We start from the raw sequence: 71,381 nt of genomic DNA, 5'->3' as shown, positions 1-71,381 counted from the left end.
ATCTTCAGAGGACTAAGGGACATATGCTCACATATAGGAGATCAGATCAGCTTGAGATCATTGGGTATACTGATTCTGATTTCGCTGGATGCCAAGACAGTAGAAAATCCACATCTGGCTACATTTTTCTATTAGCTGGCGGTGCTATTTCTTGGAAGAGTGTGAAACAAACTCTAGTGGCAACCTCCACCATGGAAGCTGAATTTGTAGCATCTTATGAGGCATCCAATCAAGCTATTTGGCTGAGAAACCTTGTCACTGGGCTGCGTGTAGTAGGTGGAATAGAAAGACCACTGAAGTTGTATTGTGACAGCAGGTCAGCCGTTTTATTCTCCAACAACAACAGGAGCTCTTCTCGATCAAAACACATTGAGATTAAGTTCTTGGCTGTGAAGGAGAGAGTACAGAGTGGACAGATATCCTTAGAGCATATTGGAACAAACTCTATGATTGCGGATCCGCTTACAAAGGCAGTGATACCGAAAGTTTTCCATGAGCACACCGCTCATATGGGTATCGTTTTGTTTGAGACTGTCTAGTTTTAGTGGGAGTTTGCTCTTTATGTATACAGTATGTTTTGAATGCTCTATTTTGTTTTGGATATGTTTTATTATGTTGATGAAATTTTGTTGAGTACTCATTTTGGTTGATGGTTACACTCTGTATTATTATTGTTTTGCTTGATCTCACTTTTGTTGGTGACCAGTTGGAAACAGACATGATGATCACATTGCATGTAGTTTTCATGCTACACTTCTATAATGAATCTATGTCATTTAGGGGTATTGGTAATGTAGTTGATAATGAACTTAGTCATGAGATCTATGGCGAATGTTTCTTCAGCTCTTTATCAATATAACTAATGGACGAGATTGTTTTTGGATACCTTGTATGACTGCGTTTGTTGAGCTCATTTTGGTGTATGTATTTTATTTAACATATGTTCGCCCAAGTGGGAGATTGTTGGATTTAATTTTCTATTGTGGGCTTAATATGTAAAATAAATACGTACAGCAGTCTAATTGTAAAGTCAAATTCAAATGTGGTCTTGATTGTGAATAATTGACTATTGAGGTATCAACTAATTATAGATATTAAGTGTAGAGACCATTATATAATTTCTATTTCGTTAAAGGACCGAAATAGGAATTGTACTAACGCTACAGGTATATAAAGGTCGTGGTCCCCAGAGGAGTTGAATACGATTCAGTTTTACGTTCCTTTCGTACTGCTTCCGCTAAATCGATTCTTCAATTCTCTGGAAGGCTGCAAACCTAATTCTACACATCAAGATCGACGAACAACGATGTTAGGTACACAACCTTTTCTTATTCAATCTATTTTGTTGAATCTAGTGGTTTGCACGATCTAGGTTATTATGGAATTGTTTGAGATTAATTCTTAACATGGAGATTTTGAGTTTGAGTCCTCTCGACTACAGTTGTTTTCACCAATTTGGTGGGCCAAAACTGTTGATGATACAATAATTTTAGATTATTTAATTATAGTAGTGAATAAATAATTTTTAATTATGTATTCAAAACATGATACTGACGTAGCAACTAATTAGTGTATATATACTTATGAAGAACTTAATTAATGGATGATGACTTATGATCCGCTGAAATAGACTTGCTAAGCTCCATAATTTGCCTATATCTGCACTTGTTCGTTTGTTTCTATGTACTCTCATTCACCTACTTATTCATTCCTTTCTATACAGGACTCTTATTTTATGATAGGGCATCCAATCTTCTAATTGGAAAAAATACAGTACAATCCATGTAATTTACAAAATACAACTAGTTCGTTCTTATCTTTTTTAAAATATACCAATTTTTCCTATCTTTCACTTCTGTTACACTATTAGATCATGCAAGAATAATACTACTTGTTATTTTCAAAAGCATAATGGAAATAACCAAAATGATAAAGCCGAAGGAGATTACCACGATAGAGATAATAAAGATTCTATTTTTTTCAAATCACAAGTAAGTCAATAATCAAAATGATTTTAGTGATGATGAAGAGAACTTAGTTTATGCAGCAAAACAAAATTAGCCAATACGGATTACCAAAACAATTATAGGAAGAATAATGAGTTCAAATTACAGATGAATATGCCTGCTTTTAGCAATGATATAGACATTAAGCCTCTGTTTGTTTCGGAAAAATAATTTACCTTCAGAAAATATTTGATGACTTATTTTCCGTTGTTTGGTTACAATTTGGAAACTAGTTAAAAATATTAAAATTTTAACTCATAAGACCATAATAATAATAATAATAATAATAATAATATAAATTTTGTATTTTAGAAATTTTATTGTTAAATATGAGAATATTGCAAAAAAAATTATAAACTACAAAAATCGTCGGTAACCAGTGGTGGTACCGATAGTGGCCGGTCGTGGTGGCCAGTGGTGGTGAACGATGAGTGATAGTAGTGGCTACCGATGATTAATAAATTAACAAAATATGGACTTTATAAGGTTATAATAAGTTTGTCAAAGTTCGCTAAATGTTTTACGCTTTTAAAAATAGGAAGTCATTTTCCTTAAAAATGACTTAATTTTCTGTTGACCAAAAAAATATTTTTCGTTGACTTATTTTTCTGAACACCCTGAACAACGGAAAATTATAAAAAATATTTTTCTGCAAGTTATTTTACGAAAACAGATGGAGCCTAAGGAGTTCTTGAATTGGTTAATTGAAGTTGAGGGATTCTTTCAATATGCCAATATTCCCAAAATTAAAAAATTGAAGTTCTTGCTTATCGATTAATTAAGAGGTGGAACATTTGTATAATGAGATCATTTGAAAGAAACTACAATACAAGAAAATTGGGATATAGCTACGGAATTTTCTGTAGCTAAGTTTAATAGATCCGTAGCTAATTGCATATTGCTACGGAGTAGTTTTGAAATATTTTCGTCCCTAAAACACTTGTAGCTAAAAATATAGCTATGAATTTATAGTACGTAGCTATTTAGCCACAAAATAGCTACCATAAATCTGTAACAATAAAGAGTCCAATCAGTGTCTAAAAATGTGTAGCTAATCTGTAGCTACATATTCGGTCTCTAAATGGTAGCAATGTTGTAGCTAATTGATAAGCGAAATATTTCAAAATGATTTCAGTATACAAAAGTATAAATGATCAATTGTATGATGTATAAATTGTTCTAATTGTTCTCTATTAGTATTGATTAAGAAATCTTTACGCAAGGTAGAATGGAATTAGCAAATTAGAATTGGAATTTCATTCAAAATGATCAATGGCTAAGATTAAGAGAACTAACATGATTTAACAAAGCAAACACACTTCATGCCTAATTACTAAATCAGAATATTAATGATGAAGGGATACTAATTACATTGATAAATCATGCATCGAAAAATTAAGTCAAACCTCTTTGACTTTTCAAATATTTGGGTAGTCAAGACACATCGTTAAACAATGTACTTGACATTCAAATATTAATTAATTAATTAATTAATTAATATTTATCTTCAATATATTTGGAATCTAGTAAGGTCATACACATGAGAATGGATATGAGAAAGCGAAAACTAGAAATCGAATCATGTATGACTTGATTACAAATAAGTTTTGGGACATTAAGGGCAAAATTGTAATTTATATTTAATTACAACTTTACCTAAATTATTAAGTATTGACTTAATTGATTTATGTCTAATAAATTTTAGATTAAATAAACCTGATATTTTAATTATGATTAATTTATTTAAATAGTTAAATAAATAAACATAATTGATTAAATTGAAAATCCTATTACTATATGTATTATGATTTATCTATTTAAATTGTTTAAATAAATAAATAGGCACATAAATATTTTAGTTATAATTTATTTATGTAGAAGGTTTAAATAAATAATTATAATTTATTTATTTATAACCTAAGATTTTCATATATAAGGTTTAAAAGACAGTCTAATAAACAGTCGTTGTTCATAGCTATAAAAATAAACATAAAGTGTAAGATAGCTAGCACTATCGCACAGTCTAATCTCTCAAACCTCTAAAATAGTTTTAGAGTTTTTCGATTATCCATTCATGTGGATACTACTAGAGGTCGAACACTTGGACAGCTTGTGGTTTACAACTGCGTAGATCGAAGTTTCGAAGAATCTCCAAAAGAGATATCCTTCTAAACAATTTAAAAACTTGTCCCTTTTTAATGCATTTATCCCGCTTTAACTGTTTAAATAGATTCCTGTTGAAATAATTTCTTTAATTATAGTTATCTTATTCCGCTGCGTATTTTTTATATTGAAACCAACATATCCATGTCCAAAGGGTTACTGCAAAGCATCGTATGATAGCTTCGATGCTCTTTCCAACTAGTCCAAGCCCGGCTCGAAAAGCACGAACGAGATAGTGCTTGCAAAATCTTTATCTCTCCTTGCTTTTCTTGTTATGTTAAGGTCTTTTTTTATTGGTCATTCTCTATTGCATGTTGACTTTTGAAACTCAGATATCTTCTTTTGCATGAAGTAATCAATTTTTTCTCTTTTTATTTTAATTTTAATTTTTGATAGGTCATATAAAAAAGGAGATTCAGATTAAAATTCTTTTAGATTTCAGTTTACCAATTTTGATATAATCAATAAAAAAAGAAAAATAAAATAAAAAACTATAAATCAAGGACAATTGTTTAAAAAATCAAGAAAATAGATTGCATTATTTGTTCAACTAGGAAAGAGAGTGTTCTTACTGCTGTAAATCTCGATTTTTTTTGGGATTTAAGGTAGCAGCAATTTAAGGCAAGAGAGGATGTTGCTTTTGAGCCAGAGGAGGAAAGAAAAGAGGAAAGAAAAAGAATATGATATGGCATTTTTTATTACTTTGCCAAAAAAAAATTCTAGTAAGCTTTTAACTGAAATATTATAGGAAAACTGGTTAAATAGACTTTTTTGTTACTCAAATAAAAGTTCATGTATTTTTAAGTTGCGAAATGAAATATAGGGACAATCAAGAAATAAAGTTATAGTTTATAGATGAAGAAAAGAAAAGTTTTTACAAAATTAATAAGAAAATAAGCAAAGTTTATTTATAGGGAAAATTATTATTTCGTCCCTGAAGTTTTATAAAATTAACTTTCTCATCCTTACATTTTTATATATTAGATATCTAGTTCGTGAGATTTATTTCGGTCACTTTAAATGATTCTTCTATCCAAAAATAACTATTTTTTCCGTTAAATTAAGCTAAAAAGTAAGAGAGGAGAGAGTTTTTTTATAATGACAAATAGTACCCTCACTAAAATCCAAAATGGCCATGTCCAAGAAACCATTTCATAGCGTTCATTACCGAAAACCACAAATGGTTGTAGCCACCACTATGACCATTGCTACCAATAAAAGAGACAATCGCCTTTAAATCTCTCTACCCAATACCATACATTTACCTGCTCCCTTACAATTGAGAAACCTACCTTCTCCCTTATCATTCAGAAACCAATCAAGATTAACAAAATTAGGCTTCTAATTATCAAAGAAACCCAGATATCAAATAATATTCAATATGAAAATTCATCTGAAATCTAATAATCCAAACAAAAAAAAAATCCACTTCTCGAACCTGATATTTACGAAAGGAGATGGATTTCAGTCACATCCGTTTGATATTTTCTTCACCCTTGACCCCCATCTTCATCAATCACTGAACAAAAATCTTAAACCACAAGCAAATGGAAACCCACATTCCAGCTTCAAAATCTACAAACTCACATGCAAGCAAAATCCCATAATATAGAAACTCAAGTACAAAGCATTTTAGATCCGATTGGTTTATCGCTGTTTTCGTTTAATGGCGACCGAGCGGATGAAGTCTTCAATGTTAATCAAGACTCGTTGATGATTTTTTAGCCTGAATCTGAAACATCTAATACACAGTTTCAGTTGCAAAAAGAGTGTTCAAAGCAATTTTGTTGCCCAAATCTGCCCAACCTATGTGTGTGTGTGTATATATACCAAGTTAATTTTGTTGGGTATTTAACGAAATTGTTTGAAGTCATGTCTTGGGTTTTGTGGGTTTTCTTGAATAAAAAAAAATGGAGATAATGGCAATTGATTGATGGTGTGAGAGATTTTATTATAGTGGGGCTTAACAAAAATGGGTTTACAAGATGCACTTTCAAAGCCAGATGGTAGTTGCAGAGTAAAGGTTTGAGAGACGAAGGAGAATGAGAGAGAAAATTGGGTTTAACTTTTGTTTCAATATTTGTTTTATTAAAGGGTATTTTAATCTTTTACGAGGCATTTAACATTAAAAATCGCTAAAATTAGACGGAATCATCACTTAATGTAACGGAATTAAACTTTGGAACTAAATAATTAATACAGAAAAACGTAAAACCTCAAGGACGATAAATTATTTTCCGTTAATAAAATGATTGAACTACCTCAATTCTATAAAAAAATAAGGTAATTTACTTAATTAATTTTTAATAAATACTCATTTAATTGAGATAAATTTAGTGCAAATATATAGACAAAGATAAAGTTGGAATAAAATAATTAGGGCTACTTTGATTTTCTAAAAGTGTCATCTAAATAGAATAAAAAAAAATAAAAAATTGTCAAATGTAACAGATCGAAGGAGTAATAGCAAGAGAACACAACAGAAGCAGGTCCACCTAGTAAACATTTGTCGATGAGTTTCATTTATAGAAATATGAGCTTGTTGATAGACTTAATATAAAAATAGTAGAAACACTTTATTGGATGATTAAATCAATTGACTTAATTTTAACAATATGTCAAAAGATATGAATTTTAACAATAGTAGTTTTTTATTGAATTTATTATAAGGTTATGACAATTATCTTAGATTTTCAATCTAGACATACTTTAACTAGAAATCAAACATGTATTTTTGAGGCTAATACTCAACATACAAAAGTTTATACTCCTAAAAGATTATAAAAGTGGAAAAAATTATAATCATATCCCTATGTTTTGGGGAAAAAACTACTTTACCCTTTTATTTTTAAAAATAGATTCTCGTATCCTTATATTTTTAGTCCGAAATACTTTGTACCCCTTCCATCTATTTTTGCAATTTTAGATGTTAAATTACTATGAAAATGATGTTAAAAGCTACAATATGCAACTCTATTTTCAATCACCTCTACTCCTTCCTGTTCCTCTCTAATGATCCAACACTTTAGATAAGTTTTAAATGATTTCTTTTTCCTCTCGATCATATTACCTAAACTATTTCTATTTTATCAAGTCGTTTATGAAAACTTATAGTTGGGGTTTTATATTTGCATTGTTGCAACAACTTCCATCTCCGGCTAATGTGATTGATTATCAATGGCAGCAAAAAAAAAAAAAAAAAAAAAAAAAAAAAAAAAAAAAAAACTGTGAAATGAAGCTCTTTGACTTGCTCAACTAAACCCCTCACTCGATTTTTTTATTTTTTCAAACCATTTCTCCAATAGAAAGGAAGAGTATAAGCTATCGTTGTTTGTTGCAACACCGATTTCAGCCATAGTTAAACAAAACTAGCCATTAAAAAATTATTCTTGACCTCTTCCTCCTTTTTCTTCCATCAGATTTTAGTTTATTTGACGCATTATTTGATTTGTAATATATATATATATATATATATATATATATATATATATATAATACGTGAAGAAGAAGAGTTTAATAAAAGGTGTGATACTAGAGAGTTGTAGCATTCTGGAGAATTCTAGCGTTCTTGAAACTGTAGAATTGCCGGAAGAGAAAGAGAGGGAGAGAAGTAGGGTATTTTGGTGAAAAAAAAAAATTCTCTCTCTTTAGACCTTTAGGTTTTTTGTTGACTTGTACTTTAAAATTGTAAATACTGGATGGAAAGGCAATGTAGTGTAACAGACTGAAAATACAAGGATATGCACAGTCTGTTTTTAAAATATAAGGGTAAGGTAATTTTTTTTTACAAAATATAGGGGTACAATAATAATTTTCCCTTTAACATAAGGAAATTCTAGTATCTTGAAGACATTAATCACCTATTCTCTGTCGAAAATATTTCTACTTCCTTTAGAAGTATTCATATCCAATTTATTAGACAAGTATCTATTTTTTAAAATATTAGGCTATTTACATGACATATACCAACTATTCAACTACCAAGCGCAAATACTCAACTATTAAATATAGATTTTAATAGATCTATACTTAGACCTATATATCAAGAAGTAAAACAATCAGTTAATTCTTTATCCTCATTTCCTCCTAAATCTCTGTCTCCTACAAGATTTGTCTCCTACAAGATTTGCTATAGAACATCTATCTCAATTAAATGTATTAGTCAAAATGAATTCCAAAATGATAAAGAATTTCTTAGAAAAGAAATTACTATTGATTATAATTTAGATAAGCGTCAATAGTTTTTTGAATATCATTCAAAAGGAAAAACAATTATAAGAATTAAATGAGTCAAATTCCCTAGTAGCCTGTATTAATTAATTTTTCTCTATAATTTCTTTGTTTCATTTCTTTAAGTCAATTTTTATTTTTATTTTTTTTAATTTTTCAATTAATTCTCTTATGTCGTTTAAATAACAGTAGATTAAAATAATTTTGATACTTGGTAAACAATTCTCATGAGAGCAATACTCTACTCGCTCTTTATTACTTGTTACGATTTTATGCACTTGTAAAATTGCCCATTGAGTTTTTGGCATAGTTGCCGATCAACTAACCTATTTAGTTTAGACTTTTTATTATTTTAATTTATTGTATTATGTTGATATTTTTTGTATTTTTTTTGTTTTATTGATTTTTATATTTGTTATTTTCTTATGAAATATTTTGAGATGTTTCATCAACAAGTATTCACAAATTTTTGTCAACAACACTTGGAGCCATTTTATGCCACTTGGTTAAGATTTAACAATATGATGGAAAGATTTTCTTATCATTGTCTTACAAATGAATATCTCAATTCCTTTTTCTACCTTGGATTAAATGAAGCAATAAAAACTTGGATAATGAGCAAATATTATAAGCAAAAATCAACATTTAAACATTCATCCACAAAAATAAAGCAATTACATAAAGCAATTAAATAAATCAAATTAAATTAGAAAGGATTATCTGTAGCCTCTTGATAAGGATTTTAGGATAATTACACATCTCTCAAATAAAAATAATAATTCATTGTCTGAAAATTAATGGCAATAACAATAAATTATCCTAAAAATAATAAAAATTATTAGAAAGGAGAAGTGAGTATTTTGTTGATTTGCTTCACAATTTAGGGATAAATCCTAAACTTGCCTGCATATTCCTTAGATCCATAATTATATCGAGAATCAGAACCATGTAGTTCTATTTGTTGATTTTAGTCTTATTTATGATGTTTTCACAAGGCATACTTGTTTTGATTTAATTTACCATGTTTTCAGAAGCCAACTTTGTGAAGAATGGAGTAAAGAAAGAGAGATTTAGAGTTTGTTCAAGAAATCATACTTTAGCCTTGGGAACCTTGGGGTTGCTCGAACAACACGACAACATCTCAATTCCATATTGATTCGTGAGGTTGAGCTAAATTAATTCAAAACAAAATTTAAAAATTAATTAATTTAATTTAAAGAAAATTAATTAATCAAAAACCAAAATTAATTTTAAAAATTAATTAATTAATTATTGGGTGGCGAAGCCTAATTAATTTAAGGAAAATTAATTAGAAAAAGGGAAGGCCTAAAATTTGCTAAATGATTGCAAGATTAGCAAGAAGAGTGAGATTTCCTAGTATCAAAACAACTAGAGAAATTAGAGTATGTGAGAATGAGACTTAGAGGGCCTTTTTATAATAAAAATCATGGTCAAAATTGTCAAAACATAGAGTGAAAACACCAAATGAATCACAGTGTGACACGTGGCAGGGGGGGTCCAAGGTATGGCCACCACCAAGAGGAAGTGTGGCGGCACAAGGTGTTTTTTTCTTATGGTTATCAGTCACCTGTGACGGCCGCAAAACCCCTTGTGGCGGCTATCAAGGCAAGTTGCGACCAGGGCCCTTGAAACTCAAATTTTCTCTTTAATGCTAATTGACTTTTTTTTAGCCCTTGTGACCCAAATTCTAAGGCTCCATTTTTACTCTTTTTAAGAAAGCTTTTAACGTGCAATATATGTTAGAAAGCTTGAAAGCTCTAATTTCCAGTGCCATTTGAATCACTCGAAAACATTATCTATAGCTCAAAATATGATCATAAGAGTGGACAAAAGTCATCTTTGACTTCTAAGGTTTCACTTTGATTCTCAACAAATTGAATACTAATTTGAACCGCACGTTTTGTGATTGCTTTTTAATAGTATAAGGATATAAAAAAACAAGTGTTCAAAATACTATAACATCACAACTAGATAGATTAGAGACTCAAATACTAATGCTTATACTCCTCCTATACAAAAGCCCTTGCCAATTACTAAATCAAAAGTTCCAACATTTAAACGTTATGAAATACCTTTAGAACAAATAGTTTAAATAAGACAAAATAGTTTAAATCGTTTAAATATTTCTTCCTGTTCTAGCATTAAGGTATTAAGTAAAGATGAATAATTTCATAAATAGAAACTGATATTAGTCAATTAGAAGAGCAGTTTAGTGAAAAATTTATTATTCCAAAAGATTCATAATGCACTACTACCAAAGACTAGGAGTTTTTATCCTAGGCCTACACCACCTGACATACAATATAAAGATAAATATTCAATTGCTCAAGCTAGATATGATGACGAGTTAGTTATTGAATGGAATATAGATGGTTTATTTGAATATCAAATTATAAATATGTTACAAGAAATGGTTATGGCTTTGTTATCCTATAAGTCAAAAGGTAATACATATGTAGCTATAATACATATATTAATTTTAGGATTTACTGGTCAATTACAAGGATGGTGAGATAAATATCTCTTATCTGATGAAAAACAGACAATATTAAATGCTACCCAATAGTGTTGAAAATATGATGACTTCAAAGAGTGATAATACTTCTGTTATATTCGATAAACTAAATTTTCATTAACCTTTTTTTAGAAGATGGATTTATCCTTATATATGAGTTATTGGTGTTAGTTTGGTTACGTAAATGATGGGAGAGAGATATACGGGCATTATATCTTAATATCAAGCTCATATCTTCCTTCCGTTATTTGAGTTGTTATATGGCCCTGAGATCTCGCTAAGACTGGTGTTTATCGGATGTCCCCCCCAAAGGTCAGGTGATATTTATGTCACTGATTGATAGGCTCGATAAGTTCCCATTCGTTCGTAATCGCCGATCCCACACGTGTTTGGTCTATAAGAAGTGGTGCATTACTTGCGTTCAAAGACAAAAGGGTTGCTCATCGTGGCTTTCTATGAGGCTTCTATTATGTACCTTTAGGCCTGAAATTGGGCCTATCTAGGTCATGAGTTCAAATATGGGCCCCTACTTGGAAGGCAGAAGTTGGTTTTATTGGATCTTCGCTTTTTAACTATTGCCTTGATAACGGTGACTTTTGAATTTTCAAAAGCGACTCTTCCTGTGCCTTGGCGCTTCAGCTTTCAACGATGGTTCGTGAGAATTTCTCTGCTGTATAAAGTCTCGTGCCCGCGCTATGTTGTTCTTCAGGTAACTTCCATTACCTTTCTGCTTAAGTTCTTAGCTCATTATTTTTAGCTTTTCATATTTAAAAATTTCTAGAAATGAATTTTGACCATCGAAATAAGGGTAAGGGCCCTGTTTATGAACCTTCTGATCTCTTGGGTCTTGGGGACTAGCAAATGGGCCTGGAGGAGGACAACCTTATTCTAGGAGTGGTGGAACACGAATCAAACTTAGAAGATGAGATGCAACTGATTTGGTGGAGGTTGCAGGATATGTCTTCTTCTGCCTACAGAGCTGGCTTAGGTTCAACCTCCCAAACTAGGTCCATGCCCCCTATTCCCCAACTGCGAGACGAGATTGTGCCCGAAAAATCACTAAAACTGAGGGAGAACAGGCATGCTCGCTCTAAGCAACATAATATGAGGGTTAGGGATTTAAGCTTTATATTAACCGAACGCGATCTAGAGGGTACGTGCACACGTTTCTTCATTCCCTTGGAATATAAGATAAGGGTCCCTCTGGAAGGGATGAGAGCCAATGCTAGGCTAGACTAATAAAATTTAATTGTTTATATAGAGGACAGCTGAGCGGGTGTGAGATTTCCTCTTTAGAAAATTCTATCTTTCTTCTGTAATGAGTGGGGTGACTATTGGCCAACTTGCCCCTAATAGCATTCGGCTGATACTTGGCACAGATATCGTGGCTCGCCAAGAAAATTTTGGGCTTAACGTACATCACCTGCACACTATGTTCAACTTTGTCTGAAGAGGGGCGGAGGATCATCGACATCTTTCAACTTGAAAAGAATGTAACTTGTTCCCTTTGAAGAGCTCATCAATCAAAGGGAGATGGAAAGAAAAATATTACCTTATTAATCAACTTGGGGTTTTGGGGTACCTTCTCAATAGAGTTAAGGGGGCTCCCCGCCTTAGGCACCCTCGGGACCTGACTGTCGTAGAGGTTAGGCAAGTTAAGGCCATGAAGCGGCACGCCGTAAGTCCTCCTCCTCTTCTCCCTCTGCTGGATACGAACATCCTTGTAGGGGCAAGACCCTGACCCTCAAGGAAGAGGAAAGCGCGGGAGACAGAGGGTGAGCTAGGTCTTCTGTGTTTTTCTTATCCCTTTATTGACTCTTTTTATTTAACTTGTTTCCCTTTTGTATAGATGACTCTAAGGCTTACAAAGGAGATGAAAGAATGTTCGGCGACGAATCGGGACCGTTTAATAGCCACTCGATCGGGGCAGAGTTTGGGAGGGTGATTAGGGTCCTAACACCCTGTTTTACAGCGATTTGGAGGTGGCAACTATAGTGTCGCCTGTGCATGCTTCGTTGACCAAGTTGTCTAAGCTTGACCCCCTAGCATACCAGACCCTGCTATTGTAGCTCCCCCCCTCCTCTATCCAAAAGACTATCGAGCCTAAGAAGAGGAGTAAGCGGCAGTGGGGTGGTGATGAGGAGCCCTTTTCCCTAATGTTGGAGAAGGGGCTAGAGTTACGGACCTCAGTGAGGAGGAAGTATGGGAAGGATGCCTCGACTAGCAATGGCGAGGTTGCTCGGGCCATCACAGCCTAGTGTGCTCTTCCTGCCAATCTAGTGCGATTGGTAGGCATGGAGGAAGAGTCTTTCCATAATCAGATTGATAATGGGCTTCTTATGGTACTTCTTCTTATATTTCTTTTGCCTTACTTGCTCTTTTCATGTTTGCTTCAGCTAGTGAGTGCTCACAACGATACGCAACGTCACATGAGATAGTCGCGAGAGCTAGTTGCAACCCTGAAGGAGGATCTAAAAACTGAGTAAGCTAAAGTGGAGAAATTGGAAAACAACATCCAGACTCAAGCTTTAGAGTGTAGTCAATTTATGGGGGAATTGGAAGATAAGATCCAATCCATTTCCAAGGATACGGATGCTCATCTCGATTCCTCCCTCAAGCTTAGCGCTCGGGTGGAGCAATTGGCCAAGCGGGAGGAGGAGAACATCGTTGTTATATGCCAACTCCCAGCTGATATAGCTCGGGTGGAGGCTAATTCTAATGTGGCCACTTGCTTCGTGAATGATATGCTTTTGCATTAGGCAAATCTTATAATGGTCGAGCTTCGCTCGAGGCTTCTAGATGGGGTTGAGGTTTTGTGGGCGAGATTGACGCTTATAAGGATCTGGATATCGAGGAGGATCCAGTCGTGGATGTTGTGGATGCTGGGGTTGCGCCCTTTGGACTTGAGAGGGGTCCAGGGTTATTAGATGCACCCGAGTCTACTGCTCCTACCAACTCAGGTGTCATTGCGGATGAGCTTGCACTCTCAACCAGTGTAGTTGAGGACCGCCCTATAGTAGAATAGTTTTTGCTTTGTTCTTTCTTCTACTTTATTCTTCTTTTTTTGTTATTTTTTATAAATTGTAACTCTTTATATATATATGTATATGTTTTCTATCTTTCGTGGTGTGGTTTTCTTCTGTGTTGGGATGAGCCTTGGCTTTTTATACCTATTTAGTCTGTTTTTCTAGATCTTTTTATTTTGCCCATGCCAACCCGCTGCTGTGTGTGTTAAATATTCTTATAGTCTTGCTTTTTTGTGTTCTCATGGGTTTTATTGTGTTTATGATGGGGTTAAGGCTACGTATTGACTTATATGTTGTCTTTCTTCTTTTTCCCTTTTTATATATGCTATTCATAGAGCTTAGATATGTCAATGATATATGCTCAGCTGCTTTATATACTTAGGCATTTTTTGCGTATATATGCTTCTTCATAAAGCTTAAATATGTTATTGATAAGTGCTCGACCTGTTTATATACTTAGACATTTTTTGCCTTTATATGCTCTTCATAGAGCTTAAATATGCTATTGATAGGCGCTCGGCCTATTATACTTAGGCATGTTTGTTTTTATATGCTCTTCATAGAGCTTAAATATGTTGTTGATAAGCACTTGGCCTTTTGCATTTCGTGAGCTCTGTGAGGAGTGCTTGGACTCTGTGGATCTTTAATTACTTTTTTTTCGTAAAAGCTAAAGGAAAAATCTTAGCTTTGCAACGTCCTTTTGTACTACTCCCAAGCCCTCTGGCTCTCTTATGTACACCCTGTTCCTATAGGCTTTGCAAGGCTAAGTGAAAAAAAACTTAGCTTTTATCTAAATGTCTCTACATGTATTTATAAGATACAATGCCTTAAGTTTTCTAAATTCCAAGTCCGAGGAAGTTCTGATCCGTTGATGGGTTTGATTTTAAAAGTGATCGGCCCCCACTTCTGTGTGATCTCAAATGGGCCTTCACAATTTGGGCCTAGCTTGCCTACTTTTATTGACTCCATTTTTATTTCTTTCTTCCTCCATACTCGGTCTCCTACTTCAAATGCTCTTTCCATGACTCCCTAGTTGTGGTATTTTGCCATTTCATGCTGCCGGGCTGCTGCTCTAACCGATACTTCGTTCCTCTTTTCTTTGGCCAAGTCTAAGTCAATTCTCAAAGACTTAGAGTTTTGATATTCGTAATAAGAATATGTACTCTTCTATTTGGCATTCCAATTTTGACTGGTATGACAACTTCTTCTCTGTATAACAAAGAGAATGGCGTCTCGCCTGTAGAGTTTCTAGGAGTGGTCCTATAAAACCATAGTACACTATTCAGCTCTTCGGCCCAATTGGTTCCTATTTCCTTTAGCCTCTTTTTGATACCCTGCAAAATAGTTCTATTCATGACTTCAGTCAAACCGTTAGTTTATGGGTGCATTATTAAGGTGAAGTGTAAGCTAGTATTCCAATCGGAGTAGAATTCTTTAAAGGTCGAGCAGTCGAATTATTTATCGTCTGTTACCAACCTACTCGGTATTCCATATCGAAATAATACTTCATTCCTAAAGAATTTTATGATTTGAGCTGGGTTTATCGTTGTTAGGGCCTCTGTTCCCACCCACTTCGAGAAATGATCTACGTCGACTACTATGAATTTTCTTTGCCCTATAGCGACTAGGAAAGGCCCCCAGGATGTCTATCCCCATTAGGCAAAAAGGCAAGAGCTCCCAATTAGTTGTATGTCTGCAGCTAATTTCCTCATTACTCTGCGATGCTTTTAGTATGTGATGCACCTTTGTACGTGGTGTCGCACATCTTTCTTCATGGTCGGCCAATAATAACTAACCAAAAAGAGTTCTTTAAAGTGGAATTTGCTCCTTTATATGCCCCACAGAAACCTTCGTGAAACTCCTGAGTGACATAGTTAGCTTCCTCTTGGCTTAGCATCTTGCCTAAGGGTGTGATTTGGATCTTCGATATAGTTTACCTCGTTCTAAAGAGTAGTTTGCTGCTTGCCTACTAACTTTTAATGCTTCATTTCATTTTGGTGGCAGCTCATCTATTTCTAGATGTTTTATTATAGGTGACATTGAACTTGGTTCAGCCAACTGGGGGAAAGTATCTTCGCCGTCAATGCGTGGGCATGTTTACTTCTCAATCAGAACACATTATGGCACTGCTTTGTTTTTTGGCGACGGCTTTGGTGACCATGTCAACTGCATGATTTTCTAATCGGAGAATCTGCTTGATTTCCCAACTACCTCCTTCCTTCTCCAACCAGCTTAACAAGTTCTTGCTAGAGTTTGGTATTTGCTCAAAGAAGGCTCTTTTGTTGCGAATTTCCCAATCACTTGATTCACTACTAGCTGTGAATCGGAGAAAATTATGACATCATTTGCTCGAACTTCCATAGCTATCTTTAGGTCAATTATCAGTGCTTCATACCCGGCCATATTGTTGGTGCGTGGGAAAGCTAGCTACACGACATAACTTAGGCGTATTCTATTTGGTCCTTCTAAGATGATGGCTGCCCCTGCGCTTATTGATCCATAGGCTTTGTTTATATGCATCTTCCATTATAGCGAGCGAGCGTTTGATTCGCTCGGTATTTCAAGCACTATCATCTTTACCATAAAATCAGTTAAGACTTATGCTTTTAGGGTCGAGCAGGGGGCATATTGTATGTCGAATTCTCTTAACCGGATAGACCACTCGATCATTCTGCTTGAAGTTTCTACTCAATGAAGTACTTCTTTCAGGGGAGAGTTTGTTCTCACCACAATGCTATGTGCTTGAAAGTAGTCTCTTAAGAAATTGTTCTCCCGCTTCTTCTTTGACTAATACCGAGGCTATGGTAGTGTCTAACAAGTACAAATATAATGATTCACCTTCCTACGACTGACTAAAGAGTGGGGCAGAGCTTAGAAATCTCTTCAACTCTTCTAGGGCTCTCTGACATTCTTTGGACCATTGAAACTATTTCATATTTTTCAAGGTTTGGTAAAATGGCATAACCTCTTCACTGAGCACATTATGAATCTGCCCAAAGCTATTATTCTCGCATTTAGCTGTTGTACTTCATTTATATTCCTTGGAGTGTCATGGCTTTGATTGCTATTATTTTCTCTAGATTAGCTTCAATTCCCCTATAGGATATCATGAACCTTAGGAATTTTCCTACAGTTACACCAAAAACATACTTGTTTGAGTTAAGTTTCATATTATATTTAGTAATACCCGGAATGCCTTTTCTAAATCTCTGGCGTGTTCTTTTGCTCGTTTGCTTTTTACTATCATGTCGTCTACGTACACCTTTATGGTTTTGCTAATCTGGTCCTTGAACATTGTGTTGACTAGTCGCTGGTATATGGCTCTTGCATTTTTAAGGCCGAAGGACATCACTTCATAACAATATACTCCTCGGTCAGTAATGAAGGTAGTTTTTCCTTTGTCTAGCTGGTTCATTTTTATCTGGTGGTAGCCTACTGCAGCATCCATAAAGTTGTATCTTTCGTATCTCGTCATTGAATTTACTAGCTGGTCTATGTTTGGATGAGGATAAGGATCTTTTGGGCATGCTCTATTTAGATCTGTGAAGTCAACGCAGAGGCGCCATTTGCCGTTCGGCTTTGAGACAAGGACTACATTTGCTAGCCACTCGGGGTAGTGGACTTCTTTAATGAAACCTGTATTGATGAGTTTGTCAATTCCTATTGCTATTACCTTCTGTTTGATAGACGCGTGATTTCTCCTCTTTTGTTGGACAAGTTTAGTGCTTGGGTCGACATTGAGTTTATGATTTACTGTGTCTCGATCAATCCCCTTGATACCTGCCTTCTTGCCAACTCCACCAAGGGTGTTCACACTGGCTTTAGCTTGGTGACGTCGAACTTTAAGGCCTTGAATACCTCTAGGGTTATCAGATTCACCAAGCTACCATCATCTATGAGGATTCCTCTGACCTTATAGTTCTGTATTACACCTTCCACCACCAAGGCATTAAAATGTGGGAAGTGGACGTGTTCCGCGTCTTCTTTGGAGATAGTAATAGGTTTACATAAAGGCTTTGCTAGTGTTTTGGTTCGGATTGATTAAATTTCTCAAGCATGCCTCTTTATTCCGAAGTACTATCTCCTCCTACAGCATCACTAAAAATCATGTTAATTGTACCAATGGGTTTGGTTCTTACTAGCTGTTTTCTTGCTCTTTCGGATGACTCGGCCACTTGCTTGGTAGGATTCTCTTGGCCTCCTTTCCTGATGAATTTCTTTAGGGCTCCTCATTAGATCAGGCACTCTATCTCCTTCTTTAACTATCCGCAATGTTCGGTGTCATAGCCAACATCTTTATAGAATTTGTAGTATTTGCTTCTATCCCTTTATCCTGCGAACTCTTCTCTCAACTTCCTTGGGTAGTTGAAGTGAATTTCCTCCTAGTTATCCTTCAGCCATCGTAGGATGTCTATCCAACTCTCGGACAAGGGGCTGAAATTGATTTCTCTCCCTGTTAGGGCGTTAGTGAGCGAGTAAGGTGACCGTATGGAGAAGCTCGGTCGATACTCGTTGGGAGAAAATTCTCTACGTTTATTCGATCTTCTTTTGGATTCGTTGTCTTTGTTCTGTGCTTATTCGGCCTTCCAAGCTTCGTCTAGCCGAGCAAAGTTATTGGCTCGAGACATCAATTTTGCAAAAGAGTAAGGCCTATCAATGTTCAGCGAATTAAAGAGCTTGTTATATTTATAGTTTTTAGCCATTACAATGATGGCAACTTTAGTGTTAAGATCCTCTGTCTGCATGATGAGCTTTTAGAATTTTACGATGTAATCTCGAAGAGATTCATCGTCTGCCCTCTTTAAGTCTATAAAATCCGATAATATCTTCTTGCTTGGTATGCACGTCATGAACCGGGCCTAGAATGAGGGTGCTAGCTGAGCAAAACTGTCTATGGATATAGTCTTGAGCATTTGGAACCATTCTTGTATTGGTCACTTCAGTATGTTATGGGGAATACCTAGCGCAATTATGCGTCCACCGTCGTTTAGATGTGCATCACATTGCAAAAATTCAACAAATGACTTCGAGGGTCGGTAGTCCAGTCATATGTCTCAAAAGTAAACATCTTAAACTTATATGGGAAGTGTACTGACATGACTTATGGGGTTAATGGTGAATCATTCCTCAATCTGAAGTTAGTGTTATCTCTTGCCTCTCGGAAGTCTTTCAAGATTTGTAGAGTCTTCGCTTGGAATTCCTCCTCATCCTTATGGCATATATTCCTGAGCAAGGGAGTAGACTGAACGTGGGTTTGCGTTTTGTTCTGGGTGTTTGTGTGCCAGGATGAGTCTTCATCTCCTATCTCATCTCTTACAGTCTTATTTGCCTTATCACCATCATCTCCCATCTCATCTCCTACAGTCTTATTTCCATTGTTTCGTGGGCATGCTAGGATGCTAAAATAGGGTGAGAAAGGCGAATGAACATTCCAAAGATATTGTCATTTGGTTCGATCCACGTTTACTGCACCAATTTGATAGTCTCGAAAATATGATGACTTTAAAGAGTGATAATACCTTTGTTATATTCAATAATCTAAATTGCCATAAACCCTTTTTTTTAGGAGATGAGTTTATCCTTATATATGAGTTATTGATGCTAGGTTGGTTATGTAAATGATGGGAGAGAGATATCAGGGCATTATCTCCTAATATCAAGCCCATATCTTCCTTCTATTATTTGAGTTGTTATATGACCCTTAGACCTCGCTAAGGTTGGTGTTTATCACTACCATGCAAAACTACCAAGTTATTTATAGTTAAAATTAAATTGAATTAATTTAGTTTGGTTTTAAATTTTAAATTTTGACTTATTTTTCAGATTAATCAATTTGGTTTTTAAGATTTTTAAAATATTGAATTCAAATGATTTTTTTCTCTTAAAAACCAAAACTAAACCCAATCTTTTTTAAGATTACATTAAATTGAATTAAACTAATTGGTACGACTAAATGTGGTCGATTTTACTGGTTAATGTCAATCCTAATATAGTGTGTCAAAATGGATTTAACATTTATTACTATGTTCTTTTCAATCCTAATATAATTGGAGGAGGTTATTGATTTTCCAGTTGCACTCCAGAATAACATTCAATACCAATGTTTTATTATTTATAACTATACTTCTTAATTTTTATAGTTAATAAAAAAGTATAAAATGCAAAAGATTTAGTTAAATCAAACTGATCCGGTTCAATAAGGATCCAATCACAAAACTAATTTGATATCTAAGTCTAATTGTAAAAACATTCTTGAATACTTAATAGTTAAGTTGAATGTGTCTTTCCCAATTTATTCTGAAATAGTAAGGTGAAATATCTTAATGCATGAGCTTCGTTTAGTGGCCAGCAAAACTACGGATCGAGCCCAACTAAAAACTGAATTGATCTATTTCAATTCGGTTCGATAAGGTGTTCAAGAGATGTTCAATTAATTGATTTACTTCATTTAAATCAAATTTAATATTTAATTTGAATCGATTTGATAAAAATTCATCGATTCGATTTAAATGCTGATTTCGATTCCATTCGCTCTGTTTTAAAATATTCGGTTTATATTTTATGCCACCCAATCGACCGCTTGCTGACCCCACTTTCATATGCAGTTTAAAAAAACATACTGTCGGCTCGAGAAACAAAGCGGTTATGAAAAGAGAGGGAGAATTTGCACAAGGCAAGGTCTTTTTTTAAGAAGGCAGAGTCATATTTTAATTCCATTCTATGAACATAAAGTTGTTTTAAAATAAGATCATTTTATTAAAAAATAGGTGTGCACGCAACCATATTGCATTCCACCTCACAGATTGAAACCGTTTCATTTTAAAATAAGATCATTTTCTTCACTCCCAATAGTCAGTCACACCGTTCATTTGTTTTCTATCTAAGAGATTCCCAGTAGCTGTAATTTTTTCTCATTTTCTTGCGTTTCATTCATTTTGTTCAGATATGGCCGTAATCACTAGGGCGGCAGTAAGAGAGAAAGTGAAGCTGAAGCTCCAAGGTACACAATTTTTCCTTCTGTTTTTATGGCTTCTCGTTAACTAGTCATTCTCTGTTTGTTCTATAGATTCTATCTTTTCTAACAATATTCCTCAATCTATTCTCATCACATTTCTTTTGATTAAAATTCCATATATACACTATAGGAATTGGCAGCAAAAGTTATATAGCAAAAACTACATTTGCTCCTGAAAGCTCACATAATTAAGGCATCAAGAAGGAAATTTTCTGCTAATAGGAATGGGGATTCAATTGGTTCACTCAAATCGAACCAAATCAGTAAATCAAACTTTTATAGGAGGAAAACTGAATTAAACCAAAAACTGAATCATATCAAGTTCAATTTGATTTTTTGGTTTTGACTTAATGTTTACGTTTTTTTAGGTATTTCAATATTATATATTGAACCGAACCCAAAAAATTTTCTGGTAAGCAAAATTCAGCCAAATAATTTTACGATCTAATCAAACTGAATCGGTCAATTAGCTTCAACTTTCAATTGATCCAAATTATATACAGTCCTATATTTGCTCATAGGCAAAGGTATAACAGCAACTAGAGTTGCTGCCAAAAGGATAATATACAGCAGTAGGACTATTGGGTTATATTAGAACCCGATTTGTTCATATAACCCACTTTTAACAATTCCATATAGAAGCAACACTTCAAAGTTGTTGATTTTCCTAGCGCTAAGAATATGGTAACAACAAAAATTTTTAAAATTTTAGGAATCAATATTAATTTCTCTGCAAAATGAATCAAATTTTCTACTTGTTTGAATAATAAGATTTAATTTTAAAAACATTGGAAAACTAAGATTAATTCCTTCAAATTGTTCAAACTTTGTAAGTTCATATCTTAGTGGTAAATTCATCTTCTCATCTTGAGCACATAGTCTTCCTGTCTATATATGTAGCAGCTTCTGGAGTAAAATCTGATTTTAGACCAATAGTTGGAATTTTATAATTTTTTCCTTTTATGAATTCTTCATCTTTTTAAATTATAAATAGTTCATGGTTAGCCTTAACTTGACCTATTTAAACAGATGAGACTTCACCTCACAAAATGCGCCAAAGAAATTAATAAACCTTCAACTGTACCTGAGGACTAAATTTATTGTACATTAAATGGTTTTACTTTGCCTAAGCTGCCACCTCCCGTAGCTATAATTGCATCCTCTTCTGAGTTCTGTCACTACTTTATCTTTTCTTCACCACCTCACTACATACCTATCAAACACCATCCTAAGTTCATATCTCTGATATTTTGCAGTTAATCAATAATAAGCAAATCAAGACTAGGCTGTCCTGTTCGCTACTTGGCTTTCCTCTGCTTACTCCTTTGGAGTACATCACCTGTTGTGGCTGGGCCTAGTAAGAGCAGCTAATTTTTTTGTTTATTTGTTCAATTCCGAGCTTTTGTTTTGCTTGTTTGATCTGTTTATTTATTACCTTGGTAGTCTTATGAGCTTTAGTATTTTTATTTTTTGCTTATAATTTTATATACATATTACTGGATTAATTGATTGTTTATCATATATAGCACTCTATAGGCTTATTAGTAATAGTATTTGGGGCAGTATGACATGCCTATATAAGTATAAATTAGTGCAAATCCCAGTACTGCATGAGGAGACATTGCTATATATAAGTATAAAAAACAAAAATCATTTTTTTTTAATTTTGATTTTTTTGTTATAGAAAGCTGAAAAGGAAGGTAAGATTTATAGAGAAATTAGTCAAGAATAGTACAAGTCTCTTTCACGTTATTCCATTAATTTAATAGTGGCCTTAGCACATGGGATTGTGGAAATAAAGGCTATCTTAGTAGATATTTAATTCTATCTTGTCTTATAAAACAACATTTTATTCCACATAATGAAACCTTTGTTTCCTGTTCTTTTTTTTTTTGTCATTTTTGAATATGATTTTTTGTTTTTATTTTTAATTAAACAAAGTGCACTAACCCATAAGGAGTGGCTCAATCAGTAAGGCATGCAACTCCTACAACGTCATCATATTTTTGTATAAGATTTGATTGTAGTAGTTGATTAAAAAAACTTATAAGCAACAATATATAGTCATCTGAAAGAAATACCTAGATGATGTAGGCATCTAACTTTATCCTTATGTTTAACTATATAAGTGCAGCTGCAGATTTATAGCTTTGTGGTAAATGCATCTCTCAAGTTGAGTATAGAGTCTCCTTATATGTTCATCTCGTATATGTGGATTAAACTTGATGAAGAAGGCTGTGATTGTTGGGCCATTCGGAGGTGAGTCTGAGAATTCATGGGACCATGGAGTCCACACCACTGTTAGACAAATGTTCTTACATTGTGGAATGGTTGTCGACTACATAGCAGTAGAGTATGATGAAAATGGAAGCTCCAAATGGTCTGATGGAAAAGTTTACATTGGTGGAAACCCTAATAAAGACTTTCAGGTTAGTTCATTTTTATTCAAGCCATGTTTTGCATTTAATTGCATTTACCTTTAAATTCTTTTGTTTTGGATGAAAAAGAAAGGGCATGACTCTTAGCAAACAAGATAAACAAACTTTGGTATAAACCATTTTTTTAAAATGTAGAATCCATTTGATGTATGAATTTTTCATGTTTGTTGTAATGAATTTGAAATTTGAAATTTGAATCTAATTGAAATCCATGTCATTTATGTATGATATAAATTTAAGATTAATTCTACATGTCATAATTTTTTAAGGGTAGAGTTATTTCCAGGGCATGAAATGTTAATGTCAGAGCAAATTTTATTATTTGACAAAACTACCCACAAAATTTAAAAATTTAAAATTCAATCAAACTCCACAAAATTTTATAGAATTTATTTCTACACCAATCCCAATAGAAGATAAAATAATTCTAGATATAGATTTGCTCCCTTCTTACTATAAGCGTATTTTAAGGTTAATTTTTTTTGTTCCACTATAATTATTATTTTAGACTATCAAGGAAGTACTAATTAATTTGTTTTCAATTTTATACTTGTCCTTTTTGTTTCTCCACTATGTACGCATTAATTATTAAGAAATTGATAAAGGGTAATTTACTTATTTATAACTATTTTTTTGCTAAAATATTGATACTTTTCAATACTTTTTAATTGGTGCGCAAAAACCTCAAACGATACATGTAATGAAATGAAGATAGTAATTTTTTACCTTTTTTAGCATTACTCATTGGCATTCAAACCTAGATTTATTCTAAGGTTATATATGTGTTTATTATTACACTATATCTACATATGCTTTGACATCTCCATCAATCATAATTTAACATCAAAACAAAATTAAAATAAAGGACTATTGCTATATTATTCTTTCAAATATCAAAATTTTAAATTATCCCTTGAACTTGGAAGCTCAATTTTAGAAATAAAGTTTAGTGTAAGTAAAAAATTGGGCTTTTTGTTCTTTGTTGCAAGTTTAGGGGGTAAATTGTATACAAAGAGAAATTTTGGTCAAATTGAATATTGCTCCCAAGTTTGGGGGGTAAATTGTGTAAAAAATTGAATTTTGGTCAAAAATTGAATTTTGCTTCCAAGTTCAGGGAGGAAATTAAGTTTTATTTCTTAATTTTGTATCTTGGTTCAATCATGTCATCAATAATGGTTTATAATTTGACATGCTAAATTATAAAATCAATGAATCAAATTTCACCTTTGCATATTCCAATTAATAATTAACAATAAGATCACAATTTTATTTATATTTTTGACATATGGTAAAACTAGGACTAAAATTGTAATAAAAACTAACAAAAATAACAACTTAAGGTGAATTGTTAGGGCAACAAAAATATCGAGGAAGAGACATTAAGAGTGAAAATACTGCAGAAATAATTAGAGACTTTATTTGCTGAAAATGGAAGCTTATTTTATTGAAGAGAAACTCACTAAAACTTACAATCTCTTTGGAGCTGCTGCTCTTTTTTATAATCTGAATTTTTGACTCTAATTGATTGATCAATCTCTAATCTTAGCTTCCTATTTATAGTGATCTTATGATGAATCTAGATAATGGCTTTTCAATTTACAAAGTCTAGAAAATGCAAAAAGACAGATAAATCTAGAAAATTCAAAGATACAATGAACATAATAATATTTTATCACTTTGAAAATTGCAAATTAATTCTTATCATCCCTTGTTAGTAATTTTCAATTGCTGGAGTTTCTCGAAAGACACTGCCTTTATAAGAACATCTACAGGTTGATCAGTAGTGTTGATGAATTCCAAGCAAAGCTCCTTCTTGTTAACCATCTCACAAATGAAATGATAGCGCAACTCAATGTGCTTTGATCTTGCATGAAAAACAGGGTTCTTAGTCATGGCAATTGCAGACCTATTATCACAGTAAATGGTAGTAGGACTTGAGTTCTTTTGCTGCAAGTCAAAAAGAATTCTTCTCAACCAGATTGCTTCACAAGCGGCTTCATTTACTGCAATGTATTCGGCTTCAGAAGATGACAAAGCAACTGAACTTTGTTTTTTAGAACTCCAAGAAATCGCATTTGAGCCTAAGCAAAAAATGTATCCGGATGTGCTTTTCCTGTCATCAAGATTTCTGGCCCAATCACTATCGGTAAAACTAACTAGCTTGCTCTCTTTATCCTTCACATACCCGATTCCAAAATTCTTGGTGCCTTGGAGATGGCATAAAATTCTCATTGCTGTTGCGAAATGAAGCTTGTTGGGTTCCGCATAGATCTGGAAATGATACTCACAGAGTTCACTATATCAGGTCTTGTATTTGTGAGATATATCAATGAGCCAACAAGACTTCGATAATACTTAGGATCAACTTTTTCTACTTCGTCATTTTGCTGTAATTTTTCATTAAGAGCTAAAGGAGTTGCTGCTGGTATGCAATTTTGTATTTGAAATTTTTTAAGCAAGTCTGTGACATATTTCTCCTGAGAAATAAAAATCTCTCTTTTGGATTGCTTCACCTACATTCTAAGGAATTATTTCATAAGCCCTAACTCTGTCATTTCATATTCATTCATCATTGCCTTCTTGAATTCTTCAACAATATTATCCCAACAAATATAAAATCATCAATGTAGAGGCAAACTATTAAAAAATCTGCTCCTTTCTTCTTCACATAAAGTGATGGTTTTGATTGACCTCTAATAAAGCCATTTTTGCAGAAATATGAATCAATCTTGTTATTTCAGGCCCTTGGTGCTTACTTCAAGCCATAGAGAGCCTTGAGAAGTCGATAGCATTTCTCTTCTTTTCCCTTTATAGCATAGCCTTGAGGCTGCTCCACATATACTTTTTCTTCAAGTTCACCGTTAAGGAAGGCTGACTTGACATTAAGTTGAAAAACTTGTAATTCCAATTGAGCGGCTAATGTAAGAACAACCCGTATAGTCTCCATTTGAGCCAAAGGTGCAAATGTTTCTGTGAAATCTACCCTAGCCTGCTCTGAATACCCTTTGGGTACAAGTTGAGCCTTGTGTTTTTGTATGCTACCATCTTCATTATATTTGGTTGTATAGACCCATTTCAGTCCAATGGTATATTTTCCTTTTGGAAGATGCACCAATTCCCAAGTTTGGTTTTTTTTTAATGCTTGTTATTTCTTCATTCATGGTCCTTCTCCATACTTCTTCTTTTGCAGCTTCTTCATAATTCTGTGGTTCACTAGAGAAGAAAGCAACATAAGAAGAGTTATAAATATCAGTCAAAGACTGATACTTTCTTGATGGAGAGTTAGAATTTGAGCTATCATTTTGGATATTTGCATTTGATGTGCCACCTTGAGAATCTCCATTTGCATTCCTAGCTTCTTGAACAACATTTTGCTGGCTTACGGTTGGTTCAATAAATTCAAGTGTTGCTGGAGTTTGACTTGCAACTTCTTCCCATTTTCATGCTGCCATTTCATAAAAAATAACATCTCTTGAGAGTATTAGCTGATTTCTTTAAGGATTGAAATGTCGATAGCCTTTAGATTCATCAATATAATCGACAAAAATACATTTTTTCCTTTTCCATCATACTTCTCTTTATTTTGAGAAGTATTAAGAGCATAAGCAATGCACCCAAAAACTTTCAGCTGATTAACCACGGGTTTACAACCATGATAAGCTTCAAATGGAGTTTTATTACGAATCGCCTTTGTTGGTAAGCAGTTTAAAATATAAATTGTTGTGTTCACAGCTTCAGCCCAGAATTTACTTGGAAGTCCTTCCTTTTCATTATGCTCCGGGCCATTTCCACAATAGCGTGATTTTTCTGTTCTGCCACACTGTTTTGTTGAGGAGTGTGTCTTGCCTTTGAATTGCATGTTCCTTACAATAATTAAGGAAAGACATATAGAAATTCTCCTTCACGATCAAATTTGAGTGTCTTCATTTGATAACTGCTTTGTTTTTCTACAAGAGGTTTAAATTTCAAAAACATGGAGAAAGCATCTGATTTTTTATCTAGAAAATAAATCCAAATCATTCTTGTATAATCGTCAACAAATAAAAAGAAATATCTTTTATTGCTCAAGGATGGAGTTTGAGTAGGTCCACAAATATCTACATGAACCAGCTCTACTGATGCACTTGCTCTCCAAGAAGTTTTCGGTAATGGTAGCCGGTGCATCTTTCCATATATCCATCCTTCACAAATTCGAGTCTTGCTTTGAATTGATGGAACTCCAATCACCATATTCTTGCTTTTTAACAACTACAATCCGTTATAGTTCAAGTGGCCATATCTCAAATGCCACAATCGAGATTCATCAACATGCTCACTCTTCAATGCAACATTCGCTAGAGTTTGCATTCTCAAGGGAAAAATGTTATCAGGAGCCATTTTCACCACAGCCACCTTTTGATTAGCTTTTTTATCATAAATTTCACATCTATCAACATCAAAAATTAGTTCATATCCTCTCCTCAACATTTGTCCAACACTTAGAAGGTTTTGATTAATGCTAGGAGAGTAAAAAAAATCATGAATGTGTCTTTCATTACCTTCTTTGGTGTGGACTACAATGTCTCATCTTCCTTCAATCTTTACCATCTTGCTATCACCAATTTCCACTTCAGTTGAAAGTTTTTATCAAACTCCATAAATGATTCTTGATTGCCTATTATGTGATGACTGCAAGCACTATCTACATACCATACATCATTGTTTTTGTGCTAAGGTTTTATACAGGTATAGAACAACTGTTGATTGGCTTCCTTTAAAAAAGTTGCTGCTTGTTTGTCTCCACTGCCTTCTCCTTTATCATTGAAGCAACAATCCCTTTCGGAATGATTAGGAATTTTACATTTAGTGCACCTATATCTGCAATCTTTAGATTTATGATTTGTCTTTTTGCAAATGGTGCAATAAGGAGAATTATTGTGTCTTTGCTATTGAGAAATTGATCTTCCTCGGCCATTGCTTTTGCCTCTGCCTCTATTTTGATTCAAACCTCCTCGTCCTCAGCTATATGATTCTCTTTTTGGAAATGAGTTTCTTCTTTGATCTTGCTTTGTATTGGATATCTTGTTGGACAGGTTTATTTTTGCTTGAAAAGCTTGTTCCAACGGTTGTTTGTTGTACTTGCTCACTCTTTGCTCGTGCTTCTAGAGAACCCATCAACTCACTAATAGTGAGTCTTGATAGGTGTTTTGTTTCTTCAATAACAGCAACTATGTGCTCAAATTTCTCCGGTAAACTTCTAAGTATGTTCTCAACAACTTTCTTTTTAGGAACAGCATCATCACAACTCTTTATTTGATTGATAATTTCATTTGCTCTTGAAGAGAAATCTTTGATAAGCTCATTTTCCTTCATCATCAGATTGTCAAAATCTCTCCATAAATTTTGCAACTTTATGGGGATGGCTTTTTCTAAGCCTTGAAATTCTTTGCTCAAAATTTCCCGAGCATCTTTGGTTTTTTCAATTCCAAAGATTCTAGGATATATAGCCTTGCTTACTCCTTGCTAGATAATTCTTAAAGCCATAGCATTTTGCTTCAAGTTCTCCCTGTAATTTTTCTCCTATGCTTCTGTCCATTTTGTTGCTGGTATTTGTCTTTCCAGATATCCTTCTTCTATTATACTCCATAAATCATGTGAGATAAAAAATGGTCTCCATTTGAGACTCCAATATTCATAGTGTTCTCCATTGAAAATGAGAATTTGGGTTAATGATTGTGAAGAGAAAATGTTGCTTGGTAAACCCATTTTATCTAGCAAGCTTTGATACCAAATTTGTTGGAAATAGAGGAAGCAAAATGAACCCCAAAGGATCTTTGAGAGCAAAAATTCTGTAGAAATAATTAGAGATTTTGTTTGCTGAAAATGGAAGCTTATTTTATTGAAGAGAAACTCACTAAAACTTACAATATCTTTAGAGTTGCTGCTCTTTTTTATAATTTGAATTTTTGACATCTAATTGATTGAGCAATCTCTAATCCTAGTTTCCCATTTATAGTGGTCTTGTGATGAATCTAGATAATGGCTTTTCAATTTACAAAGTCTAGAAAATGCAAAGAGACATGGATAAATCTAGAAAATTCAAAGATACAATGAACATAATAATATCTTATCACTTTGAAAATTGCAAATTAATTCTTATCAAATCTTTATCTAAACTAGTTCTTTTACCATCAAACTAATCTTAAAAGTGCCTTTTTAATATTGGAATAAAGGTAAACTTGGTCCTTGAACTTGTTCAGAGGGACTAAAAAGGGTAGATTTTACATTTTTATCGAATTTTACGCTTGAACTTATTTAGAGGGATTAAAAATGTCATATTTAACCTTTTCGGCCAATATAACCCCATGAACTTATTTTGACAAATCAATCAATTGATTTAAATTCAACAAAATCGCTCCGTTCAAGATGCTTTTCTTCTGTTACCAAAATCAAACTGAACTTATTATTATGGAAGGGATGGAGTATCATGTTTATATTAGAAAAAAGAAAAAGAAAAAGAAATACACTAGCCTTTACTTTTTAAGTAAATTTTTAGATGTCTTGTACTATTTGTGCATCAAGAAATTAACCTTTTTCTTTGAACTCATTTAATATTTTATTCCTAACCGGACTCAATACTCAATTTCTAGTCTTCAAGCTTCATTGAAAGCTTGGAATGAAAATCTTTTTCTCATTCTTTTTTAATTCAATTTTGTGCATTAATTATTAAAATAATCCGAGTTAGTTAATTTGTGATGCAAAAAATTGCAGATCAAACTGGACTATCCGAATGAGTGTTTGACATCAATCTCAGGTTACTACAATGTCTTTATGGGTCGTATTTATATCTGTTCAATGGTTGTAAAAAGCAATAGAAGAGTGTTTGGTCCATTTGGTACTAAAGAAGAAGGCAACTATTTTTTGGTTCCATCTAATATAGGCAAAATTGTTGGGTTCTTTGGGAGTTATGATCCTTATCTTACTTCTGTTGGAGCGTATGTGGAACCAACTGACCATTTTAAATCTTTTGGTCCATTTGGAGGCAATGGTGGAGCTTATTGGGATGACGGGACATACACTACTATAAGGAGAATAACTGTGGTTTCTGAATCAGTAATCAACTCCATTCATATAGAATACGACAACAATGGGACCTTGGTATCATCTACTAAGCATGGAGGAAGTGGAGGAGACACCACCAATGTGGTTAGTCTGTCTTATTCTTTGATGCATCTAGAATATTGCATAGTTTGTTAAGGTATGATAATCATTGCCTTTTGTGCCTTTCTATCAAGTTAAATGTTTAAAGGGTATGATACATGTAATAGCGTTGTAAACAGGCCAAGTTGAACTCTGTTGAGCTTAAGCTTGATTTTGAGTTTGAAAAACTGAGATACAGCTCTACTCTTTTACAAATTTATAGTTTTTTTAAAAAGCGAACTTCTGCTTTTATGAGTTCAACTTGAGCTCAAGCTCGACTTATTTATTTTACAAGTTTGATAAGTAGACTCGAGCTCAATTTGGATAGAGTATCAAAATTTTTTTTTCAAACTGAGCCTCGAGTAGCTTACGGTTGGCTTCATTTATTACAGCCCAAACATGTAGAGTATATTGCATGCCTCCTTTTCATTAAGACTAAAACCTTTTCGTTGTGTTTTTCTAGAGATTATTTTCATAGCTCAAATCCATTATCACGCCAATTCTTAATAATGATTCATTTTTGTAGGTTGATCTAGATTATCCAGATGAATATGTGACTTCAATTTCAGGATATCATGGTAGAAATCTTTCTTCCGCTGTGGTTCAATCAATTACAATTAAAACTAATAGAAGAGTTTACGGACCTTTTGGTGTAGAAAAAGGAAAGGACTTTTCTTTCCCACAAACTGAGGGTAAGATCATTGGGTTTCATGGGAGGTGTGGTGATCATCTAAATTCAATTGGTGGACATTTGGAGCCTACCTCAAGTCTATATGCTGTAAAAACTATTGGTCCATTTGGTGAAGGGAAAGGATATTTATGGGATGATGAGGTTCATTCGGCAATAAAGCAAATAAGAATTACACATGGAGCTTTTGTGAGTTCCATTTGTACTGAATATTATAACGATGATGGTTTATCAGAGTGGTCTAAGAAGCATGGTCAAGACCTTGAACCCAAAATGAGCACGGTTAGTATTCTAAAAATATTTATATTAGTTTAATTCAATTCCTATGCAACATGAAATATCAAGTGAAAAGAACAATTATTTCTTGTTGGATAGCTATTTTTGAATTTAATTTAAATTTTAAGTAATAATTTTGCAAACTATGCATTTAGGTAAAATTTTAAAGGGAAAGTATAGAACAATATGACGTTGTGTGATTCTTTTGTGTTTAAAGGGTTGTGATTTAAGTCATTCATATTTTGGGTAGCAAAATTCTTGCTAAATTTGCATTTATAATTCTTTTGTTGTAGATTAAGCTTGATTATCCAGATGAGTTTCTAACTTCAGTTACGGGTTACTATGACTCTATCAATGAAATGAATGACTACAGTTTCACATCACTCACATTCCAGAGCAATAGAAGAACTTATGGTCCATTTGGTCGAGAATTTGGTAAGCGTTTTTCTTTTCCATCATTTGATGGAAAGATTTTAGGGTTCCATGGAAGAAGCAGCGGCTATCTCTATGCACTTGGGGCACACATTCACCCTATCTCTGACCCAACACCATCTAAATCTTTTGGGCCATTTGGAGGTAGAGATGGTGATCAATGGGATGATGGATTTTATACTACAATCAGGCAATTGGTAATTTCTAGTGGATCCATTGTCAACTCTATTTGCATTGAGTATGATGAGAATGGTCAATCTATATGGTCATCAAAGCATGGACGAAGTGTTGGAGACAAGACATACACGGTTAGTTTTATTTTCTAATTCATTGGATTAATTAAAATATTACATAATGCATTCCAAATTGGTTTGAGTTAATTAAGCAAATCATTTAGGTCAAAACTTGCACCCTCAAATTTTATTAACTAACATCCATGGATTGCATGAATGAATAGGGGTGAAGCATCTTATACCAATGGAAAAATGGTTAAGGCTCTATTTGACAATAGCTTTTAAGGGAGCTTTTAGTGTTTTGAATAGGGTCAAAACACTATTTTTGTTATTTATGTTGTTTGGTACTATAATGTTGATATTAGTGTTTAGAGGTTGAGTGAGTGGATTATGAAACATTACTTCCTTTAATATTTGATGAAATGCTTTGATAAATTGCTAGTAAAACAACTTAAAGCTACTAAAACAACTGACAGCTACTAAATCAAATAATTTTGACGAACAGAGCTTAAGTCTTGTTCATTTTGGGTTCAAAAAGATTAACAATCCTAGTTTGATAGGAGAATATATATAGCTATTTTAATTGAGGGTGTTACACTTAAACGCATGCCAAGGATTTTGATATATTTATGGTAGATTGGAATATATTTGATAAGCATTACTTAGAAGTAAATTTGATAGTGTTAATTGATTTTTTTCAGTATGATGGGTAAATTATATCAGTAGTCATTTAATTTTGTGTTTAGTTTCATTAAGGTCACATAATTTCAATGTCATTTTTTTAGTCACTCAACGTTAATTTTTGTTTCAACGAGAGGTCACCTACTGAAAACTAATAATTGGAATAATAATATGACACTAAAATTACATATTTCACAGAAGAAAGTTCATGATTAAGAAATATAAAAAAGAGAAGAAAACAAAATGTTGCAAATACACCATTTTTTCAGAAGAATTCGCCATGATATATCTGATCCGTGCATAATATCATGAAAAGTGGATACAAATTTTTGACTGCTACTTAGTATCGGTAATAAGTCCGAAAAGGTATCTAAAGATATCAAATTTAGGTATTTGTTGAAATTTTTTTAAAATTGTTTCATGAAGATGGCATTATTTGTTAAATAAGTTAATAAATAAATTTTAAATTAAGGTATTAGAGAAAATATGATTTTTTTTTTAAAATGAAATATTTTATTTTTAGTGCCATGTTAGTATTTTTTTATGATCGGATTCGGGTGAGTCGCCTCCCGTTGAAATAGAAATCAAGTTTTAGTAACTAAAAAATGACATTAATATTACGTGACGTTATAAAATTAAGTGCAAAGTTAGATGACCATTAGTATAATTTACTCGGAGTATGACACAAGTTTAAATTTTGGAAAATAACAAATTAGTCATTGAGTTATAGTCAAATTAACACATGAGATCTCTATTTTCAAAAATTAACTTTGAAATCCCTAACTTATGGTTTCATTAACATGTTGGTCCTTCCGTCCAAAATAACCTCTTTTAATTGGCAATTGACAAAGAAATTGGTCTCTAAATTATAGTCCAACTAAAAATCAGGTCCTTAGTTGAGTTGAAGAACAGATTTGGGAAAATATTGTTTCTATATTTCTTGTGTTTTCAATGTGATTTATAAATCCTATTTATACACAATTATCAAACTCTAAATAGGAAAAACTAATCTAATTCTAAATAGGAAAAAACAAATAAGGCAAGAATGATTTTCTCCTTAATAGTCTATATACAAGTCAACACTCCCCCTCAAGTTGGTGCATGGATATTGCACATGCAACTTGCAAACCATTTTATGGAATTATTTGCTATTAAGCTCTTTAGTAAGAGCATCTGGAATTTGATTATCCGAAGTCACATGGATAAGCTTCAAAACACCTCGATGACTTCTTCTTTTATGAAATGTCTTTCAATCTCTATGTGCTTTGTCTGGTCATGTTGAACTGGATTTTGAGAAATACTAATTGCGGCCTTGTTATCACAAAACAAAGTTGAATCTTCTCCTTCCAACATTCACAATTCTTCCATTATCTTCCTTAGCCATAACAATTTGCAAACTCCTTATGGCTCTATATTCTGCGTCTGCACTTGAACGTGCTACCACAATGTGCTTTTTACTTCTCCAAGTAACTAGGTTCCCTCCAACAAAGGTACAATATCCAGAAGTTGATCTCCTATCATCTGGAGATCTAGCCAATTAACGTCAGTAAAGGCTTCAGTTTTTAGGTGACCATGCTTAAAGAAGACCTATTCCAGGTGCAGATTTTAGATATCTCATAATGCAAAAGACAACTTCAAGATGAGAACTACGAGGATCATGCATATATTGACTAACTAGACTTACAACCTATGCTATATTAAGTCTAGTATGTGAGAGATAAATCAATCTGCCAACCAATCTCTGATGTTGACCCAAGTCAACCGGTTCTCCCATTCTTGCTTACAATTTGTAATTAACTTCAATGCGAGAATCAACTGTTTTACAACCCAACATGCCATTTTCTTTTAAGAGATCCAAGATATATTTCCTTTGTGAGAGAAAGACACTTTATCCAATCTAGTAACTTCCATACCCAGAAAGTATTTCAAACTCCTAAGTCCTTAATGTCAAACTCCTGAGCCAACAACTGTGGGTCCCGTATATGTATGGCACAACCCAAGAGGGGGGGGGTGAATTGGGTTTTCTAAACTCAGATACAAATTTTAGAAATTCTAAACAAAATATAGAATTCTAAGTGCAGCGGAAAAACAAAAAACTTTGTGAGAATAGAATATGGATTAGAATCACCTCACAATGTTCTAATTATAAAGGATAGAAAGTCTGTGCAAAGTGCAGCTATTGATTAGAACAGCTTCACACTGACTTATTCAATATCATAGCTTCTTTATGAAGGAAAGTTATTGAAATTAGAACTTCCTCATAAAGTTTGAAAAATCATATAAAGCTATGTGAAAGACAGTTATTAAATTCAGAACTTCTTCACAGAGCCTTAATCAAATATCAGAACGACTTTATGATGGAAAGCTATCAAGATTAGAACTTCCTCATAAAGTTTAGAAAATTAATTAGAAACCCAATCAGTGAAATATACTGAGAATAGAACAACAGTTAGTGATAAGTGTTAATTTTATAGTGTTTTTAATATAGTTTTTATTAGATTTTGAGTAAGTTTTTATTACTTTAAATCACTTTTAGTATAATTATGTTCAAAAGTTTCCTTGATCTTTAATCCGCTTGATCTAAGAGAAAATTTCAGGAATTTGGCACAGAAAGAACTTTATAACACAAGGCACTTAACTGGTAGCACGCCCTGGCCGTGCTAAAAGGCACGGCCGTGCTACAAGGGTCCCTAGGCGTGTCAATCATAGCACGCCCAAGGCAACTTTAGGCAGACTTCCAGAGAAAAGCACGCCCAGCCCGTGCTACCTGGCACGCCCGTGCCTCAATGCTTCACCAGCCCGTGCTACCTAGCACGCCCCGTGTTTCACTGGCCAGACTTCCAGAGGAAAGCACGCCCAGCCCGTGCTACCTGGCACGCCCGTGCCTCAATGCTTCACCAGCCCGTGCTACCTAGCACGCCCGTGCTGCGCAGGCGGAACCAGCGAGAATTTAATGCGCAAATCTAGCTTTTTCTCACATGGGCCAACCTCGGGGAGTTTCCTAAACACACTAAACAAGACCTGGACCTATTCTTGGGGAAAAAGGAGTCCTAATTAAGAAGAAATCAAGAACCTAAACAGTTATGATCTCCTATAAAGGATTTTGCACTAAATAAGGATTCTATTTCCTAAAAGGAGTCAAACTTGCCTTCAAGAACTCTATATAAAGAGAGGAACTTCTCCTAACAAGATATCTCTCGTTTTTTAGGCAATTTCTTTACATAATTCGTTCTCTCTCTCAAGGATTTCAAGCATCAAACAATTGTGCCAAGATTCAAGGAAGCCATCAACATAGTTGTGATACAGTTTTTATTCTAAAACTCTTCATCTTGTTTCTTTCTTTTATTATTGTCTTTAAATATGATGAATGTGCCAAGCATGATTGAGTTTAATTTAATTACTATGTCCAGCTAAACTCTTATACTAGGGATTTGATGTAGCTTAATTCGATTCCAGTTTATGATATTAGATTTGTTTTTCTTTGTTCTCGTTATAAATTATTATTGTGCTTAATGCTTCCAGGCAGAAAATTTCCCCTGGATTGAGTTATTTCAATAACTACATTCGGGAGAAGGGTTATTGATATGAAAAAGATAATAATTTACTTGAGAATAATAACTTGATGCGGAAGCTATATGGTTTGACTCAAGGGAGGTTTTCATAAGTTAATAAATTATTAAGTTGTGAACTCACAAAACAACCATAAAACCTAATAATCTGATTTATGTTTAATTTCACTATTAAAGATAGGTAATTGAACTGAATTAGAATAACTAACAATAAATCGGGAGAGCTTGTTAGTGACTTTAGGGTTGTTCTCCTACTTGAACAATTAAAATTGATTAATGAACTAATAGAATAAGCTGGATAGAATTAAGTGAATTCAAATTCCCTAGTAGCTTAATCCTCTGATTTCTTTTCACTTGAATTTTGTGTTTGATCTCTTCTATTTTTACTTTAAATTTTATTTACCTTACAGCGAATCTCCTTTATCGTCGTCTAAATAATAATAGATTAACATAATTTTGGTAATTGATAAACAATCCCTGTGGATACGATACTTTCTTACTCTATACTACTTGTTGCGATTTCGTACACTTGCGAAAAAAAAAAACGCTGTCAAGTTTTTGGCGCCGTTGCCGGGGATTGGCGTATCAATATCAATACGAATTACCCTATTGTTAATTTAGACACTCTTTTTATTTTCTTTACTTAATTTTTTTTTTCTAAGAATTATTCCAGGTGTTTTATGCAAAGAAGATCGAAAAGGACTGAACCTTTAGTCTTTGATCCAGAGATTGAGCGAACTTGTCGTAGGCACAACGCTGCAAGAAAAACGCGGGAAATAAAACCCGAACAAGAAGCAAACATGGCCAACGAAAACGAAAACATAAATGAAAACATAGTTGGACCACCACTTCAACAGCCGGTCCGTACCTTGAGAGATTATACAACACCTAATCTGAATGGGACAACCTCAAGTATTACTAGACCCAGGGTAGAAGCTAACAACTTTGAGATTAAACCAGCAATTATCCAAATGCTCTCTACCTCGATCCAATATGGGGGTCTACCTAGTGAAGATCTTAATGCTCACATCACCAATTTTTTGGAAATTTGTGACACATTCAAGCAAAACGGTGTTTCTGAAGATGCAATCAAATTGAGACTCTTTCCATTCACTCTTAGGGATAAAGCTAGGTCCTGGTTACAATCATGTCCAGCTGGAAGTTTCACCACATGGGATGAATTAGCTCAAAAATTCTTAGCTAAATTCTTTCCGTCCTCAAAAACTACCAAGTTGCGAAATGAGATAATGACATTTGCTCATAATGATCAAGAGAGCTTGTATGAAGCTTGGGAAAGATTCAAGGACTTGTTAAGAAAGTGCCCACATCACAGTTTGCCCAAGTGGTTACAGGTACAAACTTTATATAATGCATTATCTCCTAACATAAAAATCACCTTAGATGCAGCAGCAGGTGGATCCTTTGAAAAGAAAGGAATTGATGAAGCATATGAGTTGATAGAGGAGATGGCAAGCAACAGCCACTACCAAAACAATACCGAAAGAAGAAGAACCGCAGGAGTCTATGAAATAGACGCTATTACAGCACTTAATGCCAAGGTAGATAACATGGTAAGGAAATTAGACATGTTAACTACTAATCCTGTGAATTCTGTCATGCAAGTTTGTGATAGGTGCAATGGACAACATGTAATTGGAGAATGTACCATGGACTCTTTAAATCCACAAACTTTGGAACAAGTAAACTATGTGATGAATCAAGGAAGAAAGAATTACCCTTATTCAAATTCCTATGATAACAGGTTAAGGAATCATCCTAATCTATCTTATGGTAATCCTAACAATGCCTTGAATGCACCACCAGGTTTCCACCTTCCTGAAAAGAAATCTCATGACGACCTCCTCACTGCTCTTTCCAAATCGCACATGGAGTTTATGAATGAAACTAGAGAGAACCACAAAATCCAGTAGGCCGCAATAAGAAATTTGGAGATCCAATTGGGACAGTTTGCAAACATGATGACATCTCGACCCCAAGGTACGTTACCTAGCAATACTGAAAAGAATCCAAAGGAACAAGTGCAAGCTATTACCTTGAGGAGCGGCAAACAGTTAGATGAACCACCAAGGAAAGAAAAAGAAGAAAAAGAACAAACAAGGGAACCTATCATTGACTTGGAGGAAAAAGAAAAGGTAAAACCATATGTTCCCCCTGTACCCTTTCCACAAAGATTAAAGAAAGCACAAGAGGACAAGAGCTTCCTCAAATTCCTAGATGTATTTAAGAAGCTTCAAATCAATATTCCTTTTGCTGAAGCTCTTGCTCAAATGCCTAGCTATGCTAAATTCCTAAAAGATATCCTACGCAAGAAACGAAAAATTGATGATCAAGAAACGGTAATGTTAACCGAGGAGTGCAGTGCGATTATCCAAAACAAATTGCCTCCAAAGTTAAAAGACCCAGGAAGTTTTTCCATCCCTTGTAACATTGGTAATCTTGACTTTGAAAAAGCTTTGGCAGATTTAGGTGCTAGCATTAATCTTATGTCCTGTGAAGTTTTTAAGATGCTAGGTATGGGAGAACTCAAGCCAACAAGGATGTCTTTGCAACTAGCAGATCGGTCAATTAAATATCCTAGAGGGATTGTAGAAGACGTGCTTGTAAAGGTAGGTACATTCATCTTTCCTGTTGATTTTGTAATTCTTGACATTGATGAAGACAGGGAAGGATCTCTAATCCTGGGACGACCTTTTCTTGCAACTGCAAGAGCATTAATTGATGTTTATGAGGGTAAGTTGACCTTAAGAGTTGGACAGGAAGAGATTGTCTTTGATGTACTTAAATCTTGTAAACTTCCTATGGACTATGGAGATTGTTTTAGAATTGATGTTGTTGATGAATGTGTGGAAACCACTTTGCATGTTGAAAATAACACTAACGAATCAAGCATCTTGAATGAAAAAGAAAAGGAACTTCCTAAGCATGAACTGAAACAACTTCCACCTCATTTAAAACATGCATTCTTAGGAGAGAACCATTCTTTTCCTGTTATTATTTCTTCTCACCTAACGCTTGATCAAGAGGAAAGGTTGTTACAGGTTCTACAAAGGCACAAGAAAGCTTTAGGGTGGTCTATCTCGGATCTACAAGGAATAAGCCCAAGTGTGTGCATGCATAAAATCTTGATGGAAGAAGACTACAAACCTTCAATCGAGCATCAAAGGCGGCTGAACCCAAACATGAAGGAGGTAGTCAAGGCTGAAATCATCAAACTCCTAGATGCCGGTATCATTTATCCGATTTCAGACAGTAATTGGGTAAGTCCTGTCCAAGTTGTTCCAAAGAAGGGAGGTATGACTGTTATCTCTAATGAAAACAATGAACTCATTCCCACAAGAACAGTCACAGGTTGGCGTGTGTGCATAGATTATAGAAAACTAAATAAAGCAACACGAAAAGACCATTTTCCCCTTCCCTTTATTGATCAAATGCTTGAGAGACTTGCTGGCTATCCTTTCTATTGTTTCTTAGATGGCTACTCAGGGTACTTCCAAATACCTATAGCTCCTGAAGACCAAGAGAAAACCACATTCACCTGTCCTTATGGCACTTTTGCCTACAGGAGAATGCCTTTTGGGCTATGCAATGCCCCTGCAACCTTTCAAAGGTGCATGATGTCCATCTTTTCTGATATGGTGGAAAAGTTTATTGAGATATTCATGGATGACTTTTCTGTGTTTGGTTCTTCCTTCGATGCATGTCTTCATAATTTATCTCTAGTAATGCAACGATGTGAAGACACTAACCTTGTGTTAAATTGGGAAAAATGTCACTTCATGGTGAGTGAAGGTATTGTCTTAGGGCATAAAATCTCTCAAAAAGGAATTGAAGTAGACAAGGCAAAAATTGAGGTAATTGAGAAACTACCTCCTCCTAACACAGTAAAAGGTATAAGAAGTTTTCTTGGGCATGCAGGGTTTTACAGGAGGTTCATAAAAGACTTCTCCAAAATCACTAAACCTCTTTGCAATTTGTTAGTTAAAGATGTTCCATTTGATTTTGACAAAGAATGTTTAGATGCTTTTAACAGGTTGAAGAAGGAATTAATCTCAGCCCCGATCATCACTACACCAGATTGGACTTTACCTTTTGAGCTTATGTGTGATGCTAGTGATCATGCTGTAGGAGCCGTTCTTGGACAAAGAAAAGACAAGAAGTTGCATGTTATTTATTATGCAAGTCGCACATTGAATGATGCGCAATTAAACTATGCAACTACGGAAAAAGAATTATTGGCTATTGTTTTTGCTTTTGACAAATTCAGGACATATCTAATTGGAGCTAAAACAATAGTCTACACAGATCACTCCGCCATCAAATACTTGCTGGAAAAGAAAGATGCAAAACTGAGACTCATTCGTTGGGTACTTTTATTGCAAGAATTTGACCTAGAAATTCGCGACAAAAAGGGGACCGAGAACCTCGTTGCTGACCATCTTTCCAGGCTTGAATTGGGGGAAGAAGATACAAGCGAGCTACAAATCAATGAAAGCTTTCCTCATGAGCAACTTCTTCTAGTAGCAAATGCTCAAACCCCCTGGTACGCTAACATAGTTAATTATCTTGTTTGCAAAATTTCTCCTCCCAATTTTTCTTACCAACAGAGAAAGAAATTTTTTCATGATATCAAATTCTACTATTGGGAGGAGCCATTTTTGTTCAAGTATTGCAGTGATCAACTATTCAGGAGATGTATACCAGAGACTGAAATAGAAAGTGTCCTTAAATTTTGCCATTCCATGGAATGCGGAGGCCACTTTGGAGCAAGCAAGACAGCTGCGCGTATACTAGAAAGTGGTTTGTATTGGCCTAATCTCTTTAAAGATGCTTATAACTATGTTCGTTTTTGTGATCGTTGTCAAAGGTTAGGTAACATTTCGAAGAGACATGAGATGCCCCTAAATAGCATCCTTGAAGTCGAAATCTTCGACGTATGGGGTCTGGACTTCATGGGACCGTTTCCGCCATCATATTCAAACCAATACATTCTAGTGGCGGTGGATTATGTGTCAAAATGGGCAGAGGCTGTTGCTCTTCCAAATAACGATGCCAAAAGTGTAATGAGCTTCATCAAGAAAAACATTTTTACAAGGCATGGTACTCCTAGGGCAATAATCACGGACGGAGGTAAGCATTTTTGTAATAAGTATTTAGATTCCCTTCTTGCAAAATATGGTGTCACTCATCGTGTAGGTACTCCATATCATCCTCAAACAAGTGGACAAGTAGAAGTAACTAACAGGGAAATCAAGAAGATCCTCGAAACCACTGTTGGACAATCACGAAAGGATTGGTCCAAAAAGCTAGACGATGCTCTATGGGCCTACAGAACGGCATTCAAAACACCTATAGGTATGTCTCCATATCGCATGGTGTATGGTAAGGCTTGTCATCTTCCTGTAGAGTTAGAACATAAGGCGTTTTGGGCCATTCAATTTCTTAACTTCAATGCAAAGGAAGTTGGTCAAAAGCGACTGTTACAATTAAACATGATGGATGAAATGCGCCTCCATGCTTATGAAAGTGCCAAAATATACAAAGATCGCACCAAACAATGGCACGATAAGCGCATTATCATGAGGGATCTGAAGGTAGGCCAGCAGGTATTGCTCTATAACTCTAGGCTCCGTTTATTCCCTGGTAAGTTACGCTCTAGATGGTCTGGACCATTCACAATAAAGGAAATCTTTCCTCACGGTGCAATTGAAATAGTGGATGGTAAGACAAATCGAAGTTTCAAAGTGAATGCTCAACGTCTGAGAAGCTATCATAATGACAACTTCGAACCCATCAAGAGTGCGATCGGTCTTGCTTAGCCTAAACTAGGATAAGTGCGTCGAACTTAACGACGTTAAACAAAAGTGCTTGTGGGAGACAACCCATCTAATTTTTCTTATGTGTTTTGTTTTATGTTTGATTCCATTTATGTGTTTTGTTTTATGTTTTATTTGTTTCAAAAAAAAAAAAAAAAAATGGAAATCCAGAACAGAGCACGCCCTAGCCGTGCTAGGAAGCACGCCCGTGCCATGGGGTGAGGATCTTGCACGCCCAAGCATGCCCAGCAGCACGCCCGTGCGGTTTTCAAAGGCAATGATACTTGAGAGTCAGAGAAGAGCACGCCCGGGCCGTGCTAACTGGCACGCCCGTGTCATTAAAAAGGGTCAATCACACTTGAAGGTCAGAGAAGAGCACGCCCTAACCGTGCTAAGAGGCACGCCCATGCTACTGAAGAAGGGAAAAGACACTTGAGAGTCAGAGACAAGCACGCCCAGGGCGTGTCAGATAGCACACCCGTGCTATCCACAGGCAATTTTCAATTCAAGAGGCAGGGAAGAGCACGCCCTGGGCGTGCCCATCAGCACGCCCGTGCCAGGTACGCCCTTTCTTTCACTTGCAGGTCAGAGGAGAGCACGCCCAGGCCGTGCTTATCAGCACGACCGTGCCACGATCAGACACCCTCATTTATTGGCGCCCCTATTTAAAGAGCACGCCTCTAACCGCCCCACTTCCCATCTCGCACGCCCTAGCCATCACCTCTTTTCTCTCAAATTTTCTCTCTTCTTCTCCTTTCTTTCTCAAATCAAACACCCTCCACACCAAATTTTCACATAATCATCTCCAACCATGCCTCCTAGATACAAACGTAGCAGACCCGCATCCTCAGTTGCCGCTCGAAAACGCCCAACTGCGCGATCCACCACGGCTCCTCAACCTCCTTCACCTCCTGCACTTCCATTCGACTTTGCCTCATCAGATCAACAAGAAAGGTACACAAAATTATCTCTTCGGCCTATTTTACCGAATAGATTTATTGATGAGACTGCTTTAACACAAGTGGGTCTTAGAGATATTGTGTTAGAACCTCTTAGGCGAATAGGGTGGGGACAGTTTCTTGAAATGAAGGATTTAGTTTATGCTCCATTAACTCTGGAATTTTTAAGTTCTTATTCTTCTTTTATCCGGTTTTTGCCAACATCTCCACCAAGCAAAATTCGTTTTAGGCTTCTTAGTCAGGATTTTGAACTGTCTGTGAATGAAATTAGCCAAATTTTCGGATTCCCCACAGAAAATAGTCAAATTCAAATATCTAGTGATTTTAGTGCACGCAATACTTGGCAAAGTTTTACAGGTGAAGTGAATTATAATCCTAGATATTCGAAGGCGTCCAAATTGAAAAAACCTTCCTTGCGGTATATTCATAAATTTCTGTCAAATACTATTTTTGGAAGGAGTGAAAGTGATGGGGTGTTAGGTTTAAATGAGCTATATTTTCTATGGGCGATTGAAAATGGAGTCTTGTTGAATGTTGGGTATTGGCTATGCCAGAGATTTGCAAAAGTGGCTCGAGCCGACAAAGGAGCTATAATGATGGGGTGTTTTGTGACCCGAATTGCTAGCTATCTACAGGTTTGGAACCCGGCTAGGCCAATTTATGATAGTGTAGGAGGGGGGCGTGGTACCAGGTTAGATGTAGATGTTATGATTCATATGAAGTTGATTGAAAAAGTTGGGGATGCATATCGAGTAGTAGGTGTTCCAGAGCATGATTCTGATGATGAAGGAGCCGAGGCCGTAGGCAGTGCTGACATGGAGGAGGATATCCCTCCACCTTTTGCCTCTTCTTTTGGTGCAGGTACATCCGGTGCTGGTCCATCGTTTCAAGGCACCTCCAACATGTCAAATGATGAAGTCCTTGCAAGGATGATGTCTCGAATGGACCTCTTTGACACGCGCCTTAACGGAATGGAAACAATGATCACAGACCGTTTCCAGTCCATTGAGATCATGAATGGCAGTCTTGACTCTAGGATGGACACCATGCAAGGCCAACTCCAGACCATCCTCCAGCTTCTGCAGCCACCCCCACCACCAGATAATTGACGGATTTCTCATTTTTCATTTTGTTTGGTTTATGTTTATGTTTCTTTTGTTCTAATACATTGTTTTAGTTACTTTCATTTTAACTTGTTTGCTTGTTTGTTTGTTATGTGGATTTTTATAACTTCTTAGTAATTTTTGTTCTTAATGTTTAGTTGCTCCTTTAGCTAAGACACATTCCATAACCTTTCTATTGTATTGTTCAATACAATGTTGGTAAGTTTTCTGCTTCTCTCTTGATGCTTTCTTTCTAAGCAATGCAATAAGTTTGGGGAATTTATACACATTGGGGACAATGTGATTGATTAAATTGGGGGAAGGGAATTTTAGCTAAAAATCTAAATTTTTGTTTTTTGCTTAACATGGTTGGAATGACTACAAGCAAGCTTGACGGTTCTTGTGTCTAGTAATAAGTATTAAACATAATTGTTTCTCAAATCTAGCATATTTTAAGTTTTGAATTTGAAAGTTTGATTTAAACATGTTCATTGATCTAAACTATTTGTTTCTAGATTTTTAAACACTGATTTTTATGAGAGTGATGATGTATAAGTGTGTTTTACTCTAAGTTATTTAAATCTTGGCATTCCTAGAACAAAACTTAGAAATCCCTTCGAGGCGAAAAATTTAAATGTTTACTTTTTGAAAGAGATGATTTAGGCAAATTTTGTTGAAACCTATATTTAGCCTAGACCACCTAAATTAAAAATATGACTCTTGAAACCAACTTTGAAGCCTTAAAACCGTAAAATTTTTTTCTTCACCCTCAATAAACCAAGCCATTAAAGCCAAATTCAAATTTCCTACCCTACGTACAAAGGATTGTATGATTGAAAGATTCGATTTTTAATTAGAATGTAGCAACAAAAGAGGGAGAATTCATCAATTAATACTAGCAAATAAAGAAAAGAAGAAAGAATCAAGAAAGAGGCACATGAAAAGCAATCAAAAGAATTCAAGAAAAATAGAAAAAGACAAGGAAGAAAAATGCCAAAATATTAAGAAAAGACCTTGTCCAAGATGCCTCTAGCTAGTAAGAAAGTTTCAAAACAAGACACTCCCTAGAACTAGAAAAAGTTTAATTAAAATAGCATCTTGAATGTTATACATTCTTTTGTACTCTTTGTCTACATTTTATCCCTTTCTTTGATTAAGCAACGTTTACACCAAGAAAGCCCCATTACAACCCAAAATAAAGACCTTCTGATCTTTTAGTCGAATGCATTTAAATCGTGGAGAAAGGATGACTAATTCTGCATATGGGAATGCCACTTTTGCTCTATCAATTGTCTCATTTTTTTGCCTTAGATGATTCATGTCTTATTTATCATAAATGGAATAAATATTAGTGTTGATAATCTCTCTAAACTTATATTTTACTCAATGAATGTGCTTTATTCAAAAAATAAAAATCAAGCTTAAGTATGAATAGCATGGAGAACAATTGAGTTTATCCACTTATTTACTAATCATGATATCATGAAAAGTTTATTGAGATCAGTTCCAACCATGGTAAGCTAGTGTCATCAAAATATTTTTTTTTTTAGTTTTGTTGCTTGAGGACAAGCAATGGTTTAAGTTTGGGGAATTTTGATAAGTGTTAATTTTATAGTGTTTTTAATATAGTTTTTATTAGATTTTGAGTAAGTTTTTATTACTTTAAATCACTTTTAGTATAATTATGTTCAAAAGTTTCCTTGATCTTTAATCCGCTTGATCTAAGAGAAAATTTCAGGAATTTGGCACAGAAAGAACTTTATAACACAAGGCACTTAACTGGTAGCACGCCCTGGCCGTGCTAAAAGGCACGGCCGTGCTACAAGGGTCCCTAGGCGTGTCAAGCATAGCACGCCCAAGGCAACTTTAGGCAGACTTCCAGAGAAAAGCACGCCCAGCCCGTGCTACCTGGCACGCCCGTGCCTCAATGCTTCACCAGCCCGTGCTACCTAGCACGCCCCGTGTTTCACTGGCCAGACTTCCAGAGGAAAGCACGCCCAGCCCGTGCTACCTGGCACGCCCGTGCCTCAATGCTTCACCAGCCCGTGCTACCTAGCACGCCCGTGCTGCGCAGGCGGAACCAGCGAGAATTTAATGCGCAAATCTAGCTTTTTCTCACATGGGCCGACCTCGGGGAGTTTCCTAAACACACTAAACAAGACCTGGACCTATTCTTGGGGAAAAAGGAGTCCTAATTAAGAAGAAATCAAGAACCTAAACAGTTATGATCTCCTATAAAGGATTTTGCACTAAATAAGGATTCTATTTCCTAAAAGGAGTCAAACTTGCCTTCAAGAACTCTATATAAAGAGAGGAACTTCTCCTAACAAGATATCTCTCGTTTTTTAGGCAATTTCTTTACATAATTCGTTCTCTCTCTCAAGGATTTCAAGCATCAAACAATTGTGCCAAGATTCAAGGAAGCCATCAACATAGTTGTGATACAGTTTTTATTCTAAAACTCTTCATCTTGTTTCTTTCTTTTATTATTGTCTTTAAATATGATGAATGTGCCAAGCATGATTGAGTTTAATTTAATTACTATGTCCAGCTAAACTCTTATACTAGGGATTTGATGTAGCTTAATTCGATTCCAGTTTATGATATTAGATTTGTTTTTCTTTGTTCTCGTTATAAATTATTATTGTGCTTAATGCTTCCAGGCAGAAAATTTCCCCTGGATTGAGTTATTTCAATAACTACATTCGGGAGAAGGGTTATTGATATGAAAAAGATAATAATTTACTTGAGAATAATAACTTGATGCGGAAGCTATATGGTTTGACTCAAGGGAGGTTTTCATAAGTGTGAACCCCTCCCCAAAATGCCATAGGCATGTGAATGCATGTGACTAAAGGAAGAAATGCACGTGAATGTATGAGTCGCCACCTCGTTTAATTGTTTTAGGGTAAACTAGGAAAAACCCTAAGTGACTCCAATTTTAATTAACCTAGTTACTAGATTAATTAGCCCAATGTCTAAGGCGTGGTCTTCGAACCCGAGATGGATCCCGAGACTATGTCATGCTGCTAAACTAACCAAAATGAATGAATGTTTGCTTTGCAAGGAAAATGAAGTAATTGGACCAAATGAAATGTTTGAATGAATTCGACTTGCCACTCGGGGTGAAATCCCGAACGTGCCTACGTACTTCCGTTTGAATGGAAGATCAAAGTCAACGTAGTTCGATAGGCCTCTTTTAGAGGGCTTTGAATGGGGATGCTTTATGCATGAGTGTGTGTATGCTTTGTGCATTTTGTTCAGGCATTGTGCCAAAGAATTGATTGTTTTAGGCATTTTGCCAAAAAGTTTTGATTGGACTTATTTGTGTGCCAGAAAAATGTTGATTGGACTTATTTGTTTGCCAAAAAAAATGAATTAAGGCTTTTAGCCAAAACATTTTGTGATTTAGGCAATTTAATTGCCGAAAAAATTGATTTTAAAGGCTTTTAGCCAAAATGTGTTGATTTGAAAGCTTTTAGCAAAAAGTGCCGATTTAGGCAAGATGTTGCCAAAATTGATTGATGATTTATTTAGGCGACTGTCGCCAAAATTGAATGATTTAAAGCTTTAAAGCCAAAAAGATTGATTTAGTTTTAAGGCATTTTGCCAAAACTTTGATTTAAGCGTTTTATTGCTAAAAAATAACTGATCTTACTTATTGGCAATTTGTTTACCAAAAGTAATTAATCAAACTGCAATGTAGGCAATTTAATGCCAAAAGAACGTGAATAATTTAGGCTACTTAGTCACAATTATTGATGAACTGGACTTAAGCCGAAAATTGTTCGAAATAAAAGCAATCATACCATAGCCATTAATAGACTAGATATTTTAAGCCAATATTGTCGGATTTAGGCTTTAATACCACGATTATTAATTAACCGGGCATTTAGCTTAATCATACTTTAATTGAGGCAATTTACTTGCCTTTATGATGACATGAATGCATTTATGCAGTTGTAGAATTAAAAGGAGTAGAAGAGAAGCATGCATGAAGTGCTAAAATTAAATAGGCAGAGTTTTGTTTACGTACCTGATTTAATCGTCGACCGCTTCTTAACTCCAGGTTAAGCTCCTCGTTAAGGGAATTAATTTTAATTTAATTTTAAGTGACCAAATATCACAACAATAAGATGAAATTAAAATTAAAAAATGCAAGAAAGCAGTAAAGAATCGCAAAGAGCGTAGGGAGAAGGAGCGTCCGTCAACACAGACTGAGTGAGGAAAAAAGGAGGCCCGAGGCCTGTATTTATAGGCGCAAAACGGACTGTTTCCGGTGGCTGGGTCGCCGGATGGACCGCCGGCTCGGCGGCCCGCCCGGCGGCCGGGCCGCCAAGTCTCGGCGGCCGGGCCGCCGGCTGAGCCGCCGGATCGGCGGCCCTCTCGGCGGCCGGGCCGCCGGGTCTCGGCGGCCGGGCCGCCGGGTCTCGGCGGCCGGGCCGCCGGGTCTCAGCGGTCGGGCCGCCGGTTCGTTGGCGGCCTGCCCGGCGGCTGGGCCGCCGGGATGGGCCGCCGGCTCGGCGGCTGGGCCGCCGACTCGGCGGCCTTCCCGCAGCCAAGCGCCGGTCTTTCGGCGGCTGGGCCGCCGGGTCGGCGGCCTTCCCGGCGGCTGAGCCGCCGGGATGGGCCGCCGGCTCGGTGGCTGGCTCCGGTGGCTGAGCCACCGGGGCAGGCAGGTTTATTCCGGGGGCTTTTCCGGGAGTTCCGGACCTCCAAAAAATATTCCGAGACCAGTTCCGAGATCCTCGTAATTTTCCGGACGTTTCAAGTACCATATTGGCATATTTCCGATGAACTTTCCGAAAGGCCTCCGGTCCGGCCGGACTGTTCGCAGTCCGGAAGAAAACAGGCTTTTGAGCCTCAAAATTTGAGTGTTCACAGTTGCCCCCCACCGGCAACCATAAAAATGATTTATGGGCGTCGGTGGTTGTTTGAAGACCAAATTTTAGAGGCGAAAATCAGACGCGTCCGGAAGACCTGCCTTTTAGCCTTTTCCTTATAAATAGCTTAAGAATTCATTTTTCATTCATTCCAAACTTTCAAAAAAAACAAAGAGCTTCTCCAATTCTCTCAACTTTCTCACCATGGCAGGCTATAGCAGTGATGAAGACCTTCTGGAGTCTCTGGGGATCTCCCTTGATGATGCCAATCTGGCGGTGGAAGCTGATACCCACGCCTCCGTGACCGGCATCTTTGCCCAGGTAAGCTCATTTCTCATTTATTTATTTGGGCCTTGGGCCAAAATGTGAATTTTTATTGGGCCTTTAGGCCAAATTGTGATTTTTTGGGCCTTAGGCCAAAGGGGAATTTTATTGGGCCTTAGGCCAGATGTGATTTTTTTGGGCCTTAGGCCAAAATGTGATTTTTTGGGCCTTAGGCCGAACAATGAATTTTATTGGGCCTTAGGCCAAATGTGAATTTTATCGGGCCTTAGGCCAAATGTGAATTTTTTGTTGGGCCTTAGGCCAAATTGTGATTTTTTGGGCCTTAGGCCAAAATTGTAATTTTTTGCTCATTATGTTTATCAGTATGCATGCTAGGAAAGCACTAAGATATTACCCTTAGTAAGGAACCGAGGAGTAACTCTTAGGTCATTTTACCTTTTAGGATTGCCGTATTAAGTTGGATGTCGGCGAGAGTTCAATAGCTGGAATTCCGCCCGAAATTCTTGATTACAGCCACCCGGTGGGTGCAATTATCCGCCCGTCTTATCTGGGTTATCTAAGACACCTTGACATGGCTCGGAACAATCACAAGGAATTATTGGGTGCTTTGGCCGAGAGGTGGTGGGACACTACCAACACCTTCCACTTTTCTTGGGGCGAGCTGACAATGACTCCTACGGATTTTTCTGTGATTTCCGGGATCCCTTTCGGAGTTCGACCGATTGAGCTGTATGATGATTGGAGGTCTGAGATCTCCTCTGACCGAATGTTGGAGTTGATTGGGCTGGACCTGCCCCGGATTGTCGAGCCTGGCACTGTTTCTCCCGCGTTGAGCATTTCTAGGCGCTGGTTATCCCTCCAGGCCCCTGACATCTATGCTAGATTTGGGCGGGGAGAGTTGACGGCTACTCAGGTAGCCAGATTTACCTTGCTGCTATTATTTGCTTCGACCTTCTGGTCCAACAGAAAAGAGAGATTTAACCCCTCTATCTTGAAGAGTTTGGAGAATCTGGCCCATTTAAAGGAGTATGACTGGGCTGGTGCTATTCTGAGCCGCACGTATGATGATATGTGTGCTCTGAGTCGAGGTCACTGCAAACTCAGCGGAACTTACTACTTCTGGGAGGTAATGTAAGGAACATTCTCCTTTTCCTACATCTGGATTTTTCTTTTTTCACTGACTCTTCTTTTTTTTTCTTTCTTCTTTTACACAGAATTGGGCATTCGAATACTTTCCTTACACTCGCCCCGAGCTGCTTCAGCCTGACCTTGAATTGGGGCTGGCACCTTTGGCTTGGAGATGGTACAAATCACGTCTTCATGCTGTTCGGCGCAAGAAATCGCTGAAGGAACTGAGAGCCTTCTTTGATACATGCTCTTTGGAACTGGTATGTGCTTTAATGATTTTAGATATGTTAAATAAAAATGATTTATTAACATAAAAATCTTGTAGGCTGAAGTGGGGCCAATGACTGCCCGTCTACAGAGCTGGATTCAGGCTGATTCTGGCTTCCAGCGGTCAGACACTTTGACTCAGCGGAGGGTGGTTCTGTCGCATCCATTCTTACGCCGATATTACTTGGGCGAAAGAGTGGACATCCAAATAAGAGGCTGCCGTTCTGTCCCTTATCCCCCTCCCACTGACATGCGAGCGGGCAAACAGATGGTGCTCACTGCTACTCATACCGAGGGCATTCCATACTTGGAATTCGTTATGGAGGGAGATTATGATGAATTCTGCCGCATTACTTTAATGCAGCCCATTGGATCTCGTCTTGATGATTTCCAAGGACCGGCTCCTTCTCAGCCGTTCGGCACTCGTTCTTCCCGAGCTTCGGGTCCTTCAACTAGGACTCCAAGGAGGAGGCCTGTGACTGATCCTACTTCTTCTACTCCGGTTGGGGGTTCTTCGCAGGCCGGGCCTAGCCGACCGGCAGGCCCTTCTAGGGCTCCTCGGGCCATTCTGGAGGCTACCGGGCCGCTTCATCCGGATCTGGTTAATCTCCGCCTACCCTACAGTATTTCCCACTTTGTACCCGACGGCCCTCCAGCTACTCGAGAAGTCTCCCTGGAGGGTGTGGATCGCCTGGCTCTTCCTTCCGAGGACATTACTGAGGTAAAACCTGATACATCTCTCACAAAAAGGATTTGTAAGAGCTTTGATATTGACTCGTGTCTTTCTCTGTATAACTTTCAGGTTCCTGTCGGGTTGGTTAATCAGATGATGGAGCTGATTCTTGGATTGCAGCAAGAAGTGGCTGTGGCCTGGACTCAGATGGCCTTTGATGATCAGAGGAGGAGGAGGCCCCGCCGCTGATAGCTTCTGCTCTACCTTTTTATTGCTGTACTGAACTTTTGTCTGTACCTGCACTTGATATGTATCTTGTACTGAACTTTTGTACCTGCACTTGATATGTATCTTGTACTGAGCTTTATCTGTACCTGCACTTGATCAGTACTAACAAAACTTGACAAAAAAAAAAAAAAAAACATGTATGCATGGTTTATTAGGTCTGAGAGGAAAAGAGAGAAAAAACAAAAAGGATTTTATTTCAGTTTCTCTCTCTCTTTTTTTTTTTTTTTTTTTTTTTTTTTTCAGTCTTTCATTATTTTTATTTATTTATCATTTTTCTTTTTAGGAAAGATAACATAAAACAAGAAAGAAAAGAACAATGAATCCCTTCTATAACCATAGCATGCACAGCTGGACTAGGAGTCTCTCCAAAGTTGAAAAGATCAATCTGGGGAGGTACGGTCTTTCTCCTGCCATTACTCTCAGAGGTGTGGTAATTGATTGGGATTTTTTGAGGGCCTGCATTAGATTTTGGGACCCCGAGGCCCACGTTTTCCGGTTCGGGGCCATGATGGAAGAGATGTGCCCTCTTTTTGAGGAGTTTTGTGCCATTGTGGGATGTGACCCTAATGCCCCTTTGGTCAGGCATGAGATAAAAGCTGGGTATATTAGATCGTTTGAGACCCTGTTTCGATTCAGCCGGCCCCAAGCTAGAGCTATGATCGTTAATGACCAGAAAGCGATCCTGCTGCCCCTGATTGATGAGTTCTCAGAGGCTCAACCAGATGACCCAAACCGGATGAGGCTGAGGATGCGGGCTTTAGTTTTCTGTTTGTTGGCTGGCTTCTTGTTTAACCGGGATCCAGGCTTCGGGGATCTGCGCCTTTGTCCCATGGTTTGGCAAATGGAAGACATGGGTTGCATCGGTGGTCTCGTACTGGCAGAGACTATTAGGAGCCTCGACAGGGCTGCTTTAGGGTTTGAGGAATGGACAGTCTCTCCCATCATTCTCCAGGTATTTCCCTTTACTACCTTTCCCATTTCCTTTTCCTTTTATTATTTCATTGTAATAGAAAGGATCCATTACTCAGGTATGGTTGAGGGACCATCTCCAAGTGGTTGCCGCTCCTACTCTTTTACCCTACAATCCTTCTCAGTATCGTACCCGGAGGATCTTAATCACACGCCCTTCTACTGATGCATGGACTTCATGGCTGATTGAGTTGGGCCCCGATGAGATATTGTGGTTCGTTCCTTGGTACAATGTTACCCGTTTCATCCAGGTCAGCTTTCGCCATTCTCGGGTTTATCTTCTGGGCCTCACCCATTGTACTTGGTACTGCGCTTTGCGCGTTTTAAGACAAATGGGGATAGATCAAACTGTTCCGGTTATAGATGACTTTTCAGCTGATTCGGCCATCACTCCAGGTGTTACCCGAGCTGTCCTTAGGGCTTGGGTAAGAGATCATCAAATGGTTAGGCCTTTGCCTAACCCTGCCAGTGTTCAGACTTCTCCTGAGTATCGGGCTTGGTTTATTACTACTGTCTGGCCAATTAAGAGACCAAGGAGGACTGCACTGCTGAGCGTACTCGAAGGTTGGGTTCAGGCTGATGCTGAGGATGAGGTTGGGACTGGTGAGGAGATTATGTTGGCTCCTCGGACCGGCGAGGCTGGGCAGATAGGAGACTCAGAGGATGCCGCCCCGCGGAGGCGACGGGATGCCTAGACTTCTATAGGCTTTTTGGACTTTCATTGTTGTTTGATCTTTATTTGGGATTTTGGATTTTTGGATGTATGTTTTATACTTTTGTCTTGGACTTAGCTTTATTTTGGATTCCTTCATTTTCTTGACTTTATTGCTTAAATTGAGAATGTTGTTTAGCTTTCCAAGCATTTTCCAACTTTATTTATTTAAGCTCTAATTTTTGCCTAAACCGCCCTTTCGGGTTTTCAGCTTAGCGAGCTACCCACTTTTGCCTAAGCTGCCCTTTCGGGTTTTCAGCTTAGCGGGCCCCGACTTTTGCCTAAGTCGCCCTTTCGGGTTTTCAACTTAGCGGGTTTTTTCTTATTTTCCTTTTTCTTTTTTTTTTGGCAAAGAAGCATGAAATTTGTGAAATGACGATTTTTTTTTACTAATGCTTAGACCGCACCCAATGAGGGTTGCCTACATATCTCCGATATATAATTTCTTTTTTCCAAAGAGAATCAGGCCTAATGTAGTTCATTTACATCATGCAATGATTACACATAATATCTTTTCAACTGTTCTAAATTACATGGATTTGTAAATTCCAAACCATCTAAATCAGTCAAGACGACGGCTCCGCCGGATAATATCTTCTTCAACACATAGGGCCCGGCCCAATGAGGACGGAACTTCCCACGTGGGTCTATGATTGGCTGTCTAATTTCTTTCAGAACCAAACAACCTTCTTCGAGTTTCCGATTTTTAACCTTTTTATTAAAATGCCGCGCTATTCTCCTTTGATAAACTTGAGTCTGGTGGATTGCTCGCAATCGCTTTTCGTCCATACCCAAGAGTTGCATATGATAATTCTCGGCCCAATCTGCTTCGCTGATCTGGCTTTCTCGGATAATTCTTGCCGACTGAACTTCCAGCTCAATAGGCAGCACTGCTTCCATACCATACACTAAGGAATACGGGGTTGCCCCGGTAGGCGCTCTGATGGAGGTCCTGTATCCCCACAAGGCAAATGGTAACTGTTCGGGCCATGCCCTATGCTTCTGCACCGTCTTCTGCAAAATGACCTTTATGGCCTTGTTTACAGCCTCAACGGCCCCGTTCGTTTGTGGACGGTAGGGAGAGGACTTATGATGCTGGATCTTCTTTCGCTTCAGCAGGTCTGAAAACTCGTTTTGAAAATGAGATCCATTATCAGTGATAATCTCGAATGGTGTTCCATACCGACAAAGGATGTTGGTACGAACGAACTGTGCTGCCTTCTTGGCATTCAAAACCGAATAGGAGGCTGCCTCGATCCACTTTGTGAAATAATCAACAGCAACCAGGATAAATTGGTGGCCATTAGAGGCCTTCGGATGGATCTTTCCAATTATGTCTATGCCCCAAGTTGCGAAAGGCCATGGCGAGGCTATGGGATTCAGATTGATCGGAGGCTGCCTTTGCAGTTTAGCGAAGATTTGACACTCGTGGCATTTCCGTGTGTGCCTCACACAATCTTCGTTCATAGTTGACCAGTAATAACCCAGGTTCATAATTTTCCGAGCCAGGGCCATCCCATGCATGTGTGGACCAGATTCCCCATTATGTAAGGAATCCATGATGGTTTGAGCCTCTTCTTCGTCTACGCACTTCAGGTGCAAGCCATTCCAACTTCTTTTGTACAGAATTCCCTCAGTAAGGAAATATCCAGATGCTAACTGTCTCAATGTCCGTTGATCAGTTTTAGTGGATCCCTCTGGATAGGCTTCACCCTGAAGATAATTCTGTATATCCCAGTACCAAGGCTTGTCATCCACCAAATTCATAACGTGTGCTGGCTGTTTCTGTAGCCGGACTGTCAGAGGTCGAATGACTTGGTCTCCCTCTATATTAACCATGGAGGCCAAAGTAGCTAGGGCATCGGCAAACTGATTCTTGGCTCGCGGCAGGTAGTGGAACGATAACTCCTCAAACTGCTGAGCCAATTCGTCCAAACGTTGTAGGTAAGGAACCAAACGTTCTTCTTTAATCTTCCATTTCCTTAGGGCTTGGGAGACTATTAGGTTGGAATCTCCGAAAACCCTGAGGAATTTTATTCCCTCTTCAAGGGCCGCTTCTAACCCCTTGATGCAAGCTTCATATTCGGCTTCGTTGTTGGTGCAAGCGAAATCTAGTTTAACTGCAATTGGGATGTATTCTCCACAAGGAGTTTTGAATACAACTCCAACCCCATTTCCATGATAGTTCGAAGCTCCATCGAAGTACATCTCCCAGGCTTCGCTTTCCAAGCTTAACAAGTCCTCATCGGGAAATTCCACCTCCGGCATTTGGTCTTCGATCGGTAATTCCGCTAATTGATCAGGTAAAGCTCCGCCCTTCACTGCCTTTCTTTGTACAAATTTCAGGTCATAGGCTGCGAGCACTGACACCCACTTAGCCATCTTACAGTCTAGAACCGGCCTCTCCATAAGGAATTTCAAGGGGTTCGATTCAGAAATAACATGCGTAGTGTAAGATGAGAGGTAATGCTGCAGCTTTGTACATGCCCAGACCAGAGCCAAACACAGCTTCTCTATTTTATTATATTTCAATTCGTATTCTAGCATCCTCTTGCTGAGGTAATACACGGCATTTTCTACCCTTGTATCTTCTGCTTGCTGAGCTAACATTGCACCCATAGCTTCCTCTGTCACTGATAGGTACAATAGCAAAGGCTTTCCTAGCCTTGGTGGTTGTAAAACAGGTGGGGATAGCAGGTATTGCTTGACTTGATCAAAAGCTTTCTGACAATCCTCGTTCCATTTGACCGCTACTCCTTTCCTGAGTAGTTTGAAAATAGGACCACAAGTATCAGCCAACTGATTGATGAACCGACTGATGTATTGTAGCCTACCCAGAAAACCTCGTACTTCCTTCTCGGTCCGTGGTGCTGGCATTCCTAAAATGGCCTTGGCTTTCGACGGATCAATTTCTATGCCCTTGTGACTGACCAAATGCCCCAGAAACACTCCAGATGTAGCTCCAAAGAGGCACTTTGCTGGATTGAGCTTTAGGTTGTACTTTCGAAGTCTAAAGAAGAACTTCTCAAGTGCTGTTGTATGTTCTTCAGTTGTTTTTGATTTAACCACCATATCATCCACATACACTTCTACCTCTTTGTGAATCATATCGTGGAAGATGGTCGTTGCCATTCTTTGGTAAGTTGCCCCGGCATTTTTGAGCCCAAAAGGCATAACCCTGTAACAGTAAGTTCCCCATTTTGTGATGAATGCCGTCTTCTCTTTGTCTGGCGGATGCATCATTATTTGGTTATATCCGACTGCGAGATCAGTCAAGGAGACCATCTCATGTCCAGCCATTCGGTCCACCAATAGGTCGATATGTGGCAGGGGAAAATCGTCCTTCGGACATGCTCTGTTCAAGTCCCGGTAATCCACACACATTCGCACCTTTCCATCCTTCTTAGGAACTGGCACTATGTTTGCTAACCAAGTCGGGTAGGCAATGGGTTCTATGAACTTGTTTTCCAATTGCTTAGCTACTTCCTCCTTGATCTTCAAGGACCACTCCGTCTTTAGCTTCCTTAGCTTTTGCTTCACTGGCTTAGCCTCTGGATATACTGGAATTTTGTGCACCACTATTGCTGGGTCAATTCCCGTGATGTCACTGGCCCTCCACATAAAACAATCAGCAAATTTCTTCAAACATTCACTGACCTGTTCCCTGTTCATGCAATCAGATGCAATGTATGTGTGTTCATTTTCTTCTTTGCCGATTATTATTTTTACTTTTTCATTTTTTACTTCATTTATCTGATTATTTTTGCTTGGAAATGCTTGGAAAAATAAACACACGGGGTAATCAAGAATTTGCAGGCCTTTATTACATATGACGGAATCGTCTTCAAAGGTTACATCGAATTTGACATCTGGATCTTCTAGATCCGACACTGACGACTCAGAAGTGGAACTGGTTCTTGACTCGGTTTCCGACTCAGACTCAGACTCAGACTCAATACAGGACTTGACTATGGACTCTGGTGCTAGGTTTGACTCGGGAAGGGGTTTATCAGCGGTGCGCTCCTCCTTGACGTACCAATTGGTGAGAGGCCCTTCGTTCGGCTTGATCAGGTTGTGCAGGTCTTGATTCCCATCATTTCCTGTAATGACCGCAACCTCATCAAAGAGACTAGGCTGCATGAAGTCTTCCACTTCTAGTTCAGTTACCGTTTCGGGCTCTTCAGATAAACCTTTTAGGTCCAGGATACGGATGTCATTCATTTCTAGGAACAGTTCGAAAGGATCGATCAGTTCCTGGTCAGCCATAATAGCATTTACCCCGTGATTTGGTAAGGGATTGGTGCTAATGTTGGGCTTACTTCTTGGGATGATTGAACCGTCGTCTACCAGGTCTTGGATGCGGTTCTTAAGCGTCCAGCACGCTTCAGTGTTATGCCCGTTACCCTGATGGTACTCACAGTATTCATCAGCTCTGTAGTTCCTTCGTAATGGATTTGGTGGCCCGGCTTCCAAAGGCTTGATGTAGTCTGCCTTGACAGCCTCTCGGAATACCGAAAGGATTGGCATCCCGAGATCAGTATATGTCCTTCTCGATTGACTGCCATTTCTCATATTTCCCACAGGTAAAGGATTCGTGTGGGTGACGCTTGCCACTTCATGGACTTTGCTAGATTGGCTATGTTTTTTATATTTTGAGGTCCCCGAGTCTTCTTTCAGCTGCCCCATCTGAAGTAAATCCTCTACCTTCGTAGCAGCGGCAATGAGCGACTGGAATGTTGGTAGGTACTGGGCTTGTAATTGTTGTTGGTAAACAGGCGGTAGGCTCTTGATTATTATGTTCACCTGTTCTTGCTCAGAAGGCCGGTTGATCATTTGGGCCACCTTGGCCCTTTTCCTCGTAAGGAACGAGGGAAAGGGTTCATTATTTTTCTGTTTAGTAGTCTCTAATTCCCTTCGGGTAACATCCACCTCCATGTTGTAGTGATACTGGGAATTAAATGCATTACAGATATCCTCCCAGGTCTTCATCTTAGACCGATCTAAGCTGACAAACCATCTCAATGCAGCACCGGTGAGAGATTGTTGGAACAACTGAGCAAGGAGCTCACTGCTCAATCCGAATGGGTTAAGGGCACCCACATACATCTTCAGGTGAGTTTTAGGACAAGTGGTTCCATCAAACTTGTCCATGTTGGGCATTTTGAACTTAGTTGGTAATCTGGCTTCAGGGAACAAAGACAAGGAGTCCATGTCCACCACTTCCTTATGGGTCTTGAGGGCAGTGATTGACCTTTCTAAAAGCTCTAGCTTCTCTCTCATTCTCTGAGCTTCCAGCTCAGAAGCAGTTTTGGAGGGTACGTCATCCAAGTTCAAGGCAGGGTTTGTAGGTTCAGCAGCAGCAGGACCCTGATTGGAAGCGGCAGGCCCACTTCCTCCGGCCGAGGCCCCATTTCCGTTACCATTACCATTCCCCAATTCAGCTATCAGGGCAGCCCTTTGAGCGGCCAATGCCTCATTCATTCTGGCCTCCATTCTAGCCTCCAGTTGTTCAATGAGGTTTTGGATGTCAGACAGTGATGCCATTGGTGAAGGTAAAATTGCAGGAGTCGTAGGTGTAACCGGTGTAGCTGGTGAAGCTGGTGAAGTTGGTGATAGCACTGTAGGTGTGATTGGCACTTGAGTAGGCACTCGGATTGTGGGCACCTGTAAGGATAAGGGTAGTTGGATTAGGTATAGTGTTTGGTGTATCATGGGAGTGATATGAGGTAGATTGACTCTTTGTCCAACTGTGCATGATTGAAGATAAAAGGTGTTTTCTGCTCTCTTTGTGTTTACCCAAATGTTTATGATATGCCATGAATGCGCACAACAACACACCATAATCTGTTTATGATATGATTTTCATCATTGGGTGCATACAGTCCTAAAGGATAGGTTCTATAGGCTATGACACAAATAGAGAATAGGCTTATAAAGGGACCCTTGAGCCTTGAGCATGGATATACCTAACCACATGTGAAACAAAGAGTTTCGCGTGGGTCCAACGGTACGCATGCCCATAGGCCATCCCCAAAAGGATTAGGGATGGTTTGCGGCAACAGGGAGGACGCTTTGGCTGTCCGTCGACATAATCAAGGAGACCTGCCGATCAGCGCTACTTGCTATCCAGACTCAGAAGTTTGAACAGAGAGAGAAGAAATTCATTTGAAATTCATTTTTTATGCAATGGAGAAAAGGATTCTCAATTCGTGCAAATAAATCAACAAATTAAAATGTCTTAATCAATTTGTACAACTTGAGTTTAAATTCCTCATCTCGTATTCTTAAAGAAAGAATACTTGATTTGTGCTAAGGTACCCTGCAAAACAAAGTATTGTAAAATAATGCCCTAAAGAAGGACAGGTTAGTTTACACAACAATAGTAGTCCACTTTATGCAAAATGATTGCATTACTCTCCCCAGCAGAGTCGCCAAACTGTGAACCCCTCCCCAAAATGCCATAGGCATGTGAATGCATGTGACTAAAGGAAGAAATGCACGTGAATGTATGAGTCGCCACCTCGTTTAATTGTTTTAGGGTAAACTAGGAAAAACCCTAAGTGACTCCAATTTTAATTAACCTAGTTACTAGATTAATTAGCCCAATGTCTAAGGCATGGTCTTCGAACCCGAGATGGATCCCGAGACTATGTCATGCTGCTAAACTAACCAAAATGAATGAATGTTTGCTTTGCAAGGAAAATGAAGTAATTGGACCAAATGAAATGTTTGAATGAATTCGACTTGCCACTCGGGGTGAAATCCCGAACGTGCCTACGTACTTCCGTTTGAATGGAAGATCAAAGTCAACGTAGTTCGATAGGCCTCTTTTAGAGGGCTTTGAATGGGGATGCTTTATGCATGAGTGTGTGTATGCTTTGTGCATTTTGTTCAGGCATTGTGCCAAAGAATTGATTGTTTTAGGCATTTTGCCAAAAAGTTTTGATTGGACTTATTTGTGTGCCAGAAAAATGTTGATTGGACTTATTTGTTTGCCAAAAAAAATGAATTAAGGCTTTTAGCCAAAACATTTTGTGATTTAGGCAATTTAATTGCCGAAAAAATTGATTTTAAAGGCTTTTAGCCAAAATGTGTTGATTTGAAAGCTTTTAGCAAAAAGTGCCGATTTAGGCAAGATGTTGCCAAAATTGATTGATGATTTATTTAGGCGACTGTCGCCAAAATTGAATGATTTAAAGCTTTAAAGCCAAAAAGATTGATTTAGTTTTAAGGCATTTTGCCAAAACTTTGATTTAAGCGTTTTATTGCTAAAAAATAACTGATCTTACTTATTGGCAATTTGTTTACCAAAAGTAATTAATCAAACTGCAATGTAGGCAATTTAATGCCAAAAGAACGTGAATAATTTAGGCTACTTAGTCACAATTATTGATGAACTGGACTTAAGCCGAAAATTGTTCGAAATAAAAGCAATCATACCATAGCCATTAATAGACTAGATATTTTAAGCCAATATTGTCGGATTTAGGCTTTAATACCACGATTATTAATTAACCAGGCATTTAGCTTAATCATACTTTAATTGAGGCAATTTACTTGCCTTTATGATGACATGAATGCATTTATGCAGTTGTAGAATTAAAAGGAGTAGAAGAGAAGCATGCATGAAGTGCTAAAATTAAATAGGCAGAGTTTTGTTTACGTACCTGATTTAATCGTCGACCGCTTCTTAACTCCAGGTTAAGCTCCTCGTTAAGGGAATTAATTTTAATTTAATTTTAAGTGACCAAATATCACAACAATAAGATGAAATTAAAATTAAAAAATGCAAGAAAGCAGTAAAGAATCGCAAAGAGCGTAGGGAGAAGGAGCGTCCGTCAACACAGACTGAGTGAGGAAAAAAGGAGGCCCGAGGCCTGTATTTATAGGCGCAAAACGGACTGTTTCCGGTGGCTGGGTCGCCGGATGGACCGCCGGCTCGGCGGCCCGCCCGGCGGCCGGGCCGCCAAGTCTCGGCGGCCGGGCCGCCGGCTGAGCCGCCGGATCGGCGGCCCTCCCGGCGGCCGGGCCGCCGGGTCTCGGCGGCCGGGCCGCCGGTTCGTCGGCGGCCTGCCCGGCGGCTGGGCCGCCGGGATGGGCCGCCGACTCGGCGGCCTTCCCGCAGCCAAGCGCCGGTCTTTCGGCGGCTGGGCCGCCGGGTCGGCGGCCTTCCCGGCGGCTGAGCCGCCGGGAAGGCCGCCGACTCAGTGGCTGGCTCCGGTGGCTGAGCCACCGGGGCAGGCAGGTTTATTCCGGGGGCTTTTCCGGGAGTTCCGGACCTCCAAAAAATATTCCGAGACCAGTTCCGAGATCCTCGTAATTTTCCAGACGTTTCAAGTACCATATTGGCATATTTCCGATGAACTTTCCGAAAGGCCTCCGGTCCGGCCGGACTGTTCGCAGTCCGGAAGAAAACAGGCTTTTGAGCCTCAAAATTTGAGTGTTCACAATAAGTTAATAAATTATTAAGTTGTGAACTCACAAAACAACCATAAAACCTAATAATCTGATTTATGTTTAATTTTACTATTAAAGATAGGTAATTGAACTGAATTAGAATAACTAACAATAAATCGGGAGAGCTTGTTAGTGACTTTAGGGTTGTTCTCCTACTTGAACAATTAAAATTGATTAATGAACTAATAGAATAAGCTGGATAGAATTAAGTGAATTCAAATTCCCTAGTAGCTTAATCCTCTGATTTCTTTTCACTTGAATTTTGTGTTTGATCTCTTCTATTTTTACTTTAAATTTTATTTACCTTACAGCGAATCTCCTTTATCGTCGTCTAAATAATAATAGGTTAACATAATTTTGGTAATTGATAAACAATCCCTGTGGATACGATACTTTCTTACTCTATACTACTTGTTGCGATTTCGTACACTTGCGAAAAAAAAAAAACGCTGTCAGTTAGAACATGGTATATTCACTTATTAGAATTCCAGAATTCTAATGCTCAGAAAAGATAAGACTTATTATCGGTTTAGAACATCTGAATAATTAACAATTTTAGCGTTTCTAAGAATTAAACAGAGGTGTAATAAAAGTAATATCAAGCAAACTTCAGAAATTAAAAGATGAACGCAGTGATTTATAGTGGTTCGGCACTAACTCGCCTACATCCACTTTCCAAGACGCATCTTGAGATCCTCAACTATGTTATCTCTTTTAAGGGTAAGAGACAAACCAACAGTACAAGGCAATAGATCAACACTTAGATCTACCCTTTTTGTCCCACTAGATTTTCCAAAGGTTCTGGTTAACCTCAACCCTAACCCTTTCTGTTTTTGGCAGAGTACAAAAACTCACTTCAAGACATTAAAATCTCACACAAGGAGAAGGTCGCTTGATAACCTCTATCACAATAGCTTCTAACCTAAGCTATTACACACAAAAGTTTAATCAAATAAGAGCCTGTCTACCATAGATTACAGAATCTAAATAGACAGAAAGAAATGCACATATAAGCACAGGAAAAACAGTTTATCAGATTAGAAGATCGATTAGAACACAAAACTGTTTTTCAAAAGTAATTGTAAAAATTCTTTTCACTTTAAATATTGAAAACGTTGAGTGTAGAGATGAAAAGAAAAATGGGGGTAGAGAGTAAGTTTTGAGAGATAAAGATTTGATCAATAAGAGAATGCTCTTAAAACAAAAACTCTTACTTCACCAATGTTCAAGACGTGAAAGCTCCTTTATATAAAGAGCTAAGAAGCTGTCGCCTTTGGAAAGAGATTATTTTATTTTGAAATCAGAGTGTCTTCTTTTCTTATTTAGAAGATATGAAAATCTTTGTTACCAAAAATTTATTTTATCCTTTTTGGTAAGAGAATAAAACACGATTTTGCTTTCCTTTAAACAAAAGATTTTTGGCAGCATTATTTGGAAAATATTTTTACGGAAGGATGCTCTTACTAAAAACGAAAAAGATTCTCCTTCGTTTTATAAGGTAAGAAAATAAATTTAAGTACTTTAGATCTTTCAAAATATATTTCCGAAAAGTGTATGATTTTATTACCAAAAACATTAGAGAAGAAATCTCTTTAGTTTTAGGAAATTAAATCATTTCGAGTTAAGGAATATTTTTTGAAAACAAATAAAAGAATTTATTTTGACAAAATCTAATTTCCGAAAATATTTTTGATTGAGAAAAAAAAAATAATTTATGTGCTCATATATGGAATTTCTCTCTATCCTACAAAGTATCATAAATACGTAGCTACTAGGATCTTCGAATAACTTCACACTCAATGTAGGACTTGCCTTGTACGATTTCTTTCCATAGTAATTCTGCATAAAATAAAATTAGCACAAATAACATAATTTAAATTTATTTGTTTTGTATTAATCATCAAAATCCGAGATTAAAAATTGACCCTTAAGCCATCAACAACTTCTTTAAGCGAACAATCTCCTTTTCATCATCTCCAGTCACAACCATATCATCAACATAGACAATTAGTAAAGTGATCTTACCATTATAGTGTTTGATAAACAAGGTATTATCAACATTACTTTGAGAATAGCTAAAGGAAATCATAGCCTTACTAAATCTATCAAACCGTGCTCTAGGCAACTGTTTCAACCTGTACAATGCTTTCTTCAATCTTCAAATATTACTTTCGGTTTTCTCATTATTAAAGCCTAGAGTAATATCCATGTATACTTATTCTTCTAGATCACCATGCAAAAAAGCATTTTTTTTTTTACATCAAATTGATGCAAGCTCCAATCCAGGTTGGCTGCCTAGGACAACAAGACTCTAATTGCATTCATCTTTGCAATTGGAGCAAAAGTCTCCAGATAATCCACTCCATAGGTCTGACTAAATCCTTTAGCCACCAATCTGGCTTTGTACCTTTCAACTATGCCATCTACCCTGTGTTTTACTATGAATACCCATTTGCATCCCACTGGTTTCTTCCCTAACGAAGGGGTAACAAGTTCCCAAGTTCCATTCTTTGCCAAAGCTTTTATTTTCTCCACCATTGCCGCTTTCCATTTTGGATCTCGATATGCTTCCTGCTAATTCTGTCGAATAGAAATAGAAGAAATAGACAAACAAAGGCTCTATAGGACGGTGATAAAGAATCATAAGCAACAAATTGGGATATAGGGTGTTTGGTACAACTTCTAACCCCTTTTCTGAGAGTAATGGGAAGATTGACATTATCAACTACAGGGTCAGAGTCAGAAATATTAACAGAAGGAATTGCATCAGAATTAGAGCTGGGAGTTATAAAGGACTCACCATATGGATTTTCAGGAGTTGATTGCAAAGATGACGATTGACTAGGTATATCATGCATGATGGCATTAACCTTCTCTCTTTGAGGGTACCTTTTTAAATCTGGCAAATCAAGTCTACCATTTTTTAGGTTCTTGCTCATCATTAGTGTTCACATTCGCAAACTGTTTAGAAACAAATATGAACATAGGAGCTAAAGGAACCTCCTCTTCTATCCTAATGTCACGACCCATTTCCATGGGCCGGACCGGCACTAGGGCCCAGGTAAGCTTAAGGCCCCCGAGGCCCGTAGTAAGCCTGAAACACTACAAATTTGCTATCTCAATAAAATTTTAAACATTTACAAATTTCCCTGCTTACAATACACTATAGTTATAATACAGGCTCACAGAATTATTCCATCTATAATAATACACAACTTAAAAGTATACAAGTTCTATAACTACGGAGTTTACTGACGGATGTATACATATAAGTCTTCGGACATTTTTCTATTTAATTGATCAATACTAAAATTAGCGAATTTCTTTTTAATGGTGAAGAGCAGAGTTATAGCTGGGATTTAGAAAATGCTACTTCCTGAAAGATTTGAACAAAAGAGATGTGAGTTTATTAATGAATAATAATTATTGCACAACACACGCATTCACACAATTGTATAAATATATCAACCTAGTCATCCGACTAGGTATATGCTCACACAGCCAGTCACACAAATGGCATATCACCAGCACTCACAATTATTAACATCTTCATATAATCACATCACGTGGAAATTAGTCAGTGGAGTCACCGAATCCCCGATGAGCCGTCCTCCCACATGGCTCATCCTCTCACATGTGCACCAGGGAGCCGATCCCCCATACTGGCCGACCGGTCTAATCCTCACTTGACCAGCCCTCTCATTATTTTTCCATTCTCTCTTTTCTTTTCCATACCAACAGGAGGCAACCCGGTCGTCTCCATCAAATCTAGATCATCAGGCGCTCACAACAGGAGGCCACCCTGCGGGCTGCGATCAAATCTAGATTATCCGGTGCGCCCAATAAAGAAGCCAACCTGTGGTTAACAGTAACGGTAACGGTAGGTGCACATGGGGGCGCCGATCTCCCATTTACCCAGCTAATAGAAACAGAATCAGGATCCATATAACAGAATCAGAATATAACAGAATCAGAATCAGGATCCGTATAACAGAAACAGTCTTACAAACCCATGGTGACCCACTTCATCCCAATTCCACACAAACAAAGCAAGGCATTGTCACATCACAACTAATCAAGCATTGCAATTAATTGCAGAAATATTGCAAAGTTAAACATCGGAATGCAATGCACAATTAGACATTCATACTCAAATGCAAATAAATAAATAATATTAACAATGAAAATAAATAAGTAATTGAATAATTAAGTAAATAGTGATGATAGTAAAATAATTAGAATACTTTATTTACTATGTATTAAGTTATAGAATTATTCTAAATAAACTTATTACTTTATATTGTTAACTAAAACTAGTCTAAGTTCTATCGAAATTTCGGCAGCACCTCCCCTAAAAATTGGCTATTTACCTACTCAAATATCACAATAATATATATATTAATCATTCAATGCACACAGCCCATCCGTCGGGCGATCAAACAGTTAAATTTCCCTTCCTCCATCCAAACAATAGTGTCAACATTCAACTATTAATTCACAACTTATAACAACCTTCAAACGTGTTCCAATAATATTACTGAACATTCTTTGCTTCGCATAAATATAATCAGCTTCTTTAGCTAATTGACAAATAAATGAAATCTTTTATATATCTATATACATATAAGAACACAATTACAGATATTACAATTTTATGTTCTAGTTACAATGCTACTTGCTGAAATAATATTGAAATCTTTTAAAGACCAGCTTATAAACTATCCTATAGTTCAAACAAATGGTATACTATCTTGAATCCATAATTTACTATAAATTACTTAATAACTAAAAACAAAATAATTTCTTAAATTGAATCAATAAGTCTTATTTATATACATACCCATCATTGATTTTCACCTTTCAAATTTAATCACAATCAAATAAATGGTTTGTTTGACTGCACCTATTTATATTTCATGACCTATAACCAATTATATACAACACTAAATCCTAGATTTTCCTTTAATAAGCCAAGTATAACTTCGATTTAATCTCAAGTCATGCTAACAAAATAAGCTAACAACCAATTTATTCATGTGATTAGAATACCCAATAACTTAGCTACTGCATTTCTACCAACCCCTCCTTAATTTAACTTTCTGTGATATTTACGGCTTAGAAGCCTAATTTTCGATTTCTGTCGTCTAATGATTCGAACACTATACAATATCAAAGTGCAAAACTAATTGCAAAACTAGATTCTATGTAAAAATTGGAATATACTACCTATGAGGAATTCTGGTCACCGAATCCACCGCTGTCGCCGCCGTCTATGGTGGCTGGAGGTACCTTGGTTCCTAAATCTTGCAATTCTTACGCCAAGACGCAGCAAATTTCATATAAAACTCAGTTCTATAGCCAACTACTACAATTTATGTCAATATCTAACAAAATCCCAATTTTTATTTCTTAAATCCCTAAGTCCCATTTTGATCAATTCCTGAGTTAAATCGCCTAATCTATGCAAAATGATTTCTAAAGGAGTGAAATGGGAGGACAATCAACTTACCTCGCCGGAGAGTATAGTCGGAGTTGCTCGGAGGGAAGGACGGAGACGCGACTGTCTCGATCGCGCTAAGGTCCCCAGCTTCGCTGTGACTCTTGCGCCCACCAGAAACGGAAACGGAGAGAAAGGAAGGAAGGCGGGCTGCTGCGGCGAGGAGTCGACGGCGAGGAGGCGCTGGTTCTGGTGGTCGAAAAACCAGAGAGGAGAGGCAGCGAGGTCGCGCGCTGGCACTCGCGCAAGGAAGGAGAAGGGGAAAGAAAAAAAAGAAAAAAAAGAAAAAAAAGAAAAAGAAAAGAAAGAAAAATCTTGGGCTTCTAGACCATTCCGGTTCGATTCGAACCGGTTTGGTCTAATTCTATGATTTGGCTCAATTAGCTTGGTTTTCGAAAAAATCGAATTGGTTTTCGGGTCTTGTTTAGCAATAATAAAATACTAGCTGGTGTAATCTTATTGGTTGAAATAAAAATTTTATTTTTAAATGAAAATTCTACGAAATTAAATTTTCGGGTCGTTTCACCTAATCTCCCCCTAAAGAGAAGCTTGGGAGAAATAAGGCTTAAACTCTCTAAAGGTCACATCCATACTCCCAAAGTATTTTCAGGATGGGGGATGATAACACTTATACCCCTTTGAGTGGCAGAGTAACCTACTAACACATATTTCAGAGCTCTAAGTTCCAACTTGCCTCCATGCCTATGATGAACAAAACAAATACGATCAAATACTTTTGGAGGAAAAATATATAAAGTGTTACCCTGTAAAGCAGCTATAGGACTTTTAAAATTGAGTGTCCTAAGAGGCATCCTATTAATAAGATAAATTGCAGAGAGCACTGCATCTCCCCAATAAGTCTTAGGTACATTCATGGTGAATAAAAGGGATCTAGCTACGTCAAGTAAATGTCTATTTTTCCTTTCAGACACCCCATATTGAGTACCAGTATTCACACAACTAGTTAGATGTATGATTCTATTAGATTCTAAATAATCCTGAAACATGCTATTCATATACTCAGTTCCATTATCAGTTTTCAAAAATTTTAACATTTGCATTAAACTGTGTACTAATCATGTTATGAAAAGACCTAAAGCAAGAAAACACTTCATTTTTTGCTTTTAGCAAGTTAACCCAAGTTAATCTAGTACAATAATCAATAAAGGTAACAAACCATTTATAACTAGATAATGAAACAGTAGAAGTAGGACCCCATACATGAAAATGAAAATGAATAGTCATGAAAGGAATTGAGCTTTTATTATTATGGGAAACATAAGAACTTGTACGTTTAGCAAGTTCAGCATCATAAACTAAAGACTCTAACTGCCAATGCTCAAAAAGACTAGGATATAATCTCCTTAGGACAAGAAAAGAGGGATGCCCTAATTGCCTATGCCACATAATTATTTCTTGACTAGGATTACTATGATTTGCTAATAGGGCTCGAGTAATATAAGGAGCTAAAGAACTACAACCCTTTTTGAGAAGATATAAGCCATCATGCAATCAACCAAAACCAATCGTTTTCCCTGTTCTCAGATCCTACAAAATACAATGAGTAGGAAAAAAAAATTCAACTTTGCAATTGAGGGCTTTTGTAATGGCACTAACAGATAAAAGGTTTACATGAAAACTGGGTATGTGAACGACAAAAGTTAAATCAATGGTAGATGTGCACTTAATAGAACCTGTGCCAACAATAGGTGCAAAAGAACCATATGCAATGCTTACAGTTTCTTTACCAAAACAAGATGAATAGGTTACGAATTTATTAAAAGAGCTTGTCATATGTTTATTTGCTCCTGAATCTATAACTCATGAATCATCATCAATAGAATTAGCAAGAAGGGTCATATCTGATTGCACAAAATTGGAAGAAGCTACAGAGGTGGATGAACAGTCTAACTTTGACAAAAGACGCTTTAATGATTGTACCTCTTTAGTAGAGAAACTCCCAGCAGATGATGCTTCAGGTACTGCTACTACTTCAGCTTGGTGTGCAACAGATCTAGATGAACCCATCCTCTTACCACCACGACCCCTAGTCGGTCGACCGTGCAATTTCCAACATGATTCCTTTGTATGTCTCTGCTTTCCACAACAATCACATACTAAATGGTCTTTATTGGATGAGATTTGGATAGTTTGTAAAGGTTGAGAAGCAAGAAGTCCAGATTTTTCAAATGGAAGTAGTAGTTAGCATGACACATCTCCAGCTTTCTTCCTATTGAACATAAGAAATGTCTGCTGCAGTGAAGGCATAAGATCTTTCCTTAGGATTTGAATCCGTATTTGATCATATACAGTATTCAAACCTGTAAGAAACTCATATATGCGTCCCTTTTCAACTTTCCTTTGATATCCTACCACATCAGCCTCACATTTGGGATGGTAATCCTCATAGTAATCAAGTTTTTGCCATAAACTAGTCATTCAACATAATATTGATTAATGGTCATCTCACCTTGCTTTGTTCCTTGAACTTTATTCCGAACTTCATACACTTGTGAGTCATTCCCATGTTGAGAATAAGTTTGGGAAATAGTTGTCTAGATTTTTGCTGCAGTGTCCAACATCCAATAGCCACTAGAGATCTAAGGTTGCATGGAATTAATAAGCCAAGATATCACCAAGGAATTTTCAGAATCCCACTTGTCATAGGTTGGACTAGTTATTTCAGGTTGTGCTTTAGTTCTAGTGACGTATCCCTGTAGTCCCCAAGCTTTAATAAATAACAAACATGAACTTGACCAAGCAAGGTAATTAGTACCATCAAGCCTAACTGGACTAATTTGAAAAGAAGGATTGTCCAAAGAAGCACCCAACTTTGTTTCAATATTTCAATTTTTTCAACAAGTTTAGTCCCATCAACCATGATTGAATAATTGTTGAAAGAAAAACTAGTTGTTGGCAGAGAGACAGTAGCACGAATAAATACCAAGACATAGATGCGCAGAGAAACAAGTCATGAATAAGGCTGGGATGAAGTCGCCGGAGCAGGACGAGTCTGCCGGAGTAAGCCCGGTTGAGATAGGCTGCCGGAAAGTGACTCGCTTCGACGCGTGGTAGAGATGCTGAATCTATAATTGGCACATGAACCCATAAAGTAGTGCTAATTTCTCCCTTTTTAGAATGGGTATTGGCTAACTATTTACTTTCGGGTAAGATTAAGAACATCTATTAGAAGGGCAGCTGATATGCGACTAAGAGAAAGAGGGAAAGAGTTTAGGACCTTACAAATTATCCGAGTAAAATTAGAGTTTCTTGGACGGTCATTGGACTTTAGGGAATGGGTTGCCAGCAGCTGGTCTTCCTTCCTGGGGTGGCAATGTACTTCTACTCCACCCTGAAAACCTCTAATAGGTTAATATCAATCCTTGCCCCGAGAGCTCTGTTTACACAATTTTCAGTCCCGCTCTGACACTAAGTGGAGTTTAGGAACAGATTTGGGAAAATATTGTTTCTGTATTTGTATTTTCAGTGTGATTAATACATCCTATTTATACACAATCATCAAACTCTAATTAGGAAAAACTAATCTAATTTTAAATAGGAAAAAACAAATGAGGCAAGAATGATTTTCTCCTAAATAGTCTATATGCACGTCAACATCCCTATTTTTTAATGTCATTAATACTTTGGTCCTTTTATGATTTCTGTAACAGTTTGGTGTCTCTGTTTTGGATGGAAAGATCAAATTGATGTTTTATTTGGGTTGTTTAAATGACAAATAGATTAAGGACTAATAAGTAAAAAGACAAGAGAAGAAGTGTAATTTTACCAAGCTAAAGTGTATTTGTTTATATATATATATATATATATATATATATATATATATATATATATCA

The 71,381-nt window shown here is 36.9% G+C and overlaps 5 protein-coding genes, 1 long non-coding RNA gene and 1 other non-coding gene across 8 annotated transcripts; 4 read left to right on the top strand and 3 right to left on the bottom strand.

Moving 5' to 3' along the window:
• The first annotated feature begins 23,264 nt into the window (after nucleotides 1-23,264).
• On the top strand, nucleotides 23,265-25,926 carry LOC149494792 (uncharacterized). 2 transcript variants are annotated; one of them, XR_016321671.1, is made up of 2 exons: nucleotides 23,265-23,405; nucleotides 25,295-25,926. It is a non-coding gene; the product is annotated as an uncharacterized LOC149494792 (long non-coding RNA). The 2 variants fall into 2 exon arrangements; XR_016321672.1 differs by having other exon boundaries at nucleotides 23,282-23,405; nucleotides 25,130-25,926.
• Nucleotides 25,927-26,166: 240 nt separating this feature from the next.
• LOC149494791 (uncharacterized) lies at nucleotides 26,167-27,273 on the bottom strand. Its single transcript, XM_089724432.1, has 3 exons — nucleotides 26,965-27,273; nucleotides 26,591-26,788; nucleotides 26,167-26,436 (listed from the first exon to the last, which is right to left on the bottom strand). Exons 1-3 carry the CDS (start codon nucleotides 27,271-27,273, stop codon nucleotides 26,167-26,169), a joined length of 777 nt encoding a protein of 258 aa, XP_089580558.1.
• Nucleotides 27,274-27,662: 389 nt separating this feature from the next.
• On the bottom strand, nucleotides 27,663-28,766 carry LOC149494790 (uncharacterized). Its single transcript, XM_089724431.1, has 3 exons — nucleotides 28,541-28,766; nucleotides 27,999-28,095; nucleotides 27,663-27,912 (listed from the first exon to the last, which is right to left on the bottom strand). Exons 1-3 carry the CDS (start codon nucleotides 28,764-28,766, stop codon nucleotides 27,663-27,665), a joined length of 573 nt encoding a protein of 190 aa, XP_089580557.1.
• A 1,482-nt stretch (nucleotides 28,767-30,248) lies between these two features.
• Nucleotides 30,249-36,318, top strand: LOC105640052 (jacalin-related lectin 3). The gene is made up of 3 exons (XM_089724430.1): nucleotides 30,249-30,599; nucleotides 31,120-31,563; nucleotides 31,851-36,318. The coding sequence occupies exons 1-3, from the start codon at nucleotides 30,249-30,251 to the stop codon at nucleotides 32,313-32,315; spliced, it is 1,260 nt and encodes a 419-aa protein (XP_089580556.1). The 3' UTR covers nucleotides 32,316-36,318.
• Nucleotides 36,319-37,701: 1,383 nt separating this feature from the next.
• LOC149494789 (small nucleolar RNA R71) lies at nucleotides 37,702-37,807 on the bottom strand. Its single transcript, XR_016321891.1, has one exon. It is a non-coding gene; the product is annotated as a small nucleolar RNA R71 (small nucleolar RNA).
• An 11,273-nt stretch (nucleotides 37,808-49,080) lies between these two features.
• On the top strand, nucleotides 49,081-52,011 carry LOC149494788 (uncharacterized). The gene is made up of 5 exons (XM_089723800.1): nucleotides 49,081-49,572; nucleotides 49,979-50,662; nucleotides 50,751-50,924; nucleotides 50,990-51,652; nucleotides 51,734-52,011. Exons 1-5 carry the CDS (start codon nucleotides 49,456-49,458, stop codon nucleotides 51,851-51,853), a joined length of 1,758 nt encoding a protein of 585 aa, XP_089579926.1. The 5' UTR covers nucleotides 49,081-49,455; the 3' UTR covers nucleotides 51,854-52,011.
• Nucleotides 52,012-52,181: 170 nt separating this feature from the next.
• Nucleotides 52,182-53,641, top strand: LOC149494787 (uncharacterized). The gene is made up of 2 exons (XM_089723801.1): nucleotides 52,182-52,844; nucleotides 52,921-53,641. The coding sequence occupies exons 1-2, from the start codon at nucleotides 52,209-52,211 to the stop codon at nucleotides 53,554-53,556; spliced, it is 1,272 nt and encodes a 423-aa protein (XP_089579927.1). The 5' UTR covers nucleotides 52,182-52,208; the 3' UTR covers nucleotides 53,557-53,641.
• Nucleotides 53,642-71,381: the final 17,740 nt, after the last annotated feature.

This window comes from Jatropha curcas, chromosome 7 (assembly GCF_041381405.1).
Source record: "Jatropha curcas cultivar XTBG-Jc1 chromosome 7, XTBG_Jcur_1.0, whole genome shotgun sequence".
NCBI lineage: Eukaryota > Viridiplantae > Streptophyta > Magnoliopsida > Malpighiales > Euphorbiaceae > Jatropha > Jatropha curcas.
This window is presented reverse-complemented; position numbering and strand designations above follow the sequence as displayed.

Coding starts and splice junctions, on each gene's coding strand:
- LOC149494791 (XM_089724432.1), bottom strand. CDS start 27,273: ATGCAATTCAAAGGCAAGACACACTCCTCAACAAAACAGTGTGGCAGA. Junction 26,789..26,964: donor ATGATGGAAAAGGAAAAAAT/GTATTTTTGTCG, acceptor ACCGTAAGCCAG/CAAAATGTTGTTCAAGAAGC. Junction 26,437..26,590: donor AAGAAGCTGCAAAAGAAGAA/GTATGGAGAAGG, acceptor CAAAAACACAAG/GCTCAACTTGTACCCAAAGG.
- LOC149494787 (XM_089723801.1), top strand. CDS start 52,209: ATGAATCCCTTCTATAACCATAGCATGCACAGCTGGACTAGGAGTCTC. Junction 52,845..52,920: donor TCTCTCCCATCATTCTCCAG/GTATTTCCCTTT, acceptor TCCATTACTCAG/GTATGGTTGAGGGACCATCT.
- LOC149494788 (XM_089723800.1), top strand. CDS start 49,456: ATGGCAGGCTATAGCAGTGATGAAGACCTTCTGGAGTCTCTGGGGATC. Junction 50,663..50,750: donor GAACTTACTACTTCTGGGAG/GTAATGTAAGGA, acceptor TCTTTTACACAG/AATTGGGCATTCGAATACTT. Junction 51,653..51,733: donor CTTCCGAGGACATTACTGAG/GTAAAACCTGAT, acceptor TATAACTTTCAG/GTTCCTGTCGGGTTGGTTAA.
- LOC105640052 (XM_089724430.1), top strand. CDS start 30,249: ATGGTTGTAAAAAGCAATAGAAGAGTGTTTGGTCCATTTGGTACTAAA. Junction 30,600..31,119: donor GAGGAGACACCACCAATGTG/GTTAGTCTGTCT, acceptor TCATTTTTGTAG/GTTGATCTAGATTATCCAGA. Junction 31,564..31,850: donor TTGAACCCAAAATGAGCACG/GTTAGTATTCTA, acceptor CTTTTGTTGTAG/ATTAAGCTTGATTATCCAGA.
- LOC149494790 (XM_089724431.1), bottom strand. CDS start 28,766: ATGAAGGAAAATGAGCTTATCAAAGATTTCTCTTCAAGAGCAAATGAA. Junction 28,096..28,540: donor TCTAGAAGCACGAGCAAAGA/GTGAGCAAGTAC, acceptor TATGGTATGTAG/ATAGTGCTTGCAGTCATCAC. Junction 27,913..27,998: donor AAATTGGTGATAGCAAGATG/GTAAAGATTGAA, acceptor TTACTCTCCTAG/CATTAATCAAAACCTTCTAA.